The sequence below is a fragment of the Peromyscus leucopus genome, chromosome 15, assembly GCF_004664715.2.
Source record: "Peromyscus leucopus breed LL Stock chromosome 15, UCI_PerLeu_2.1, whole genome shotgun sequence".
Lineage (NCBI taxonomy): Eukaryota > Metazoa > Chordata > Mammalia > Rodentia > Cricetidae > Peromyscus > Peromyscus leucopus.
The window spans coordinates 26,495,341-26,567,429 of NC_051076.1; the positions used below are offsets into that span (position 1 = coordinate 26,495,341).

Below are 72,089 nucleotides of genomic sequence, written 5' to 3' on the forward strand. Positions count from 1 at the left end.
GAGACTTTTAAATAAGAAATAGCAGAACTTTTCAAAGCCTGCCTTGGAAGGTCACGGGACATGGGGGAGGCAGATGGAATCAGCTTGACGTTGTGGAAGTGAGAAGTTGAGTGATGTCACTGATTTCTCTCTTTCAGACACAGGCTGCAAAGTTTGAGGCAATGTAAGGGAAACCATTCCCAATGAACAGGCGTATATGAACAATTAGGGATGCTTGACTACCACAGGCTGCAATCCCCATGAATATCAGGGACTAGAAGACAATGAAGGAATGATAGACATTGTCAAGAGAACTGTGTATGCAAGACAAGGTGTCCGATGGCCAGGTCAGCAAGCCAGATGGGATTTTGTTCACAGGAGAGATAAAAACACGGATTCAGGAGCCACCTTGGGACTGGAATAGGGCAAATGGTTTTGCTGAGTCTGATGTTGTGTTATGATCTTTTTTAAAAGATTTATTTATTTATTATGCATATAGTGCTCTGCCTACAAGCCAGAAGAGGGCACCAAATAGATGGTTGTGAGCCACCATGTAGTTGCTGGGAATTGAACTCAGGTCCTCTGGGAGAGCAGCCAGTGCTCTTAACCTCTGAGCCATCTCTCCAGCCTGTGTTATGATCTTTACAGAACTGGAAAGTCCATATGGATCTGACTACAGATTGTGTCTCTATGGTTGCTGAGGTCTTTAGGAAGGGTTAGAAAAAGGGAAACCTGGACTGGTGAGATGGTCCAGCAGGTAAAGGTGTTTGTTGCCAAGCCTGATGGCCTGAGTCCCATTCTTAGTACTCACGTGGGAGGAGAAGAAGAGAAATGATTCCTGAAAGTTGTCTTTTGACCCCCATCCCCATACAAAATGTCTCAGCACCCACGCCTATAAACAAACAACAAATAAATCAACGTAATTTTTAAAAAGAGAGAGAGAGGAAAGCAGATAATGGAGCCTATTGCCCCGAAGCAAATGCAGACAGATTCTGTGCTTGTGAAGGGCTTTAAAACATGAGTACCAGTTCACAAAAGGGGAGAAAGATCAGTGCAAGTGGAGAAGCTTGTCTTAGGATTGGGCAGTTATCTCCCCGTGTGCAGTGTACATTTTTCTCCTGCAGGAAAGGGCGCTGGGAGTAGAGATTGCTCAGGATGGAGTTCTGTTAGAGGTCAGGGGTGGCTGATGGTGGTGGCAGTTAATAAAGCAGCTTGAAACCTGTTTGATCCAGGGAGGAGGCTCCCCAAGTGGATGAGGTGGATGACAGCATGGATCGGCTTTCCCTTGCCCCTGGGCAGAGCATCACAAACCAGCCCCATGGAGCCTATCAAGATTGGGGAGATGTGTAGTTCCCCAAGATGAGGTACTGGATGACATACGGATTATAACGATCATGGATGATAAAGATCTAAGTAATGTGGTATCCCCATCCTTATATCTAAATTGTATTTTGGAAAAAAAAAAAAACCAACAAAACAGTTGATATGAGGGATGGGATGTTTTTCATGCTATATTGCTAACTTTAAAAATATCCCTTTAGGCTGAATTCCAAGACCAATTAGCATTTGCTTAGAAGAGACAGTAATGGACCTTTAGAGGCCCTGCCCACCCTCTGTAAAAGGATTCATTACATGATGCTAAATTTTGTGTGTATTACAGATTTGGAAAAGCATCTAGAAGAACAGTAAAAATAGTAGTTGAAAAGTTTTAAGGAGTGCACCCTGTGTGGGTGGGGGAAAAGGCACTTCTAGGAACACCAAGTGAGTTAAAGAAATGAGTCCCAGGAGTCGATTACCTCTTGAGCAATTATTGGTCAGGAAAGTCCATGAGGACCCCATAAAATAGAAGATATTGCCACTGCTGTTAGCTACATGTCAGAACTAGACGCTAAGTTTCTACAAATGAAGACACTGTGTACTTTGGTTGCAGGATGTTAGGAAATCAAATTTGGACTAAATTGAAAGCTCACTTCTTGTTTACTAACTTTTGTAGTAACTTGAAGGAACTATAGCAGGATTGTGGAAGAGAATTGTGACCAACGGTGCTGCTTGGCTATGGACCTTGTGTGCTCTACTATTGACACGCCAGTCAGAACATGCCATTGCTACATTAGTGGCACAGCGGATGTAAGCTCAACCAACTGCTTTCTGCTTGGATTTGAGGCCCATCTCACAGGATAGAACTCATATTTGGTACTGTAAACCAGGGTAAAATCTGTCACTGGGGTATTATAAGGTTGAGGGAGGCTACTGTTATTGTTTTGTTAAACAGGTATTTGCATCTCTTAATTTGCCTTCTAAATATTTATGTTTATACCCATACATTACTGCAGCACATGACTGCAGAATGCCCCCCTCCCCCACATAGGTAGTGATTATTGTAGAAGTTGAAAACCAGTCAAAATACTGAGAATAAGTGACTTTTGCTGTGGGATGGTGAGTGCCACAGTACTCAGCCATAAATGGAAGATAATATCCAGACATCATTATAACTCCCTTAAGAAACATTGTAGAAGAGGAAGTAGAAAGAATGTAACACCTGGAGGAAGGGGTGGAGGTGTCGTATAATTGTTTCCTCTGAACTGAAACATTTCTTCCCAGAGGGAGGAGGAGGAAAGTTCACAAGACCCAGGAAACTCATCAAGAGGAAGGCACAACTTACAAGGTTTAGGAAGCTCATTAAGAACTTAGAAGATCCAGGAAACCCGCCACCAAGTTTATACAAGCAGCAAACAACTGTGGTAGGAAAGGGGACTCTTCAGTGGAGCTTCCTGCAAGTTGCTCAGGGGACTTGAGTGATGTGAGTTATCAGCCATGTCTGGGTGGGCTTTTCAGTGACGCAGCCATCTGCCCTTGAGTCACCCACGTGACTCTAAGTAACCTGTCACCTGTGCACCTGAAAGCAATCCCAGTACATTCATGCCTCACCAAGCTAACCTTGGATGAAATTATTTCTTTGGTTTATTATCAGTGCACTATCTGGTAGGAGTGGATGTTTTTGCACATCTCCCCAGGAAAAGTCACACAACCCTTGGATAGTGTATAAGAATACTCACTGATCTGATCCATTTCACTGAATGTATGTAAGGCAAAATCAGCCAAGGGAAATGACTTTACAAGGCATGTGCTGACAAGATGGCTCAGGGGGAAAGGCATTTGATGTCAAGCCTGATGACTTGAGAACTGACTCCCACGAACTGTCTTCTGATTTCTACATGCGTGGTGGCATGTGTGTGCCTCCCCTCATACAATAAATGAAATATAATAATTAAAAAATAAAAGAGAGACAAGGGATAAAGCCATTTCCTGTTAATAGCTTCACAACACACCTTCAGGTCCTGAAGGTTTTGTAGAAATCACAGCCTGGTTGTCTTTGTCTAAACCCCAGTTTCTTAGTCCCTTTCTTCTAAGTGGTATTATGGGTGACAAATCTCTGGCTCCCTAGTCTCAGATCTAAGTACTTTGGGATTTCAGACTGCACAGGGCTTATGCTATGTTGACTGTCTTTTGCTGTTTCAGCTAGTTCATTGCTTCTTTCCTTGGGGAAAAAAAAAGTCAGACAAATTAAAAGAAGCATTATAAAACAATCCTTATCAGATGCAGAGATCTAGGGCCAAGCACCAGGCTGAGCTCCAGGAGTCCAGTTGAAGAGAGGGAAGAGGGATTCTATGAGCAATGGGCATCAAGATCATTGTGGGGAAACCTACAGAGACAACCAAAACCAAACTAGTGGGAACTCATGAACTTGACTAACTGCTGTGGAGCCTCCTTGGGACTGGACTAGGCCCTCTGCATAAGTGAGACAGTTGTGTAGCTTGATCTGCTTAAGGGGCCCTAGCAGTAGAATCAGGATCCATCCCTGGTGCATGAGCTGGCACTTTGAGGCCCACTACCTATGGTGGGACACCTTGCACAGCCTTGATGCAGGGGCAGCAGCTTGGATTTCCCTCAACTAAATGTACTAGGCTCTGCTGACTCCCCATGGGAGGCCTTACCTTGCCAGAGGAGGGAATTGGGTTGGGTTAGGGAGGAAGGCTGGGGGGGGGGGTAGGAGGGAAGAGAGGGGGATTTGTGGTCTGTGGTTGCTGTGTAAAATGAATAAAAAAATTCTTAATAAAAAAACACCCCCAGAGCCAGGTGGATCTCTGTGAGTTCAAGGCCAGCCTGGGCTACCAAGTGAGTTCCAGGAAAGGCGCAAAGCTACACAGGAGAAACCCTGTCTCGAAAAAACCAAAAAAAAAAAAAAAAAAATACCCCAAACCCAAAAAACCAAAACCCTAAAACCAAACCAAACCAAACCAAACCAAACCAAACCAAACCTGAAAACAAAACAACAAAACCCCCAAAACAATGCTTATTGTGTTTACCTGATAAAATGGGGCTTGTAGTCCAATGTCTTAAACACTCACAAAGTAAAAGTCATAGATAAGGAAATTTACAAGTGAGTGATATAAAAGGTGACATGAAGAGAAGACAAGACACTGTGTTGCTAACTTCTGAGACAGGTTTAGTAGCATGTTTATTGTTGTTGAGCATGGTCTTCTTGTTTGCCATGAACTAATCTAACAAAAAAACCATTTTGAGAATTTAATATTCATTAAGCCCAGAGAACTCAATAAATGGTGTAAGATAGGTTCCTGACCAAAAACCAATCACTGACTAGTCAGAGAGACCGTTCGGAAAATATAACAGCTATAGATCCTCACAGGATGTGGTGAGTGCTACCTACCGCTACACACTCAGGTATGAGATACTGTAGGAGTGAAAAATAGAGTGATATATAATTAGCTTTGGCTGGGGAATTTGGGAGGGATAACAGAGAGAAGCTACTCAGATTGACTCTGAAGACAGAGATGATATGAGCAGATGTATGTGTCGGGGGTAATGCTTTGGCAGTGTATGGACCCATGATAATTCTCTGCCATTGGAACCAGGCACCAGCAGGGCTCTCATCTTTTGAGGGGAGTGAATTCCAGGAAGGAAGAGGAAATTAAGTTATTGCTTTTTATGTGCGACAGTTCAGGTGGCACATGGTAAGGCTAGCAGGCATGCAAAGGAGGTCTGCTTGAGAACCAGACAGATGGAGGGCATGGGCTTGAGATGAGCCACATGAAAGAGTTGGGGTCGACAGAATCCAGTAACTGATTAAATACAAAGGGGAACTGTGATGTCAGGAAGAAGGAAGGGGCGAGATTTTGCCTATTCAGTTAAATGAGTGACTTAACCTTTCTGTGACTCTCAGCTTCTTAATCCATGACACAGGATGATGTATCTGCTTAAGAAAGCCGATGGTTTTCCTGTTTCTCCAGAGCTTTAAGTGATTTACATGCCAAAGAGCACAGGGAGGACACGTGAGTGCATGTGAGTCTTTATGCTTACAGTGGACCACTACCTAGCACAGGGGAAACAGGAGCGCAAGGTGGGGAGGTCAGGAAAGACTCAGTTCAATTTGGGGCACATTAAGTTAGGGGTGACTTTTGACATCTATAAGTAGATCAGGGTTGGAAATAAACAAAAGTGAAAGCGTCGAGACTGGTGAATGTTTAAGAAATGACAGATGACTTATAAGAAAAGACATGTTTCAGTTTCTCATTTTCAAAGACAGCCATGTTGAGGTCAGAGGGTGGACCCACCTACACCCAGAGACTTGTATAGGGCTGTTGAGAACAGACTGGACCATCATCCAGCAAAAGTTTACTGCCATCATGCATTTTTTAATGCATTCTTTTTTTTTTTTAAAGATTTATTTATTTATTATGTATACAGTATTCTGCCTGCATGTGTCCCTGCAGGCCAGAAGAGGGCACCAGATCTCATTACAAGTGGTTGTGAGCCACCATGTGGTTGCTGGGAATTGAACTCAGGACCTCTGGAAGAGCAGTCAGTGCTCTTAACCTCTGAGCCATCTCTCCAGCCCCTTAGTGCATTCTTAAAGTAAACCTCTCAAGGTCTGAAAGCCTCAGATAATACTCTGCTCATTATTTTGCTTCCTTGGGTTAGAGGTCAAGACTTCTACTAACTGTTATTTGTCAAAACATCTTAACACTTTAATGTATTTTGAAAAATCTCAAAGTCTTCTCATAGTAGCAAGCATTAAGTAGTGTGGTGCAAATTCTTACCTCTTCTGTCCTGTTATTCTTATGATGTTAATGGTGGAAATACATACACTATTCCCCTCATATTGTAAATACTCACCAGAAACACGCATGACTATGCTCTCTTGTTTCATATGAAAGCATCTCTGCTCAGAGGCAGCCGAGAGCTCTATACAAGCTTCTTCAGTTTGATAGGCATTGCCAAAAGAGAACTTGTGTGGTTGACTACAGTACAATGGAGTTAACGTGCCAGTATATTTGCATTGATATACTTCTAGTAGCTTTACAATAATAGTCTATGCAAATACTCATTCAACAGAGGTTTGATGATCCATCTATTATGCAAAAATGTCAGATGTGTGCTACATCTGAGGCCAAGTGTCAAGCCTTGGGGATCCACAGCAGGTAACTGGAGGCTGTGTGTCAGGATGCAAATGCATAAAATTTCACATCTGACTGTTGTCCTCCCAGCTTTCTGATTTTGCCAACATATTTATCCACTTAGTCTTAATGCAAACTGGAAGAATTAATTTCTACTTTACAGTATATAACAATATACAATGTAGTAACATTTGCCATGCAACATAAGCCCTCAGTGAATTGATATAAACTCTTTGCCCTGCAAGAGCTCCCCATTTCATTTTAATTATTACCTAGATATAGCCCTGTCCTTTCTGTCTCTTTGAGGACAGACTGGCTTGTGTGAATGACAGAAAGAATACATGGGCCTGTAACAAAATAGCCTTAGTTAGTAGGACACAGGACTTTACTGTGTTCTGGCCCATTCTTATAGTAACACCTCACTGAATGTTCACAATCAACCCTGCTAAGGTAGGTACTGTTAGCTACTTCCATTTTACAGATGGGCAACCCAAGGCACAGGAGGTTCAAGTGACCTGCTCCAAGGTCACTAGGAAACTAGGTTTTAGATTTAGGCCCTCCAGTGTCAGAGCCCACATTTCTGATCACTCATGTTTTCTTCTGTTTTTTCAAGCTTCATTTATACCCAGTAGAGACCATGTTCTCTAGAAAACTATACAAATTAAGGAAAATTCAAACAGAAAAATAGGTATAAATTTGGAAGAAACTGGGGCCCAATCATTTCTTCTCACGGGGTTTTAGATAAGACTGGATTCTGTTGACATAGCCCAGACCACACGGGCTTCTTTGTACCTGTAGTCATATTTCCAAGGAGGTCCAGCCAAACTCTTTTTTTGTGGGATGTCTAGTTTATGGATTTTTTTTTAGATTAAAAAATTTTAAATATTAAATTAAATTTTAAATTTTCCCATTCTTTGGGGAGCATGATTTGCAACTTCTCATTTACTTAGTTGAGTCCCTGATGAAGCCTTATATTTGTGAAGAGGGATCATCCTGGCTCACCAGCACTTTCCACTAGAGGGCACTGTGTAGGACCTCTCAATTGTGTGTGTGTGGGCATATTGTAGGCTAGTAAGAGATTCTGCTCTGAGAAAAACAATGATATCATGAAATTTGCAGGCAAATGGATGGAACTAGAAAACATCATTCTGAGTGAGGTAACCCAGACTCAGAAGGACAAACATGGTATGTACTCATAAGTGGATACTAGATGTAAAGCAAAGGATAACCAGATTGCAACTCACAGCTCTAGGGAGGCTAGCTAGCAGGGAGGACCCTGGGAAGGACACATGGATCACCCAGCGAAGGAGAAATAGATGAGATCTACATGAGCAAACTGGGGGTGGGGTGGGGGTAATGGAGGGCAAGGGATGGGGGATGAGAACATAGGGGAATGGGAGGTTCAAGCTGGAACAAGGACAGAACGGGAAAACAAGGAAAAAGATACCATGATAAATGAAGACATTATGGGAATAGTGAGAAACAGAGTGCCAGGGAAGTTCCCAGGAATCCACAAGGATGACTCCACCATAGACTACTGGCAATAGTTGAGAGGGTGCCTGAACTGGCCTACTCTGGTGGTTAGATGGCTGAGTACCCTAACTGTCATCATAGAGGCCTCCTCCAGTGACTGATGGAAGCAGGTGCAGAGATCCATGGCCAGATGCCTGGCCAAACTCCAGGAGTCCAATCGATGAGAGAGAGGAGGGATTCTATGAGCAAGGGACATCGAGATCATAATGGGAAAATGTACAGAGACAACTAGCCAAACTAGTGGAAAAGCATGAACTGTGGACCAATAGCTGAGGAGCCCCCATGGTACTGGACTAGGCCCTCTGGATAGGCAAGACAGTTGTTTAGTTTGAACTGTTTGGGGGCCCCCAGGCAGTGGGATCAGGACACACCCCTGGTGCATGAGCCAGCTTTTTGGAGCTCAGTGCCTATGGTGGGACACTTTGCGCAGCCTTGGTGCAGGGAGGAGGGGCTTGGACCTGCCTCAAATGAATGTACCAGGCTCTGCTGACTCCCCATGGAAGACCTTGCCTTGGAGGAGGTGCAAATCGGGTGGCGGGTTGGGTGGGGAGGGTTGGGGGCCAGGAGGAGGGAGGAGAGGGGAATCTGTGGTTGGTATGTAAAATGAATAGAAAGTCTCTTAATAATAGAAAAAAAGGAAAAAAACAAAAAAAATGACAACAACAACAACAACAAAGAGATTCTGTTCTATTGAAAGTACACTTTTATTTTTATGGGCCTATTGGCCACAACCTAGTTCATTTAGAAAGATTTAAATGGGAAAATATATTATTTTATAACTATTTTAATATAGTTATATATTGTATATTTTTATAACTATAATAATTATTTTTCTAGGCCGGCCTTGAACTGGTTGTGTAGCTCAAGCTGTCTTTGATTCCTCAGTGCTGGGATTATAGGCTTTCATCACTACACTTGGCTTTAGTTGGCCTCTTAGTTGGCCTGTGGTAAGGTCTTTTCCTTCCAGGTGCCCTTACATTAAGATGATAGCTGATGTCTGCATCTTTAAGATTAATGTTTAGTGTAAACTGGTTCCTCTATGTCTATTGGCTTCTATCTATCTCTACTTTCAACGTGTCTTCTGAGCTGACGCCTCACTTGGATTTCTATCCAACAGCATTTATTGCTCTCACACAGGCTACAATGTGTTATGTTGGGTTGTGGCAAATGCAAATGGAAATTAAGTAATAAACAAAAGTAACAGATTTTTTTTTTAATTTTGTCTGACACCCAGAGGAAAACAAATAATTACTTCTTCTCTAAGTCAAAAATGAAATGAGTTAAAGTGAAAGAGGGACCAACAAAGGGAGAAAAAGTGAAACATTTTAATTGTTTATGCCAGGGGAAGCTTCATAGAGGAGGTACCATTTGAGGTGGGAATTGGAGATGTAAGTAGACTAGGGTGGGGGCATAGGTCCTGGCTGAGGCACTGTGTTACAAATGAGCAAGGAGCTTGAGACCATGTGTGTTGTATCTGAGGAGGTTCCCAGAGTGCATCCCACAGGGGCAGACCTCTGGTTAGTTTTCCTGTTTCCCTCATTTGGAGTCCCTCTGTCTCCTGCCTTTTCTATCACATTCCCTTCTATGTGTTGAGGTCTGGCTTTAGGCTTGTACCTCCATTAGGTCTTTCCTGTTTTAGCTCATGTTACAGTTTAGGACTTAGATGGAGTTAGTGTCAGTGCTGGAATTGTCTCTTCAATTCAAGGGCAAGATATAACGGTCATCTTATATTTTGGGTCTTTGCAGCCCTAGAAACAGTAATTGGTGCTAGAATGCTCTATGGATCCTTTCTTCTTCTTCTTTTTCTTCTTCTTCTTCTTCTTCTTCTTCTTCTTCTTCTTCTTCTTCTTCTTCTTCTTCTTCTCCTCCTCCTCCTCCTCCTCCTCCTCCTCCTCCTCCTCCTCCTCCCCTCCCCCCTCCTCTCCCTCCTCCTCCTCCTCCCCTCCCCCCTCCTCTCCCTCCTCCTCCTCCCCTTCCCCCTCCTCCTCCCCCCTCCTCTCCCTCCTCCTCCTCTTCCTTTTTACTTTTTAAAGCTGTTTATTAAATTTGTTCTTGGACAATTTCAAGCATTCTGAATGCTGTCTCCTCCATATTGTGAGAATTCTTACAAGAGAACCCTTTGTTTTTTTTTTTTTTTTTCCGAGACAGGGTTTCTCTGTGTAGCTTTGCGCCTTTCCTGGAACTCGCTTTGGAGACCAGGCTGGCCTCGAACTCATAGAGATCCGCCTGCCTCTGCCTCCCGAGTGCTGGGATTAAAGGTGTGCACCACCACCGCCCGGCTTTTTTTTTTTTTTTTTTTTTTTAAGAGAACCCTTTGTAAACAAACAAATAGGGAAATGAACAGAAGGTATTGAATGAACATGAGGACATGATTGCTCCTGGGTGTAGTTGAGGAGAAGGAGAGAAGGTTTTTATTGTGACATGAGGGAGAGTACATCCAGAGGCATCTGGAAGAGTCCAGAGCAGAGAGAGAAAGTAGGACATTGAACATAACCAGCAGAATGTGCCAGACCACGAAAGGAGACAGAGAAGGGTAGACTGAGAGAGGAAGAAAAGAGAGAAGAGGGAGGGCCAAGAGGACCAAGACAGTAGGAAGAAAAGAGAGAGAAACAGAGAGGGAGAGACAGAGACAGAGACAGACCCACAGAGAGAATAATCAAGAGAGAACAATTGCCAAAATAATGTCTGGGTTATATAGGAATCAGAAGCTGGGGGAAGGGAAGTGGTGCTCCTGGACTGGAGAGAGTTAGGATAGGGGGTGGGGTGAGAAGAGCAGAGAGGAGGAGCCACAGGTACTGAGTGAGTCTGGCCAGTGTGCTCTTTGGTATGCTAACAGGAACCTCAGTTATCTATTTGTCCCAGATGTCTTTGGGACCTGACAGGTACCAACAGCTTTTCAAAACAGAATGAATACAGTCATCAATAAGCATCTGGGCATGAGCTGCATTTCACTTACAAATGGTTAGAATACAGGAGAAAAATTCCCCTGTCAGATAGGCAGAGCAAGGATATATGGACACCAGCACACTTATTGGAAATAAAAGTGAATTTAACCTTTTTGGAGGACAAATTAGCAGTACCTCTTGCATTTTCAAATGCCCGAGACCCTTGTGGTACACACAGTTTAATTATACCTAAATATAGCTCATTCCTGCTGCGCAGTCTGGGATTGTTCATGGGCATTGGAGATTTAGCTGGTAATGATTGACACAAAAGACAACAATGTCCTCAAATGATCACATGCTGTCCTGTCCAGCTAGAGGATTCTTCCTCATGCCTAGTCAGCTGGTTTTGAGTGTGTGGGGGTGCTGGGGTGAAGGAACTCAAGCCTAGCTTGAACCCTGTGCCTCTCTGAGCTGGCTGAAACACAGGATCTGGGAGGAACCTAGTTTCACCAGCTGAATTGTCATCTCTCAGGTTCCCTAATACGTGGATGACTGCGATCTTCAAGATCTCTTGTTTTGATGGCTTGGTTGCACCTACTTCTCCCAGGGCATCAGAAATGTAGTTGGCCAATTCTTTTTGGAGAGAAAGGCTCTTGGGCATGGTGTCTTCTTGCTGAGGCTGACTGAAGTAATATACAGGGAAGGAAAGCCTGGCCAGAAAGGAAATCTTATGAGGCTTCTGAAGATCTCCAGCAGATTCTTACAGAAAGAATATATTATAATGCTACACTTAGAGAATGTATCTGCCTGATTTAGGGCCACAACTCACAGCTTTCCAGGTAGCACGGCCATCTATATTTGGGCTAGTCATGGCAGTTGTATCCGGCATGATGGTTCCTGCGTTGAGGAATGAGTAGGGGTTGCCATGCAGCCTATGCTTGGCTTACCATACCATGCATTCAAGTGAGGGGTTACTTAGCCTCCAAGGATGGCTTTCCTAAGTTGCTTAAGGTACCGTAGCAACTGGTGGAGGCTTTACATCAGGGTTCTTTACACATGTGGAATCTGCACAGAGCATCTAGCTGGTATGCTGTGGTGTGTTCCAGCTGTCCAAAATACTGAGTGGTATCTTCTCACAGCTGCTGGACAGTGATGCTACATCTAGACATGAGAATCCTCCAGGTATCTCCAGTCTTCTTTAAATATGAGTAACCTTGATGATTTCATCCAGTGTGCCATAAACATAACTTTTATATGTTCTGTGATGTTATGAAGCTTGGGAGGTACCGTATTAGGGAACTCTTGCCATTCACATAGAAAGGATTTGAAAAGTAAGACCAAGTGTCTATATGCCCATCTGGGTACCAGCAATGCCCAACAACAGGTTTCCTGCTCTGCTTGTGTGTTTGGATATGGTGATTTGCAATGCCCTGGTAAGGGATAGCCAAAGAGGTTTAGACCAACTGAAGCACCTAGAAAGGACACTCTCCAACCTTTGAGTTTTTACCCACAGGTTGTGCAGTGTGTTCCAGGTTCCCAGCTTTTGTGAGCTGACACTTATGCTGGGGTGGGCTTTGGTGATGCAGCTGTCTTTGAGTCATTTCTGTTCCTGTAATATCAAAGATAATTGATAATAATCTAATAGTCTTTTCCCAGGGTCCCAGAAGAGATGCTACCAATGGCGAGAATTAATCTGAGGGAAATGAATCTAAGTACACCGAACTCTTTAGACCGTTTACTTTATTCTTCTAAGACAAAATTCCTCTATATAGATTCTTTTCTTCTGTCATCCTTAGCTCCCATCTTGCCTGATTCTCTGTGCTTTCTTCTGCTGCCCTCTCTTTGTCCTATCTTAGTTCCTTTCTCTCTCATTGCTCTCTCTAGTTCTTCCCATCTTCATTTGTCTCACTCACTTCATTCTTCTTAGACAAAATTCGCCAGTCTACTCGGGGAACTGGTGTCTAAACACTTACAAGCAGTAATTCTTTGACAATGCAATGCCAGGCCTTCAAGGTCCTTACAAGAGCAGTGATAGTCAGCTTCATTTGCAACTCAAAAGGGGAGTGAATAAAGGAGGTGGGGTCAATTAAGTGTTGGAATCGGTTAATAAATCAGAAAGGGAATATGTGCTCCAACTGTGTTCTTAGAAGTGGTTAGGTAAAATGTTAAGTTTAAAAGTCACTAAGTCATGAATGTGCTCAAACTATAATCTATAAAATTGCCCTTTTTACATTTGTCGCTGTTTTCTGGAAGGATGGGGGAAGAGTTGGTAGCTAACCTGTGTCACAGCTTGATGCACCTGGTATGTAAAAAGCCCTTTTGTTCTGAGTAATTGTTAAAAAGGAAGTGTGGTGTTGTATTGTGTCCCCCAATATACTGTGTCCCTCAATAAAATTTATTTGAGGATCAGAGGAAAAAGCCAGCCACTTAGTAAACATAGAAGTCAGGCAATGGTAGCACACGCCTTTAATTATATCATTCAGGAGGCAGGGATCTGCCTGGATCTCAGTGAGTTCAAAGCCACACTGGGAGCAGAGCCAAATGTGGTAACACACACCTTTAATCCCAGTACTAACTATAGAGGTCTGGATGTTTGTACAGACAGACAGGAAGTGATGGAGCTGGGCAGGAAGAGGAAGTGATGTAGCTGGACAGAGAGAGCAAATGATAAAGTAAAACAGAAAGGCATATAGCTGTGGATATACAGGAAGTAGGTCTCTTTGGAGACTGAGGTGTTGATGAGGTGAAGTGAGCTTGTGGCTTCTCCTATTCCTCTGATCGCTCAGGTTTCAACCCCAGTATCTGGCTCCGGGTTTTTATTTAATAAGACCTTTTAAGATTCATCTACAAGGAAGTCTAGAAATTCCACTTGGGCTATAGGAGAAAGAAAGGTTCAAGCCCAATTTGCACAAGAAACAAGGATTTGTAACTAATATCTGCCTGGTCTTGGTGGTTGTCTCAGAATGGATATTTACCTTATTTCAGGAGACTATCAGGCGGTCTGTAACACTATTTGCATAGGGAAAAACTGTGCCCCATTGCTGTGGGATATTCTGTATGTCCTGTATGTCCTGTGGGAGCCCGTTCTCGGGTTCCTGGTGGCTTTACCCAGCAGGTCCGCATAGAGGATGATTAGGACCATGGGCCTGAGTGCAGGTGTCTGAGATGGTCTGCACTTGGCTGTGCTGTGGGATGGTCTGTATGGCAAATGTGTTGCTCTGATTGGTCAATAACTAAAACCTGATCGGCCGTGGCTAGGTAGGAAGTATAGGCGGGACTAACAGAGAGGAGAAATAAAAGAACAGGAAGGCAGAAGGAGTCACTGCCTGGAGCCGCCGCCAGGACAAGGAAGATGTAAAGTACTGGTAAGCCACGAGCCACATGGCAAGGTATAGATTTATGGAAATGGATTAATTTAAGCTATAAGAACAGTTAGTAAGAAGCCTGCCACGGCCATACAGTTTGTAAGCAATGTAAGTCTCTGTGTTTACTTGGTTGGGTCTGAGCGGCTGTGGGACTGGCTGGTGACAGAGATTTGTCCTGACTGTGGGCAAGGCAGGAAAACTCTAGATACACCCAATTAATGATCAAACATACTGTTAGAAGTTCTTGGAAAAAGAATCATTTGGGGAAGCTATAATAGCACATATGAAATTAATTGTAGGAAACAGCTGATATATTCAAAAGCCAAATAACACCAATGCTTCTTGAGACTTGGCTTTGTCCTCTGGAAGAGTTCTTAACTTTCCCAGGTAAAAGATTTTGCCATAGTCAGCTGAATTCCTACTATGTATTTCTGCAGCCCACAGCACTGTAAGTAACCCCTCGCCCACATTCCTTTAAGTAACTCCTATAAAACTCATTGGCTCACCAAGCTGGACCTTGGTGATATTCATACTTTGGTCTGCTGTGAAATCCCTATCAGGGGTGAGTAAACATGTGTATCTCCTCATGAAGAGTTTTGTCATACAACAAGTTGCAGGCATTTGTTTTAGAACCATTCAGAAATCAATGGAAATTCTGCCCTAGTTCCAAGCCAAAACTCATTGAATTTTTTTTTTTTAGTGAAACTCAAATCAGCAAATCAAACAGCAATTTTTGAAAATGTATTTTTACTGAAGTGTTTATTTATGTGTGGGAGCCAGAGAGGGTAGAAGGGAGGGAGGGAGAGGTAGAAATGTGCGCCATGTTCTGTGTATGGAGGTCAGAGAGCAATCTGGTGGAATCAGTTCTCTCCTTCTACTTTTACATGGGTTCTGGGTATTGAACTCAGGCCATCAGGCTTGAGGCAAGCATCTTTATCCAGTGAGGCATCTTGCTGACCCCTGACCCCAATAACCAGTAATTTTTAAATCAAACATTCTGACACAGCAAACCTAAAATATACTAATTTTATACTTATGTATGCTGAAGAAGGATTGCAGGAAAATGTTAAACTTTTTTGTTTTCTGTAATTAAACTGTTGTTTTTAGGGGAGCAGAAACCTTTTTTGTATGTATGTACAGTAAACACATTTAAGCATCTCAGGTCTGAGCTGAGCTGTTTTGGGTAGTGTCTGCTGCCATTGTGTGATGTGACAGCCTGCCCAGTGCACAGGAACTGTGTGTTCACATCCAAGGCTACAGTTGCAATATGGTTGAACACTGAATTAATTATGTACTTGATTTTGAATTAATTTTGGTTGTCATATGTTCAGAAAACTTTTTTTTTTTTAATGATTCCCACATTCAGCTCCATGTCCTGTGTGGCTTTAAGGGTTTTTACCTTTGATCAAGAGCATTGCTTTCACTGTGTTCTCTGAACGCCAGCAGTCACATAGGGTGTCCCAGGACATGAGTGGAGACAGAGACAAAGCAACTCAAGTCCTTTTCTCAGTACCACTGTGAACCAGCATGTCCCTACCTTGCTTCTATGAACAAGAATGCACAGCCTCAACTGTCAACAAGCATCCCCCTCAAATGAGCAAGTGTGTCAGTAGGGACATCAAAAATCGTGACTTGGTTAAGCATCACTTGCTGTGGGATGTTCTGTATATTAAATGTGTTGCTCTGATTGGTTAATAAATAAAACACTGATTGGCCAGTAGCCAGGCAGGAAGTATAGGTGGGACAAGGAGGGAGGAGAATTCTGGGAAGTGGAAGGCTGAGTCAGAGAGACGCTGCCAGCCACCGCCATGACAAGCAACATGTAAAAGATACCGGTAAGCCACAAGCCAACTTATAGATGAATAAAAGTGGGTTAATTTAAGATATAAGAACTAGATAACAAGAAGCCTGCCATGACCATACAGTTTATAAGCAATATAATTCTTTGTGTGTTTACTTGGTTGGGTCTGAGCAGCTATTGGACTGGCAGGTGAGAGAGATTTGTCTTGACCATGGGCCAGGCAGGACTGGAAAACTCTAGCTACAATCACTGGCTTCAATCATTTTTTTTTAAAGAAATTTTTTATTCATTTTTCATACCAACCACAGATATTCCTCTTCCCTCCTCCTGCCCATCCCCCAGCCTTTTCCCTCAACTCATCCCCCATTTCCTCCTCTGACAAGGTAAGGCCTCCCATGGGGAGTCAGCAGAGCCTAGTATATTCAGTTGAGTCCGGTCAAGCCCCTCTCCCTGCATCAAAGCTGTGCAAGGTGTCCTACCATAGGCAGTGGGCTCCAGAAAGCCAGCTCATGCACCAGGGATGGATCCTGATCCTACTGCCAAGAGGCCCCTTAAGCAGATCAAGGTACACAACTGTCTTGCTTAGGCAGAGGTCCTAGTCCAGTCCCATGCAGTCTCCACAGCTGTTGATCTAAAGTTCATGAGTTCCCATTAGCTTGGTTTGGTTGTCTCTGTAGGTTTCCCGATCATGATCTTGATGCCCCTCTTTCATAGAATCCCTCTTCTCTTTCTTCAACTGGACTCCTAGAGCTTGGCTTGGTGCTTGGCTGTGGTTCTCTGCATCTGTTTCCATCAGTTACTGGATAAAGGCTCTATGATGACAGTTAGGATATTCACCAATCTGATTACTGGGGTAAGCCAGTTCAGGCACCCTCTCCACTATTGCTAGTAGTCTAATCTGGGCTCATTCTTGTGGATTCCTGAGAACTTCCCTAACACCTAGTTTCTCCCTATCCCCATAATAATGTCTCCCTCTATCATGGTATCTCTTTCTTTGCTCTCCCACTCTATTCCTGTTAAATAAATACTTCAAAATAAAAATATAGAGACAAAAGTTCCCTCTCTCAAAAGCATAAACACTCATCCTTTAACAATTAGACTCTTGAGGTCTGATCCCAGTGACTTGTGACATCTTATGATTAGCTCAAATGTCTAGTGTTAAGAAAGACAGCTGATACTATAAAATTTACTACTTAACAAGATAGTGAGATGCCCAGATATGGACCACATGCAAATGTCTTGGAGGATAGGACCAAATACATTCTTCTAACTGTTAGAAAAGAACTCCACTCTCTCTCATGGAATAGTCTCTCTCTGAGATTACCTACTGCATCTCTCTCTTGTAGCATATTTTCTTTGTTAAATCTTTGTGTGTGTGTGTGTGTGTGTGTGTGTGTGTGTGTGTGTGTGTGTGTTCTAGATTGGTAAATAGTTTTACCCCTGATCCTTTGGCTTGCTACTATGGTTCCCAAAATGATACTCTCTAATCCATCCCAGCTAAATTAATGACTTTACTCCTTGGAAGAAAGAAGACACATTCTCACATTTTACCTTCCAAGTCAATCCTGTTTCGTCTTCTCTTGTACAAGTCAAACAGAAGCACTGAAAATGGAATGAGAACAAGCAGAGGAGGACCAACCAGTCTACTTATCAATACAGTACGTCGAAGGTGGGTGCGTGGATTGTCTGTAAATAGAAATTGTTGTGAGTCTTAGCTATCAGAAGACAGGGCCAAGATTTTGTGCAGGGTTGTCCATATTCATGGCCACTGTCAAAATGAGATGCCTTCAGAGAGTGCCAAAGTTTTTCAACTTACAATATGAATCAGAGTCAACCAGGGGCTCTTCAAAATACCTGGGAATGCTTAGTGTTTCATAGAAGGCTTTGGTCTTTTTACCCAGTAGGCTACCTGAGTGAAGATACACCCAGGGCTAGTGTCAGCACAGAGGAGGCACATATGTGTAAAGATTAGTCAAAGGGTAAGCCTTGAAGCTCTTCAGAGTGATCTCTGAGGCTTTCCAGAAGAGATGGAGGGAGCTGGTTACCTGTGCAGAGTTGCTGGGCAGTGACAGAGTTGGAGCTGTTGCTGACAGGGTTCTGGGCTGTACATGTGTAAGTCAAGTTTTGATCCTTGGGGGACTCGAAGATTTGAAGGACATTGCTTTTCTCTCCCGAGGGACTCCAACTGTATGTCACATTCCTCTCTTCTTTCTCCACAGAGCATGTCAGTGTGACATTACAAAAATTGTTTGCAGATGTTTTTAAACTCTGTGTAATGTTTGGTTTTCCAAGCCGAGCTATGAGGAGAAAATATACAAGCCTATAGTGAGCTAAAACCAGTATCTATAATCTTCTGAGAATCAACTGTTAACTTTTCAGGAATTTGTATGATAGATACTAAACACAGTATTAAAAATTAAGTTATGACAACAAATAAATTATACTAAAGTTATTTTAAAATTATTTTTGATATGTGCTGGCAGTGAGTTGTACAAATTGCATCCATGATCTGTAATGACATACGAGTAAGCATATCCTTTCAACCCTGTAGATCTTAAATTCAGCGATAGAAGATAATTTTGTAAATGTTTTTCCTATATTTATTTTTTTGTTATTCCCATTAAGCATTTCACAAGAACTGTTTTCTTTGCTTTTTGATATTATAATATAATTATATCATTTTGCTCTTCCCTTTCTTCCCTCCAAACTTTTCCATATAACCTCTCCTTTTCCAAATTCATGGCCTATTTTTTCATTATTTGTTGTTACATGCATATATGTACACACCCGTATACACATACCTATTTTTTCCCAATTACCCTATTTATTTATTTATTTATTTATTTATGACACAGGGTTTCTCTGTATAGCTTTGGAGCCTTTCCTGGAACTCACTCTGTAGCCCAGGCTGGCCTTGAACTCACAGAGATCCACCTGCCTTTGCCTCCCAAGTGCTGGGATTAAATAGATTCTTTTCTCATATGATATGTCCTGAGACAGAAAGGGAGGGGAGGTGGAGAGGAACTGGTAGGAGTAGAAGGAGGGGAAACTAGTCATGGCAGAAGTTCTTAAACCACAGAAATTTGGAAATGTAACTTTGGGCTTGATTTATCCTTTTCGTCATTGATGCTCTATACTTGAGAAAGCAGTAGAGGAAAGATACTAAAACAGATGAAACTTAAAAGCATATCATGTTTGTAGCCATTACATCATGAATATAAAGCAAAATGCTGTACTGATCCAGTATCTGTAAAACATTTTGTTTTGGCCCCAGCAATGAAGCTGCTTGTATTTAGACATGCAGATGAGTGCCTATAATCTTTGCATTTGGGAGTGTGAAGCAGAAAGATTATGAATTTGAGGTTAGCTTGGGATACCTACTAAACCATTCAAAAACCAAAAAAGTCTGAGTCTGAAAATTATGAGCATTGAAGGTGTGGCGGTTTGGATGAAAATGGCTCATATGTTTGAATGCTTAGTCACCAGGGAATGAAACTATTTGAAACAATTAGAAGGGTTAGGAGATATGCCTTGTTGGAGTAGGTGTGGCCTTGTTGAAATAGATGTGGCCTTGTTGAAGGAATTGTGTCACTGGGGGTGGGCTTTGAGGTTTCAAAAAGCCCACACCAGGCCCAGCCTTTCTCTCTGCCTCTTGGCCTGTGGGTCAGGATGTAGCTCTCAGCACCTGCTCCAGCCCCACACATGCTGCCATGCTCCCTACCATGATGATAATGGACTAGACCTCTGAACTGTAAGCTGTAGCATGAATCTTAAAAGTTCTTATTAATAAAATCAAACCTGAGCCAGGTCTTGGGGTGAACACTGGAAGGTCAGAGAGAGAACAAGCCACAGCTAACTTCACCTGGCCAACTTCTCAGCTGGTCTTGTTTTCTCAGCCTGGAAGCTTCTGTGTCCTCATCCCAATGGATCTCAGCTGAACTGCTGCTCGAAAGCCTGAAAGCTTAACCAGCCAAATGCTTAACCAGCCAAATGCCTCTAGTTTCTGGTCCTCACACCTTATATACCTTCCTGCTTTCTACCATCACTCCCTGGGATTAAAGGCGTGAGTCACCATGCTTGGCTGTATCCTTGAACACATGGATTTGTGCCTCGGGGATGCTAGGATTAAAGGCATGTGCTACCACTGCCTATCCTTTATGTTTAATATTGTGGCTACTCTGTCTCTGACCCCAGATAAGTTTATTATCATGCACAATATTTGGGGGAACACAATACCACAGTAAGCAAAGCCCAAATTTAATGCTGTCTTTTACAGGAGTTGGCTAGGTCATGGTCTCTTCACAGCAATAGAACAGCAGGCTCCGAATATTCAAGCATAGCTGAAGCCCTTCCCCCCAAAAAAGACCATATTTACATATTTTCAGAGAGACCGCACGTGTGTGTGTGTGTGTGTGTGTGTGTGTGTGTGTGTGTGTCTGTGTGTGTGTCTGTGTCTGTGTGTGTATGTGGTGGGTATTGGTGCAGACATACATAATAGTGAAAACTACAATCTCAACAGGAACAGACTTGTTATCTGCATAAAGCCACTGGCCAGAGAAAGCCACAGTCAGGACTGACAGATCTCCTCCCTCCAAGCTGAGACAAGGGAATCTTGGGATGGTGCACTTAACTACCTTGATTGTAGTATCTAGTGCTACATACAGGACTAAGTTCTATAGGACTACAAGGGATTCCATTCATAAATAAGCGCAGATACAGGTGGAACCTTTCCTAAGTAAGCTCTGCAAATTGCACTAACATCAACTTCCTGTTTTTGACCTTGCACACTGAACTGCAGTCCTGTAAGTATTAGCTCTTACAGGAGGAGAGTGTTCAACCAGCACTTGCACATTTCATCTCCTTGGAATCAGGGAGACAGTGGAGAGATGTCACCCCAGAGGGTCTGCTTTAGCACTAGGGATCAGACTGGTGGGTTGTTGGATCTAGAGGAGCAGAAGAGGGGAAATGGAGGGCACACAGCACCTCCTTTTGTGGTTCGTTGAACTTTCCTATGCATTCTGCAATTATTTTGAAACAAGTAGCTTTGTAAAGACCACTTTTCAGATGGTATCTTACTAGATTGTCATAATAACTCTTGCGAATTAATAGTATGATTGTTGGCATTTAATAAGACAGGAAAATGAAGATCCAAAAACAAATTCTGCTAGAAAAATAATAAAGCTAAAGTCTGAGCTGGCCAGCACTAAAGTTAGACCTTTAGAGGTGCTGATACACTTATACAGTTATGAGTATGAAAGAGTTATGAAACCATTCTCAGAAATATGGGTGTGCTTTAGGTCAGAAATCTCCAAAGCAAAAGTAAAGTCTGCCCTCTGTTCTCCCATGACTTACGGTAGATTTGGAGGTGGTAGTACTTCGTGGTGGTGGTAGGGGTGTTCTCTTCATTTATGTCTGCTTTGTAAGTTCCTGCATCATCCATCCTCAGGTCTCTAATGACTAGGTCATAGTTCTGAGCTATGACATCTAGTCGTCCTTTATAAATGACCCGGGTCACAATAACATCAGGTGGTGCTCCTTGGAGTCCAGGTTTTACAAAAGCAACGGATGTTTCAGAAGTCCAGGCAATGTTCCTAACTTTCTGTGGCTCTTGAATGTTTAAGGGAAAAGTAACCGACTCCCCAAGAATCCCATACACCACAGATGAATCTGCTCCTCTTCCTGCTGCTTCAGACCCTGAGGATATAAATAGAAAATCATGGCCATCAGTCTGTTGAAACACTTGTGTTTCTTCTTTCTTGAGTATCACTGAGGAACTTCCTCAGATACTGTTCATCCTGTGTCTTGAGGATTTCTTCTTTCATTCTAGGTTTGTGTGTGTGTGTGTATGTGTGTGTGTGTGTGTGTGTGTGTGTGTGTGTGTGTGTGTGTGTGTGTGTGTAGGCCTGGCTGTCCTGGAACACGATCTGTAGATCGGGCTGGCCTCCAACTCTAAGAGGTCTGCCTGCCTACGCCTCCAGAGTGCTGGGATTAAAGGCATACAACACCACTGCCCAGCTTAATCTAGGTATGTTTAATGTGCTATGACAATCAAAATTTAGCAAATTTGTTGGAAACAAAACTGTCCCTGAATAAATACATGTGTTCCTTCTTGAGTAAATGAATGAAGAAATGAACTTAGCCTACTTTCTAAGTTCCTTCAAGACAGTCTATACAACACAAGAGTGAATTCCAATACTTAACCCATTCAATAAGTAGCTAAACGCCCACTGTGTGTCAAATACTCTATAGGTTGGGAAGATAGAAGTGAACAAAAAAGATACCCCCCAGACCATCAACTTGGGGAATAATGTTGCCAGAACCTGGGAGAACTCTTTGCCTTTACTCTTCCAAGGCTAAAAGGAAAAATGTAATGTGTTTTTTTGAAGACCACAGTAAAAAACAAAAAACAAAAAAGGCAGTGACCTACATATTCTAGGAACTTATCTCCAGCTCTTCCATTACAGTGCAGAAGGATCAGAAAAGGGATGCACTTGATATCTTGGACCTGATGAAGGTTTCTGGTCTTTTTTCCTTGAATGCCTTCTAGCCTTTAGAACTTATGTATCTAGGTAATCATGTTTTAATACAGCAGATCTCTTACTGGTATTTCTTTAACGATCAGTAGTGTTTGAGATTGGCATGGATGATACATGAGGTATGCAACAATGGATATGACATGGGAACTGAGCAGCCAGAAATGGTGTTAATCATGAACAACTAGCTGAGCTGTTTTGATGTGAACTGGTTATATGTAAGCCCCAATGGCCAAACTATGATTTCCACATAAGTGGGTTCTGGTTAACCCTAAAGTTGGCATAGGGTTTGCTATACAAGGGTTTGTTGAGTGTGCAAATCACTAAAATGAAAGGATTTCTTAACCTGGTGGTGCTCTCACTGATGGCCACCTTTGCCTTTCAGCTCAGTAGTTACTGCAGGATCCCAGGACAGCTAACATGAATCTCTTTCTGTTGGGTCAGTGGAAGGTTTTCCATCAGAGGAATATACTGGTGACTCAGTTGAAATGGGCAAGCCAAGTCAATATGTTTTAGGGCACTACAGCAAGGAAGGATGGGACAGGAGGAAAGTAGGGACACTTACCTACCAACATTTATTACATACTACCTACCCATCCATGCTATGTTAGGGCCACAGGGATAATAGGAAACCATTACAGCCCCGAGGAGCCCATGGAATACAAAAGCTAACATGATGATTGCCAAAGGGAAAGGATGATAGGAAGAAAACGTACAGAGGACATAAAGTTAGGCTAATGCTGTCTGTGGCAGCCACATTTTGCAGAAATCCCCAACACCAACTGTCACCAGATCGATTATCTTACTGGGCTGATAGGGTTTACAGAGGGCGCTTGGAATACCTTGGCTTGTGTCTCAGGTATAGATGCCAGAGGCTAAGCTCAAAGGATCCTGAACTTGTTTTCTCCTGCTATGTGACTTCCAAATGCTTAATGCATTTCAAACAGAGGGCCCCAAATTTTCATTTGGCACTGGGTCCTGCAAATGCCATAGCCAAGCCCTGTCTCAGATCTCCTACATGTCTCAAGGCTTTTTTGCATGACGTCCTATGGCTTAACTGTCATTTGACTCTTTGGGTTTAAGTTAGGTATGAGATGAATCAGATACATGATATCTAATTCTGGCTACATTCTGTCACTGCCTTCTGAAACATGGAGGCCATCGGCTAAGGCTGAGAACTTCTTGGTATTGGAGCAGTCATGCAACCACAAGTGGTTGAATGTGGTGTTTGTGTTAAGCTATGCTCCACTCCCCACAGCAAAGTCATTCAGGAAATGATGCCAGGCTCTCAAAGAGCAATGGAGCAGGGAGGGTGATGTGTAGGTGACACTGTAGGGGAAATACTGCAGCTTTTTGCACTGCTGATGTTGTTGCAAGACCTCGAGCTCTCGGAGAAAAAAAAACCCAAAGAGTTTGAATAGGTGTGAGCTGACTTTTCTGCTGCATTTAAAGGCACACAACTGCTCCAAGAGAGGTAGCTGTGAGACCTCAGCACATAGCTGAAAAAACACATGAGACAGGCTCCAGACTCAGCATCTGCTTCTAAATGGGGCAATCTCAATAAAGTTACAAAACCTTTCTCAGTCTATAACAGCTGTAACATTGGCCCCATCTACTCAGTGTTGTAGAATAGTATTTTAGGATGTGTTTCTTTGTTTATGCTGTGGAAAAATTGTTTAATGATGAAAAGATGTGTTGCATTCTTTTATGGTACATTCTTTAACTCTGTGAAGCTGTGTCACTTTGCCTGTCTGAAACACTTGATGGTCTAATAAAGAGCTGAACAACCAACAGTGAGGCAGGAGAAAGGATAGGTGAAGCTGGCAGGCACAGAGAATAAATAAAAGGAGAAATCTGGGAGAAAAAAAAGAAGAAAGATCATGAGAACAAGGGGCCAGTCACCCAGCCACCCAGCCAACCACAGAGTAAAAATGAAAGTAAGATATACAGGAGTAAGAAAAGGAGAAAGCCCAGAGGCAAAAGGTAGATGAGATAATTTAAGTTAAGAAAAGCTGGCTAGAAACAAGTCAAGCTAAGGCCAGGCATTTACCATTAAGAGTAAGCCTCCATGTGTGACTTATTTGGGAGCTCTGTGGCAGGCCACCCAAAAGAGCAAAAACAACCAACAACAACTCAGTGATCAGCAAACAGTGCAATGTGAGCAGAGGTGCTTTGTTAACTGTCCAAGTGAAACTAATGTGGATTATTCCTGGTGTTGATCACGAGCAAGTGGTACGTGCATTTCCAAGATTGCATGGCCCTTCCCTGTGAGGGCTCAGTGATGCTGAGGTGCTGAGGCATATTGGATCTCCCTTAAACATATTTATGGTATAAATCAAGTAAAGCTCAGCTGGATGCTTTTAAGTGCCCTACTGGTGGATTCCAATCTGTTCTTAAAACACTTCAGTTTTGAAAGAAAAACTTTTTGCCAATCAACTCCAATATTTATTTTTCTACGTGCTACAGAAACTTGAATATTATAATATCACCAGAGCAATCTCAGCAAAATCCAATTTTGGAGAGAACTTGTGGCACAAAAATGTCTTGAAAGGGGGCTGAGATTTGCATGTCCTGTGTGAGGACCTATGTTTGAGCCTCAGGGGAATTAATATCAAGTTGGGGTAATAAGACACACATATATAACTTTCCCTTGCAATATGAAGTGGGAAACGTTAGGCAAATGAATGATATTCATCAATGGTAATTTTAGTCAAAACCCAAAATGAAAAAGAGTACTTTGAACTGTGACTGTTAAAACAAAACAAAACAAAACAAAAACCTTATTGAAAAGAGCAGAATTGTCTGGATGTAGGGAAGAAAAAGTTTCTCAGGTCTTTGGGTTCTGAATTCATGTTCACAAGTTTTGATGTTAATTGAGGCCAGATTTTCATGATGGGGGAGGTGGAGAGAGGGAGAGATACAGAGGAGAGAAGGAGAGAGAGAGAGACAGACCGACAGACAGACTAGGAACATAAATTATGTTGGGATTTGGGGCAGTCTTAAATTTGAGTTTATCCAGTAGGTAGAGGGATCTATTAAAGTTTTTAAGGATTAAGATTAAAATAATGTGTTGGGGGTAATTTAAAATACTAATGATGTGTAGAAAGAATAAGAAGCTTTGGTAATAGAGAAAACAGATATGCTATAAAGACAGTAGGGAGTACTTCAAGAGGCTAATGTAGCCATCAGGGCATGAACCAAGGGAGTTATAACAGGAAAGGAAAGGAAGGGCTAAGTTTGAGAGATAGTGCAAGGAAGGGAAATGAAGAAATAGGCATCTAATAAAATTCACTTGTTCCACTATTTGTTTTTAGTCTCTGCTTTTTGTCAGTGAAAAGCTAATAGTAGAAAACAGAGGTGCAGGAAAGATGTCAAAAGAAAAAGACAAGGCTATTGTTAGAAGTGTTGAATTTGATCAGATTGGACCACCTAAGTAAGCAGTTGGAAGGAAGGGTGATAGGAGAAAGTATGGTCTAGAGCTTTTGTCAGATGGAAGACAATGGCAACAGAACCTGTTTTTTTTTTTTTTTTTTTTTTTTTTTTTTTTTTTTTTTTGGTGTGTGTGTGAAGATATATTGCTGTGATTGGTGTAATAAAAAGCTGAATGGGCAGTAGCTAGGCAGGAGGTATAGGTGAGATTTCCATGGAGAAAGAGGAAGAGGAAATGGAATCTAGGCACACAGGAGATGCCAGGAGACACAGAGAGGTAATAGAAGGTACAAGATAGAAAACAGGTAATGCCACATGACAGAATATAGATTAATATAAATGGATTAATTTAAGTTATAAGATCTAATTAAGAACAAGCCTAAGCTATAGGCAGAGCTTTCATAATTAATAAGAAGTCTCCGTGTCATTATTTGAGAGCTGGCTGGTGGGACAGAAAACCCCTTGTTACACCTGCAAGCTATAGTGTCCATAGTTATAGAAGAATTATCAGAACAACAACAAAGCAAACAAGCAGACCAAATGGCAAGAGTGTCATCAGCAGGAGCCTACTATAGTCTCAAGAGGGGATTGTCTGGGATATAATGATTCAGAGTTTTCAAATGGGATGAAGGCTGAAAACAGCTTTTAAAGTTATGTGTTGGAAGGTGTGGTGGTTTGAAAGAAAATGGCCCCCAAAGAAAGTGGCACTATTAGGAGGTGTGGCCTTGTTGGAGGGAGTGTGTCACTGTGGTAGTGGGCTTTGAGGTTTCCTATGTTTGAAATACCAACCAGTAAGTCAGTCAACTTTCTATTGCCTGCAAGATATAGCACTCTCAGCTCTAGCACCACATCTGCCTGCATGCTGGTATGTTCCATGTCATGATGATAATAGATGAACGTCTGTAACTGTAAATGGGCCACTCCAATTAATCATTTTCTTTATATGAGTTGGCATGGTCATAGTGTCTTTCATAGCAATAAAAACCCTAACTAAGACAGAAGTGTATTGATGATCTTTGAGATTGGAAAGCATGTGAGACAATCCAATGGGAAGCCATATTTTCCTTCTTGGGGAGGTGGAAGGCACAGCGGTTTGAGTCAGCTGGGTCTGTGTTCATTTGATGAGCTCTTTATTTAAGTTGACTACAATATGGACTGTAATAAAGTCAGTTTCATAGAACTGTTATCATAGCACACAGAAGGTGCTTGAAACAGTAAACATTTAGTGTAGAAAAACATAAAGTGAAAGATAATCATTCTTGATGGCTTTACCTCCTCAGTCATGTAGAAGGTGAGACCAGCTGCTAAGAATAAGGAGACCAGGGTCAAACTTGCTAGGATGTCTGATGGTAGGTACATGTTTTGAGTTCAGATATTTTTGAACCTATCAGTATAATTTAAAAATTTTTGAAGTTTTGAAATCTAACAACCCGCTACTCCTCATTCTAGATGTTATTTAATAAATTATGATGAAATAACACTTTGCACAATGTGTGGGTGGTACATATAAATGGTAGTTTCAACTATTCTGATGGGAAAACTTTGAGACACGGTCTTATAAGCCAACAAGAGATTGATGAAACAGGCCAAATGGTTTCAGAAACCCTGGGATCCAAGTGAAGAAGTGTAAAGACTACAGCTGCAACATCAGTTGACCAGATTCATCTTCAAACTCCCATATAGTAGACCACAAAGGGAAGAGGGAGAGGCAGACCACAGAGAAGAAACAAGGACTAGAAACGGCTACCACTGAGGCAGGTTTGAATGATGTCTGTTTAGATTCCATTGTGAGAGAACCTATACCATACATCAGAGGAGGACAGATTTATTTTGGCTCCAAGGTCATAGTTTTCAGTTCACAGTTACTTGCCTCCACTGTTATAAATGGAGGCAAAGTGGAATATCACAGCAAGGAGCATGCGGCAGAGACTAGATTTTCTTCTCATGGTACCCAGTAACCAGAGAAAGAACAGAGGAGTCTGGAAACAAGGTCTCCCTTTCTAGGGCATAACTTCCAGTAATCAACGTTCCCTAATTAGACTCCATCTCCTACTTTCTATCACTGTGTAACACTGTCATCAGATTTTGAATATAGCAAAGGATTAACCCATGGGTGAAGTTTGAACCCTTGTAATATGATCACTCCCCAAAGCCCAGCAGATTAAAACTAAGGCTTTAACATATGAGATTTGGGAGCTGGGGGGCAGATATTGCATATTCAAACTACAACACATGGTAAAAGTCTGTTTGCAGTGATCCTTTAGGTAGCTCTGAGGAAGAGGGGGTCTGGAGCAGAGATCATGGGATGACGCCAGCATGGTCAGAGCACCGTGGACAGACCCTCTGTAAAAGGCAGCCTTCCTCTCCTCCTTTAGGCTGGAGTACTTCTCCTGTCGTGACAGATCATTTTGTGGATTAGACAGTGACCTGTGTTCCATTGGATGATATATTCCGTGTCTGTGGGTGGACTTTACAAATGCACATTTCATGAATAAGTAGCTGTCAAAAGCTGCTACTGGAAGTAGATGACAGAGATGGTGAGAAAAGACATTTGAAAAAGAATAAACAAACTTCTTTTATGAGGCTACAGTTACAGTGATACTCAAACCACACAAAGATGCAAGAAAGAAAGAGAATTACAGACCAATCTCCCTCATGAACATTGATGCAAATATACTCAATTAAATATTGTCTAACTGAATCCAAGAACACAACAAAAAGATCATCCACCATGATTAAGTGATGCAGAGATGATTTAATGTATGAAAATCTGTCAATGTAACCCACCATATAAACTAACTGAAAGAAAAAAAAAATCACATAATCCTCTCATTAGATGCTGAAATAATCTTTGACATTATCCAACACCCCTTCATGATAAAGGTCTTGGAGAGATCAGGAATATAAGGAACATACCTAAACATAATAAAAGCAACTTAGAGCAAGCCAACAGCCAACGTTAAATTAAATAGAGAGAAACTCAAAGTGATTCCACTAAAACCAGGCTGTCAACTCTCTCCATAGCTATTCAATATAGTACTCAAAGTTCTAGCTAGAGCAATAAGACAACAAAAGGAGATCAAGGGGAAGCAAATTAGAAAGGAAGAAGTCAAATTTTTGCTATTTTCAGGTGATATGAGAGTATACATAAGTGACCCCAAAATTTATACCAGGAACTCCTACAGCTGATAAATATCTTAAGCTATGTGGTAGGATGCAAGATTTAAAAAAAAATCTGTAGCCCTCCTATATATGAACAATAAATGGGCTGAGAAAGAAATCAAAGAAACATCACCCTTTACAATATCCACAAATAACATAAAATATCTTGGGGTAGCTCTAACCAAACAAATGAAAGATCTATATGATAAGAACTTTAAGTCTTTGAAGAAAGAAATTGAATAAGATATCGGAAAATGGAAGGATCTCCCATGCTCATGGATAGGTAGGAGCAACGTAATAAAAATGACAATCTTACCAAAAGCAATCTACAGATTCAATGCAATGCCCATCAAAAATCCCAACACAATTCTTCACAGACTTCAAAAGAAGAGTGCTCAATTTCATATAAAAAAACAAAAAACCCTGAATAGCTAAAACAATCCTGTACAATAAACAAACTTCTGGAGGCATCACCATCTCTGACTTCAAGCTCTACTATAGAGCTATAGTAATAAAAATGGCTTGGTATTGGCATAAAAACAAGTATGTGGACCAAAAGAATAAAACTGAAGACCCTAACATTAACCCACACACCTATGAACACCTGATCTTTGACAAGGAAGCCAAATGTACAATGGAAAAAAAGAAAGCATCTTCAACAAATGGTGCTGGCATAACTGGATGTCAACATGTAGAAGACTGTAAATAGATCCATATCTATCACCATGCACAAAACTCAAGTCCAAGTGGATCAAAGACCTCAACATAAATCCAGTTATACTGAACCTGATAGATGAGAATATGGGAAGTAGCCTTGACTGCATTGGCACAGGGGACCACTTCCTAAATATAACACCAGTAGCACAGACACTGAGAGCAACAATTAATAAATGGGACCTCCTGAAACTGGGAAATTTCTGTAAGGCAAAGGACATGGTAAATAAGACAAAATGGCAGCCTACAGAATGGGAAAAGATCTTCAGAAACCCCACATCTGACAGAGGATTGATATCCAAAATACGTAAAGAACTCAAGAAATGAGATACCAAAGTACCAAATAATCCTATTAAAAATGAGATACAGATTTAAATAGAGAATTCTCAACAGAAGAATCTCAAATGGCCGAAAGTCATTTAAGGAATTGATCAACATCCTTAGTCATCAAGGACATGCAAATCAAAAAGACTCTGAGATACCATCTTACATCTGTCAGAATGGCTAAGATTAAAAACACTGATGACAACTTACATTGAAGAGGATATGAAGTAAGGGTAACACTCCTCCACTGTTGGTGGGAGTGCAAACTTGTTCAATCACTCTGAAAATCAATATGGTGCTTTCTCAGAAAATTGAGAATCAATCTACCTCGAGATCCAATACCACTCTTGCGCATATACCCAAGGGATGCTCAATTATACCACAATGACACTTGCTCAACTATGTTCACAGTAGCTCTATTTGTAATAGCCAGAACCCAAAAACAACTTAGATGCCCCACAGCTAAAGAATGAATAAAGAAAATGTGGTACATTTACACAATGGAGTATTGCTCAGTTATAAAAACCAATGACATTATGAAATTTATAGGCAAATGGATGGAACTAGAAAAAAAAACCATCCTGATTGAGGTAACCCAAATTCAAAAGGACAAACATGGTATGTACTCACTCATAAGTGGATACTAGCTGTAAAGTGAAGGATAACCAGACTACAATGCACAGCTCCAGAGAAGGTAGGTAACAAGGAGGAAAGGGGAAATAGATGAGATCTCCTGGGTAAACTGGGGGTAGGAGGAGAGTAGAGGGGAGGAGATGAGGTATAAGAACATGAGGGAATGGAATGGTTGAGCTAGGGGATGGACAGAGTGGGAGAGCAATGAAAGAGGTATCTTGATAGAGGGAGCCATTATGGGATTAGGGAGAAACCTGATGCTAGGGAAATTACCAGTAATCCACAGGGATGACCCCAGCTAAGACTACTAGCAGTAGTGGAGAGGGCACCTGAACTGGCCTTCCCCTGTAATCAGATTGGTAAATACCCTAACTGTCATCATAGAGCCCTTATCTAGTTACTGATTGAAGCAGATGCAGAGATCTACAGCCAAACACCAAGTCGAGCTCCTGGAGTGCAGTTGAAGAGAGGGAAGAGGGATTATATGAGCAAGGGGTGTGTGTGTCCAGATCATGATGGGGAAATCTATAGAGACAACTGAACAAAGCTCATGGGAACTCACACACTATAGACCTACAGCTGTAGAGCCTGCATGGGACTGAACTAGGCACGCTGAATGTGGGAGACAGTTGTGTAGCTTGGTCTGTTTGAAGGACCCCTGGCAGTGGGATCATGATCTATCCTTGGTTCATGAGCTGGCTATTTTGATCTCCTTCCCTACGCTGGAATGCCTTGCTCAGTCTTGATATAAGGGGAGGGCCTTGGTCCTTCCTCAACTGAATGTACCAGGCTTTGTTGATTCCCCATGGGAGGCCTAATTCTTTAGGAGGAGGTGATGGAAGGTAGGTTTGGGGAATACATGGGGGGAGTACAACATAGCAAGAGTGCCCCAAACTGCAGATTAAGAAACATATTCCATGCCAGGCTCTATTGCTGGTTACACCCAGTCCCTCATGATCCATGAGGAAGGAGAGAGACAACACTGATGGGTTCCAAAGACTTCAATAAATCACTACATAAGCAGAGTTAATGATTGATCAGGGATTCAGGACAGGGACTCAGGAGCCTTGTTTCTCTCAGCAACCCCAAACAGGGGCAGAAGCAAGATTTATAAGGACAAAAGTCACAAACATTTGTTGCCAAATTACAGATATAATTTTCACAATCAGAAGTCAAAGATTAGAGACTTTCCTTGTGTGTTCCATCACTGTCAATTGACACAAAATGGGGGCTTTTCATTCCAACCAATCAGATTCATGTGTTCTTTCTGTTGTTAGGAATAGCCATAATGTTTTTAGAGAACTAAGGGACATAGCAGAGCATTTCTGTTGTCTAAAGAGGAAGTTGGCTAGCCAATGGGAAATTCTCAGCTCCCTTAGGGCTTGGGAACCTGAACTTTATTTCACCCTGAAGGTAAAATGGAGTCTGAAAATGGTAGTTCTTAGGCCAAGGTGCCTTTGCTCCCTTTATTGCTAACTAGCTAGACACCCAAGAATGTGCTGAACAGCTGAGCTGGTAAATGAAACTAAGCAGAGCTGTCATTTTGAGGTACTTTGAGGACTAGATAATGTGACAGGTGTCTCCAGTTTGTGTACTAATGGGGAGGAATTCAGAGACCCTCAGAAGGTCTTGCCTTGAGGACCTTCCTTGGCCTGCCCCTTTGTAAGTCACTGTTGACCTACTGTTTAAGAACATGACTTCCTGGATGTGACTACCGGTGTTATGGGATATTAGCCATCAGTCCTAGGAAGACTTAGCAACCCCTTCATGCCTCAGTTTCCTCAGTTTTACAATGGCACTACAGATAACACTGACCTCATAAAAGTGTCAGGAGATGCTTTGCTGATGCCCATGGGAGGCCTACCTCTTTCTGAGTGAATACAGAGGAGGGGTGGGTTGAAGGGGTGGTGGTGAAGGGGAGGTAGGGGGAAGGAGTGGGAGGAGAAGAGAGGGGAAACTGCGGTTGGGATGTAAAATAAATAAATTAATTAATAAAGAAGGGTCATGAGAGCTAAACAAGCTGGTATCTGTGGGCTGGCATATCCTGACCACTGTATTGCTTATTAAATGTGAAACAAATGAGAGGCTGGAGGGATGACTCAGTCTGTCAAGCAACTGCTTAGTAAGCATGAGGCCCTGAGTTCAGATCTCCAGCACCATGGGGGAGTGGAGCGGGGAAGAAAAGGGCAGATCCCTGGAAGCTCATTGGCCAGCCAACCTAGCTGAATCAGTGAACTCCAGGTTCAACTAGAGAACCTGTCTTAAAAAGTAAGGTGGAAAGGAATCAAGAGAGACATTGTGTGTTGACCTCTGATCTCCTTATGCAGGTACATATATATGTACCTGTATGTACATGGACATAGATCACACACACACACACACACACACACACACACACACACACACACACACTCATAAATATTTCCAAAACAAATAATAATGGTTGAAGGGACTAGAATAATACTTTAGACTACTCTGAAGAAAATAAAGGATAGGACATTGGGGTGAGGTGGGAGGTTATGTTAGAGGAAGTAGAGACAGTTGAATTATTGCTTAATATTCATTGCTACCCGTTGTTTCTTCATGGCTCTTTAAGTAAGCATTTCCTGTTCTTGTTCTTGTTTGAGGCATGGGGCAGTAGCTAAACTATCTTTTTTGTTGTTGCTATTCTCTATTACAGTATAACTAGCTCCCTTCATATTTGAGAGCTGGGAGGATGAACAGGCACAGCATGAATACACAACACACATAAGAGTCAGTTATAATTAGTCAAAATAAGTCAAGAGATGTTGAGAGAGGCAGGAAAGGGCTGGGCAGCAGAAATCCTATGTTACTCTACATAACTATAGAAATTCTTGTGTCACAGGTATTTTTTTTTTTATAAGAAACCTACAATCCTCTACAGCAGTATATAATTTTCCCAGATATTTTTACTTTATGTCATCTTTATTAGGATTTAGGTTACTCTGAATCAATACTTTAAAAATCTAAATCAAACACAAAATCCCAAACAGAGGTGGGGACATGGCCACCCATTGCTTTACTAGTATTTTTCCTATTAGCACATACTTAAACTTTGAATAAAACAAAATTCCTCACTTTTTGACTAAAGTACCTCTGAGTGTCTGTGTATAAATGTTGTCATCTGAAAATGGGCTTATTAGTACTATCCATCTTATAGGGTATCATGGGAATGAACAAAGTAGTAATTGTAGAGGACTTAGAATTATGTCAGACATATAGTGATTGCCTCATACATGGTTAATGTTTGCTCTTATTGATGGGAGATAGGAGAAAAATCAAAGGGGAAGGGTTGAACAAATAGATACAAAATAAGAGGAGAAAGGAAAATAATCAAATCAATACAGAAAAGACTTGTAGAGAGAATGAGCAAGAAGCAAGGTGGTGGACTCTTCTGTAAAATGGTCTGTCCCTGGAGGCTGACTATGTGGCTCTAGGACACATGGAGGACAATCAGTCACAGAGTTCACTAAGCAATGAGAACATTGAATCAGAGCATAAGACTGGAAGTCTTGGTTTTAAAAAAGCTTCTCCAGCACAAAGAAGTCATGATTCACTGTCTCCAACTTCCTTGAACCAGTGATTCCAGGGAAAATGGAGATGTCTACATGTATTTCTCCTTCATCCTTGGCCATCTCATTGCTCTGATTGCTGGGAAGGGGCAGGAAAGCAGGACCATGCCCAACACTGAACCACTCTACCAGGGAGAGCAGCAGGAGGAATCTAGAGCATATTGTGCCCTTAGGAAGTATCTGTGAAATAACCCTAAGAGGGGAAACATAGGTACACTTAGGGTAATCCATACTTCTGATTCTTTGAAAACAAGGCTCACTCCCTGTTTTGAGGATCCCTGACAAAATGAATATCTCATCCCTGGTTTCCTTTTTAGAACCCCAATAGCCTGTACTGAAGCTCTAACTGCTACCATTTTTCTGCCTGTTTAGCTTCCTTGGACCATCCCACATACAACCAAGTCCTGCCCAGCATCTCTGTACAACAAAACGTGGACCCTTCTTATAAATAAAGCATGAAACACAAGTGTGAAACACAGCAACAGAATTAGCTAACATATACATGATTTTGAGACAGGATCTCACTATGTCTAGAGGACTGGCCTGGAACTCAATATGTAGAGCAGAATGGTCTGGAATACCCCTGCCTCTGTCTCCCAAATGCTGGAATTAAAGATGTATACCATCACACTTGGCTAATATTTTCCAAACACTTACTTCATTCAGACACACACACACACACACACACACACACACACACACACACACACACACACACACCATCACCACCACCATCACTGTCACCACCATTACCATCACCACCACCACCAAAATAACAGGAATCAACAATCATTTGTTATTGACATCTCTCAATATCAGTGATCTCAATTCCCCAATAGAAAGACATAGACTAACAGAATGGATATGAAAACAGGATCCATCCTTCTGCTGCATCCAAGAAACACACCTCAATATCAAAGATATATATTATTTCAGGGTAAAGAGATGTGAAAAGCTATTCCAAGGAAAAGGACCTAAGAAACAAGCTGGTGCATCCATTTTAATATCTGAAAAAAATATACTTCAAACTAAAATTAATCAAAAGAGATAGGGAAGCACACTATATACTCATTGAAGGAAAAATTCACCAAGAGGGCATTGCAATTGTTAGCACGTATGCCCAAATACAAGGGTACTCAAGTTTGTAAAAGAAATAGCATTATAGCTTAAATCACATATTGAGCCTTACACACTGATAGTGGGAGACCTCATTACCCAATGTGGAGGGACCCCAATACAGCTTGACCACACAGATGCCATGACAGGCTTAGAGGCCTAGACACAGCTTCTGTGCCAGACTTACTGGCAGGCAATACCCAGATCCAAGAAAAGCCATAAGCTAACACCACCCAGTGATCCACCCAGGGATGAGGAAGTACCTAAAATCCCTAACAGTCCAACTATTAGATAAGGTGGCCAGATGTCCCTGAGTCTAACATACACCTATTTTTGTTTTATAGATACCCCTAGACAATAGTCAGCCAATCAGGGTCCTGGACCCTGGAAATCTCCTCACCCCAACCTCTGCTATGATAAAAATCCCACCCTGCCTTCGCTCAGGGATCTCTGCTCTCACCACTGCGTGGGACAGACAGACCAAGCTCCAAAGCTTGAAATAAAGGCTTTTTGCTTTTACATACGAGATTCAGTCTCTGTGGTGGTCTTTTGGGGGTCCCCTCCATCTGAGAATAACACCAACTCTCACCAATAGAGAGGTCATCTAGACAAAAACTAATCAGAGAAATACTAACACTAGCAGACGTTATAAATCAACTGGACCTCACAGATGTTTACAGAACATTTTACCCAAACACAAAAGAATATACCTTCTTTTCTATACCTCATGGAGCTTTCTTCAAAATTCACCACAAACTTGGATACAAGGCAAGTCCCAATAGATACAAGAAAATTGAAATAACTCCTTGCATCCTATCAGATCAACATAGATTAAAGCTATACCTTGATCAGCCAAGGGTCTGTCAAGAGACAAGCCATTTATTATGAATATTTGGTACTATCCAGCCTTTAATATTCCAGCTGTCTTCTACTATAAAATTCTTGTGTGGCCAAATATTTTCAGACCTGCTGAACTTCTAGGTAACTTCCCTGCTGGAGCCAGTACCTGGATAAGGTTACATAAGCAAAGACAAGCTGGTGGGAGATGCATAGCTTTGTTTCTTGTGCAAATGAAGCTCAGACCATCTCCCTGAATGGAGGCCTACTGGCTCTCCAGAGCAACTGACTGAGAACAAAAGAGGTTTTCACATATCAAGGTGAGAGGTAGAATAACATTCCTGAGGAGGCAGAGAACCAGGTGCCCAGGGAAAGAAGGGGTAGGCATTTTCTGTAGAAACTGACTGGACAGAACCGCATAGTGCAAGAGAAGAGAGGATGATAGAGTTTCCATAAAGGGTAAGCAGATCTCGTGTAGAGTTTTCTGAGTAGAGAGTAGTGGAAATGGAGAATGAGGAAATAGAGGATGAAGATGAGGTTGATAGCATAGGAATTTAGCCATTAGCAGGACTATGACCTAGGGAACTGGATGGAACTGAAGCTATAGAAACAGGATTTTTATCCCAGAGAAATAAAGTAGATGAATATAGAGCTTGCTGTATCTAGTATTATTCCTACCCTCAATGCCCGATGGAGCTATAGCTGTATTGATAGAATTTTGTCTTAGAGGAATAAAGTGAACAGACATAAGAACATAGTGTACATAGATTTTTTTTCCTCTCAGATATTCCACGCCAGATGTAGCTAAACCCAGGCACCCTGGGTACTCCATAGATTTCAATGAAAAGGAATATACAACATACCTAAACTTAAGGGACACAATTAAAGTGGTTCTAAAAGGCCTAAAAAACAAACAACAAACAAACAAACACCTGAAAGTGCTAGAACAAAAAGAAGTAATACACACAAGAGGAATAGATGGCAAGAAATAAAATCAGGGTTGAAATCAATAAAACAGAAACAAAGACAACAATACAGAAAAAATCAATAAATATTCTTTGAGAAAATCAATAACATAGACAAGCACTTATTCAAACTAAAAGGCAGAGCTAAACTCTCCAAATTAACAAAATCAGAAATGAAAAGGGGAAGTATAACAACAGACACCTCAGGAAATCCAGAGAATCAAAAGTATATTCTAAAGAAACTTGTAGATATGAAAATACTCAATAAAATACTTGCAACTCAACCTAAGAACATATAAAAAAGATCATCCACCATAACCAAGCAGGCTTCATCCCAGAAATGCAGGGGTGGTCCAATATACAAAAACCAATAAATGTAATCCACCATATAAACAAACTGAAAGAAAAAAAACCACATAATTATCTCATTAGATGCAGAATAGGCCTTTGGTAAAATCCAACACCCTTTCATAATAAGAGTCCTGGAGAGAGTAGAGATACAAGGGATATATCTAAACATAATAAAAGCAGTTTACAGCAAGCCCACAGGCAACATCAAATTAAATGGAGAGAATCTCCGCTTTTCGAGACAGGGCTTCTCTGTGAGCTTTGTGCCTTTCCTGGAACTTACTCTGCAGCCCAGGCTGGCCTCAAACTCATAGAGATCTGCCTGCCTCTGCCTCTCCAGTGCTGGGATTAAAGGCGTGTGCCACCACGGCCCAGCAAATGGAGAGAATCTCAAAGGATTTCAACTAAAATCAGGAACAAGACAAGCTTGTCCACTTTCTCCATACCTGAGCAGTAAGATTCCTGAAGGAGATCAAGGGTATACAAATTGGAAAGGAAGAAGTCACAGTATCTTTATTTGCAGATGATATGGTAGTATACATAAGTGACACTACAAATTCCTCCAGAGAACTCCTACAGGTAATAAACACTTTCAGCAAAGTAGCTGGATACAGAATTAACTCACAAAAATCAGTAGCCCTCATATAGAAAGCAGGGAAAAACACCTTTCACTATAGCCTCAAATAATAGAAAATATCTTCTTGGGTTAACTCTAACCAAGCAAGTAGAAGACTTTAAGACAAAAATGTAAGATATTGAAGAAAGAAATAGATAAAGATATCAGAAGATGGAAAAATCTCCCATGCTCATGGACCAGTGGGATTAACAGAGTAAAATGGTCATCGAATAAAAAGCAATCTATAGCTTCAATGCAATCCCCATCAAAATACAAAACAATTCTTCACAGACCTTGAAAGGACAATTCTCAACTTCATATGAAAAAACAAAAAGCCCAGGATACCTAAAACAATCCTGAAAAATAAAAGAAATTTGGGAATTCTCACCATTCTTGATCTCAAGTAATACTACAAGCTACAATAATAAAAATAGCATGGTCTCTCTCTCTCTCTCTCTCTCTCTCTCTCTCTCTCTCTCTCTCTCTCTCTCTCTCCTGTTCTCTGTTTCCCCCACCATCTTTCTTTCTCTTTCTGTTCACTGCCCATGCATCTCCCCCTGGCCTGGTTTTCTGCCCTCTCCTCCTAATAAAGCTCTGATACTGGGGGAAAAATAGCATGGTATTGGTACAAAAAAGGCACATTGATCAATGGAATTGAATTGAAGACCCAGACATAAATCCACAGACCCATGGACACGTGATTTTTGATAAAGAAATCAAAATTAAACAAAGGAAAAAAGAAAGCATCTTCAACAAATAATGCTGGTCTAACTGGATGTCTGCATGTAGAAGAATGTAAATAATTTCATATTTATCACCTTGCACAAAACTCAAGTCCAAGTGGATCAAAACCTCAACATAAAAATCAGATATACTGAACTGATAGAAGAGAAAGTTTTGGATAGCCTTGCATTCATTGGCACAGGAGAAGACTTCTTTAGTGGCACACGGATAACATGGGCACTAAGATCAACAATTAATAAATGGGACTTCATGAAACTGAAAAGTTTCTGTAAGGCAAAAGACACTCTCATTTTAGATAAAGCAGCAGCCAAAGGAGTGGGAAAAGATTTCTTAGCAACTCACCATTTAATAGAGAACTAATATCTAAAATATATAAAGAACTCAAGAAACTAGATATCAAAAAAAAAAAAAAAAAAAACCCAGAAAATCCAGTTTAAAAAATGAGGTACAGACCTAAACAGGGAATTCTCCAAAGAGGAAACTCAAATGACTGAGAAACAATTAAAGAATTATTCAATATCCTTAGCCATAAGAAAAATGCAAAACAAAGAAAATAAAAAAAAGAAAAATGCAAAACAAAACTACTTGAGATTCTATCTTACACCTGTCAGAATGGCTAAGATCAATAACACAAGTGACAGCTCTTGTTAGAGAAGATATGGAATAAGTGGAACACTCCTCCATTGCTGGTGGTAGTGCCAACTTACACAGCCATTATGGAAATCAACATGGCAGCTCTTCAGAAAGTTGGGAATCTATCTACCTCAAGATCCATTTGTACAGCTCCTGGTCATATACCCAAAAGATGCTTCATGTTACTACAGGGACACTTGCTCAACCATGTTCATTGTTGTTCTCTTCATAATAGCCCCAAACCAGAAACCACCTAGGTGCCCCTTAACAGAAGAATGAATAAAGAAATATTAGTACATTTTCACAATGCAGTGTTTCTCAGCTTTAAAAAAATTGACATGAAATTTGCAGGTAAATGGATGGAACTAGAAAAAAAAAATCATTCTGAGTGAGGTAACCCAGAAAGATAGAAGGTATGCATTCACTTATATGCGGATATTAGTCATTAAATAAATGATTACCAACCTACAATCTACAGACCCAGAGAGTTTAGGTACAGAGGAAGGTAAAAGAGCAGGACACATGAATCTCTCTGGGAGGAGGAAAATAAAATGGATTTTATGGGCGGAGTTGGGACAGAAACAGGAGAGGAGGATCCGTTGGGAAGAGGGAAGGGAGAAAGGGTTGAGGAAGGGAATACAGGGAGAGACAGCTAGAATTGAGGGGCATTTGAAGGAATAACATGAAAATCTAGTGTAGTGGAAACTTTCTAAAATATATGAAGGCAATCCTAATGAGGCCTCCTGATAATTGGGAAGATAGGGTTCGGACTGGCCATCTCTTGTCACCAAATGAGGCTTCCAGTACCAGGACTGGGTTTCACTTAGTTAAGTTGTTGGACTAGAGAGTCCCATGGAAATCCCCAAATGACCCAGGCTGTTGCTAAGACAAGGGTTTGCTCTCCACAAACTGATAGTGGGGCCCCATTTTGGAGGCTAACACCAACACAAGTTGTGGAGAAACCTAGCTGGTGCCTATGTGGAGCCTTTACCCCCATGTTCTACTGTCTCTGGTACAGGAAGGGACTCTGCAGGCTACCAAAGGAGAAAGTAAGAACTGACAAAGCCTCAAAACCTTTGGCCTCCGATCTGTCCCGCATGAAAGATACGCCAGGGCAATGGGGGCAGAGAACTTGTGGGAGTGGCCAACCGATGTCTGATTTGACTTAAAGCACACTCATGAGATGGAACCCATACTGGACACTGCTTGTGTGACCCAGAGACTAGAGAGCCCGGAGACCTAGGGTAAAATCAAACACTACTTGTCTTAAAAAAAAAATGACTCTTAAGGATATTCTGCTCTACTCATAGATAAGTGCCTTTCTTAACCTTCATCAGATAAGCTTCCTCCTGTGGCAGACAGGAACAGATGCAGAGACCCACAGGCAGACATTATGAGGAGAGAGTCTCCTTGGAACACACACACAGTTCTAAATGGGAAGTCTCCATCAAATCCCTCCCCTTAGAGCTCAGGGAATAGGAGGCAAAAAGAGTATGAGACAGAGGTGATAGAGGACACCAGGAGAACAAGGCTCTCTGAGTCAACTCAGCAAGGCTCATATGAGCTCACAGAGACTGACGCAGCAAGCACAGAGTCCTCTGAAAATATGTTATAGCTTTCAGCTTAGTCTTTTACAGGAGTCCTGTGTGTTGAACTAATGGGTCTTGGATTGCATAGTCAGGCCTCAGTGTGATGGCTTTTGTTTCCTCCTATTATATTTTATTTTGTAATGTTTGTTTGTTATCTTTAGAAGCCTGGTCTTTTCTCACGAGAGACAGAAAAGGAGTGGATCTGGACGGGAGGGAAGTCAGGGAGGAACTGGGAGGAGTTTAGAGAGGGGAAACTGTAATCAGGACATATTGTATGAGCAAAGAATCTGTTTTCAATAAATGGGAAAAAAAAGAAAATGAAAAGAAGCATTGATTCTTATCTTACTAGCTAGTGTTTTCCATTATATGACTCCAGTGCCTAGCATTAATTAATTAACTATATAAGAAAAGATTTATTGAGTGCCTACTATATCCCAGACATATTATGGAGACAAGACCAGCTAAGGTGACAGGGATTAAATAAAGAGATGTAAATGCAAAAGCAAAATTAATCTGAAATGATGGTGGAAATGAAAAACTTACATCAAATAAATAGTTCAGTGGAATGCATCACCAACAAAATGGACATGGGTAGGAGGAGAGAGTATCAGGAATTGAAGGCATAGTTAGGAACTGAACTATCAAGTGGAAGATGATTGGTTTATTGGTTTAATAAAATAAAGTACATCGTTTGGATCTTAAGTTCTTCCTGTAGTTAAATGTTGTGAGTATAATATAAACAGCAACCCAGGATGTGCTGCTGAAAATAGATCAAAGGCACGTGTCAATGCCTTCCCAAGCATAATTTTTAAGTTTTATGGGGAAAGGAGGAGTTAATTCTCAGAACTTACAGGTTTGTAGGTAAAGGAACCAGATCCACAGGTGGTGCTGAGCCATCTCTGGCAGGCTGGAGTCTTCTGAGGTAGAAGTCTAGGAGACTGTTTTACTTCACTTTTGGTGTTTCCGGAAGCTTGAGAGAGAGGAAGTGTGAGCTGTTTGAGGAGTGTTTGTTCTTACCCTACTTACTAGTGTTTTCCACTCTATGACTACAGTGCCTATTAGCCTATTAATTGTTAATCCATTATTAAACAAGCATTTATTAAGTGCCTACTATGAACCAGACACATTATGGACGCTGATAATATCAACAGTAATAAAGTAATTGACTGCTTTCCTTTTGTGGGGTTTATTTATATCCTTTTTGGAGGGATTGATAATTACACAGGAAATTTCAACAAATGGTGATATGTGTTGCAGCAGCAAGAAATACAAGGACCGTGAGAGGGGAGGTATCTACTCCAGGGTAGGGTAAGTTGGAGATTTCTGAAAGGAGTTGACAATTTAGCTGAGACAAATATGCAGAATATATTAGGATTATTAGCCAAAGGGTTAACTATATTTTGAATCACAAGAATAAATTGTCCATAAGCACTGTATCCCTCCTCCTGACCCACCATCCCCTAGGTAAGTTAACTCCCCAACTCATGAAGGGACATCAGTTGTCTCTAAGACTGGATTACATGTAGCCCTTAGTGAGACAAGACCAGCTGAGCGGAGAGAACACCAAGGCCCAGTCTGAACGTTCAGTGTAGGTGTGCCAAACTCATTCCAAAAGGCAGACACACATTTCCAGATGGCAAGCCAGAGTTAGAGCCAAAGCTAGATCTAAAGTCAGCCAGAGTCAAACAAGATCCAGAGTAGAAGCCAGAGCCAGAGTGTAAACAGATTCAAGCCCAGAGCTGGTCCAGACAGGTGCTCACCATTCGAGAGCACAGGAAGAAATGCTCAGTGCCCGAGGAACTCCAAGCTGCAAGGCAGGTTTCTAGGAACCAGGAAAGGAACACGAGAGATGACCGATAATCTCCAGCAATAAATGGACCTATTCCTGGTAGTGACTATTATTGAAGATGGTATCCCACTTTCAGAGTAGGATCAGAGAGACAGAACTTAGTACCCTAAACATAGAGGGAAATGATAACCCAACTTTACTATAACCTAATCCCTCTGGAACACTGCAAACACTCATTGAAACAAGAAAAGTGACCTAAGAGAAATTAAGCCTGACACTGGAGCTGCAAACTCCAGCATAAAAATCACAAATTACATGAAAAATCAAGATAAGTTATCTTGTGCTGGAGAGACGCCTCAGTGGTTAGGGCTGTCTGCTCTTTCAGAGGACCTATGTTTGATTCCCAGTACCTACAACTGTCTGTAACTCCTATTTCAGGGGATCAAACACTGTCCTTTGGCCTCTGAAGGCAGTGCACACATGTGATGCACACACACACACACACACACACACACACACACACACACACACACGCCAAACAATCATACCTAGAAAATAAGGGGGGGGGCGGAAATCCTGTTTCTTCTTTAAACTACACACCCCAGAGTAGTGACTTCTTAATAAAATGACTTAGAAATAATTTTTAATAGAATGATTATGAATATGTTCTCATTTCCTTGACATATTCAAAGAAGTGAAAACCTATTTAAAAAGTGAAAGTGGACATAAATAAATAGCTTAATGAAATAAGGAAACTAATGTCAGATATGAAAGTGGAATTTAAGAAAGAGATAGAAAAACCAAACTGAAATGATGCTGGGAATGAAAAACTTAAGTGAAATAAATAATGCAGTGGAAAGCCTCACCAACTACGAATCATGAGGGAAGAGAGAGTAGCAGGGATTGGAGGCTGTTAGTGGACTGGACATTGTTAATATATATAATGGAGTTTTTTGTCTGAATCTGTCAAATGTTATTGGACTAGACATTGTTAATGTAATCTTTGACTGTATATATTGCATATACTTATTCAATCTATTCTAAACAAAGATACAGATATGATAAGATAAAAAGGTAGATTATTGAATCTATGCTAAAAAGAAAAAAAAGAGAAGATATAGAAATGATAAGACAAAAGGTAGATTTTTGAATCTACTCAAAAAAAGAAAAAAGAGATAATATGGATATGATAAAAAGGTAGATTATTGAATCTACTTTTAAAAGACAACTAGTTTTAAATATTTTACATTGGATTGGATTTTTGTATATTATATACACATTTTGTATTGGACTCACCAAAATAGGATAAATAATGAATTTTTTGTTTAACTTTGTCAAATGTTAATGGATTAGACATTGTTAATGTAATTCTTGGCTGTATATATTATTATTATTTTTTTTTTTTGGTTTTTCGAGACAGGGTTTCTCTGTGTAGCTTTGCGCCTTTCCTGGAACTCACTTGGTAGCCCAGGCTGGCCTCGAACTCACAGAGATCCACCTGCCTCTGCCTCCCGAGTGCTGGGATTAAAGGCGTGCGCCACCACCGCCCGGTGGCTGTATATATTATATATACTTATTATATATAGTTTTTCTCATACTAGTTATAACTTCTTTTAAATTTTTAAATGTTTATTAGACAAAAACAGGGGAAATGTGGTGATATTTTATTTGTGCTGAAATGTGGTGATATTTAAGTGTGCTTTGATAAATAAAGCTTGCCTGGAGATCAGGGTGAAAAGGCCAGCCATTTTAAGTATACAAAGTCAGGTAGCACACCCTCTTAATATGATCACTTAGCAGGCAGGGTCTCTGTGTGTTCAAGGCCATACTAGGGAACAGAGCCAAGTGTGGTGACACATGCCTTTAATCCCAGTACTAACTATAGAGACCTGGAGGTCCGTACAGACAGGCAGTGACAAGGAACTAAGGTAGCTGGGCTAAGAGCCAATGAGAGGGCAGAAAAGCAAGGCATAGAAAGGGGTGGGTAGAAAGGAAGTAACTCGCATTTGGAAGCTGCAGAGTTGGTGAGATAAGGTTGGCTGGTGGCTTTTCCTATTTCCCTGATCTCTAAGGCTTTCATCCTTATATCTGGCTCCAGGGTTTTATTAATAAGACCATTTAACAATTTGTGTTACTGGTGGCACAGTAAGGAATTGAGATAATTAAGTCAAAGTTAATTATTGGTTTTTAATAAAATAAGTGTGAAGAATATATAATATCCTTAGGGCAACATGGAAAGACCAAATTTATGAATTATGGCTTAGAAGAAGTTGAATTCCATGCCAAGGGTGTAGAAAATGTTTTCTACATAGTTATAGTAAAAATATTTCCACCTTAAGGTGGAAACAGAGGTCCATCTATGTACAAAAGGTACATAGAACACCAAATAGGTGTGACTAGAAGAAAGACCTCCACCATGTTATATCATAGTTCAAACACTCAAATACACAACAGAGGAAGTGTATTGAAAGCTGCAATACACTAAAGAAATTGAGGAAGACACTAGGAGGTGGTAAAATCTCTTACGTTCATAAATTGGAAGAGTTAAAACTTATATTGTGAAAACGGCTATTTCCCTCAAGCCAATCTACAGATTTTTAATGCAATCCCCATCAAAAATCCAACATTATTTGTAGCTGGAGGGCTTTTCTCCAGGTTTCCCAAGCCCCGCAGTCCCACAATCCACTTATAAAATAATCACTCAGACGCTTATATCACTTATAAACTGTATGGCCGTGGCAGGCTTCTTGTTAACTGCTCTTTTATCTTAAATTAACCCATTTCTATAAATCTATACCTTGCCACGTGGCTGGTGGCTTACCAGAGTCTCTACATGCTGCTTCTCCTGGCGGTGGCTGCAGTCTCTCTCCTTGTCCCACCTACCTCCTGCCTGGTCATTGGCCATCAGTGTTTTATTTACATAGAGTGATATCCACAGCAATTATTTACTACAGTGATGGAAAAGCAATCTTAAAATTTATGTGGAAGCACAAGACTCTGAATAGGCAAAGCAATTCTGGATGAGAAGAACAATGTTGGGGAGGGTGGATGGGGGAGGGGCTTGTGAGCCCTCCTTCCTAGCTGAGGAGCCAGTGACAACTGAGACTATTGCAGGAGGGACAGCTATTTTTCTTTGGGGGTGTGGCCACTGGTAGTTTGTCCATGCTCCAGTGTATAGCCCCACATTCATACATATCTGTCCCCCATTCGTGCTTACCTGAGCAGCACTGATTGGATTTAGTGGATATCTATGTCTTTGTCTATATCTGTCTGTCTATCTATGTATATATACATACACATACATATACATACACACAGACACACATGAAGTAGGGCATATATAGGGCAATGTGTTGGGTTTTTTGGGGCAGTGGGTTCAGGGAGTGTTGGAAGAGGGAAATGGGGTGGATAGATATGATCATACTATATTATGTACATGCATGACATTCTTAAAGAATAAATTTAAAAAAATATTTTTAAAAGAAAAATACCTGATTTCAAGTTATACTATAGAGCCATAGTAGTAAAAACTGCAGAATGGTACTGGTACAAAAATAGACACATAATTCTATGGGATTAAACTGAGAACCTGTCTTAGTTAGGGTTTCTATTGCTATGAAGAGACACCATGGCTGTGGTAACTCTAATAAAGGAAAACATTAAATGGGGTTGCTTAGAGCTTCAGAAGTTTAATTCATTATCATCATGGTGGGACATGGTAGTATGCATGGTGTTGGAGGAGCTGTGAGTTTTACTCCTTGACATTGCAGGCAACAGGAAGTGCCCTGAGGGACTGGGCATGGCTTGAGCATATATGAGACCTCAAAGCCCGCCTCCACAGTGACACACTTCCTCTAACAATACCACACCTCCTAATAGTGCCTCTCCCTTTGGGGACCATTTTATTTCAAATCACCACAGAACCGAAATACAATTATACTCTCACAATCATACTCACCTGAGTTTTGATAAAGATGCCAAAAATCATTGGAGAGAAGCTGCCTTTAATAAGTAGAGCTGGGAAAATCATTTATCTACAAAGAGAAGAATGAAACTAGATCCACAGCTCTCACCCTGTACAGAAATCAACTCCAAATGTATCAAAGTTCATATGTGACACTTTAAACTCTGGAACTGCCAGAAGAGAATGTAGGGAAAATACTACAAGATACAGGCATAGGCAAAAGCTTTCTGGATAGGACAGTAGTCGCTCAGGAAACACGACCAACCACTGACAAATGGGACTTCATGAAATTAAAAATCTTCTGTATAGCAAAGACAACAGTTTATTGAGTGAAGAGATAGTTTAAAGAATGGAAGGAAGTCTTTGCAGCCTGTATATCTGACAGGAGATTGATATTTATAACATATAAATAGTTTTAAAAGCAAAATAATAAGGAAACAATTCAATCCAAAAAACTGGCTTAGTTCCTAAACTTGAAAAAAAGCAATACAAATAGCCAATATATGCTTTAAAAATGTGATCAGCATCCTTATCCACGAGGGAAATGCAGACTAGAATGACTGGCATTACATAGGAATGGCTTTGTTAAGAACACAAATGATAGCAAATGCTGGCTAGGATGTGGAAAAATGAATCCTTCTTCATGGTTAGTAGGAGTGTAAACTGGTGCAGCCATTATGAAAATCAGTAGAGACCGGGAAATGTCTCAGAAAGCTAGAGATAGGATCTACCACATGATCTACTGTTACATGCCCTCCCCCAAAGGACTCTATATCTCACCACAGAGATATTTGTTCATCCATGTTTATTGCTGCTAGATTCACAACTACAAGGAAGTGGAATTCGCCTTGATGCCTGTGGACTTATGAACGGATAAAGAAAATATGATGTATGTACACAAAGAAAACTGAAGTGATGCAAATTTCCAGGAAATGCATAGAATTGGAAAAAAACTATAGTAAGACAAGTATCCTATGCTCAGGACTACTACTTAATGTTCTCTCGCACACACAGTTTCTAGATTCCATTTGTACAAATTGCATTTTTGTGGGAGTGAGTGTATGTAGAGACCGGGAAACTAGACAGGGGCCCAGGAGACTGGGAAAGAGAGGTTTTAAAGGACATGGGGCAGTAGGACACAGATACAGAAATGGAAGGGAAATGTGGGGGTGGAAAGTTTAAAGTGGGGAGGTGGGGACGGGGAGATGAAGAGACAAGAGTCAACTAAAATCAACAATGTGTGAAAAATTCACTAAGAAAATCTGGCTGGGCGGTGGTGGCTCACGCCTTTAATCCCAGTACTTGGGAGAAGGAGGCAGGTGGATCTCTGTGAGTTCAAGGCCAATGTGGTCTACAGAGCAAGTTCCAGGATAGGCTCCAAAGCTACACAGAGAAACCTTGTCTCGAAAAAAAAAAATCTGATACTTGGAAAGCTAAATTTAAGAAATTAAAATTAATAAAAAAGAGGTTGAGGCCGGTTGCCGGAGGCGCTATTGGAGCCGGTTTGGCTTGGGAGCCAGGTCCTTCCAACCCGCATTGAGACTCTGGCAACTGTCACACCTATGAGGCAGGGCCAAGGGAGGTGTCTGGAGACCCAAGACCTGGATGGGCGAGCGCTCTCTCGGTTCCTGGACCCTAGACGGTGGAGGTTGACTGAGCAGAGCTCCAGAGAACACCGCTGGATTGCGATACATCTTCCCCAGACCCCCGCGAACTACCTATCCCTTCATTTGTAAGTCACCCACTAAATGAATCTTCCTTTTAACTACATGGAGTGGCCTTAATAATCACACCAATATCTGGCGCCCAACGTGTGGCTCGAACCCACAACCCTGAGATTAAGAGTCTCATGCTCTACCGACTGAGCTAGCTGGGCTGGTTCGCCTTTGTTGCTGAGTCTGCATCTGGTCCCTGGCCCCTCCGTGGGATGGCATGCAGGGCAACATTGAAGCAGCCCATAGAGTTTCAGGAATTGCTGCTGAGCCCCGGTTCCCCCAAGCAGCAACTCTGTGCCCCTCTACCCGGCCCCACTCCGGGCCTCAGGCCCAGGATGCTTCAGATGCAGATGCCACCGGCAAGTCTCCAGCAGCCTGCCCTGGAGCAAAGTCGCCTTCCAACTCCGGAGCAAATTTTTCAGAACATAAAGCAAGAATGTAGCCGTTATCAGAGATGGAGACATTTAGAGGTTGTCCTCAGTCAGAGTGAAGCCTGTACTTCAGAAAGCCAGCCTCCCTCCTCGGCACTCACCGCACCAATTTCACCAGGTTCTTCCTGGATGAAGAAGGACCAGCCCACCTTTACCCTTCGACAAGTGGGGATAATATGTGAGCAGCTCCTAAAAGACGATGAAGATAAAGTCCGAGAGGAGTATGAGCAGAATCTCGGTACCAACCTCGCAGAACAGTATGAATCTTTTGTGAAATTCACACATGATCAGATTATGCGGCGATATGGGACAAGGCCAACAAGCTATGTATCCTGAAGCCTTCTTGCCTATCTTGGTACCTGGTGTGACCTCAAGAGATGGCTGCTGTACACTTTTTGCAACTGGTTTGATATCACATTTCAGCTCCAACTGAGAACACTTAAATGTTTCTGCAGGTCCATTTTATACAACTTGAAGACCTTAAAACTTTCTGGTTGCCACAGCATATCTTTCTTTTCTGCTCATCCACTAAACAGCTGAACCCTACTGTGATAGGTTTTCCAAACAAAAGTACCTGGAACAGCAGTTTAGCAAAGAATGCCTTCGGTGGCACTCAACACGTGGTTTCCCCAAGCACAGTTCTGTGAGAAGTGTGTGAGTGTGTGTGTGTGCGTGTGTCTGTGTGTTTTAAGTTATTATTTGTGTTGTGCAAAACTTGTTTTGACCTGGGGGATTCTGGCTGTGAATTTGATGCATGACAATTATGGTTAGAAGCACTTTTTTGGTCTACAAAAGATCGTTAGTGTTTGGTGACCATATAAGTTGTAGCAGTGGATTGTTGTATGTGTAGGTATTATCATTAAATACAGGGACTGTTTCCAGGCACAGAAATTGAATCATAAGTTAGGATGGACATTAGACATGATTACGATGATGTAGGGAAGGTCTGTAGTCCTGAATCTGCAAATACATGGTGAGAGATTAGAACAAACTGGAGACGGGCCATCAACACACAGACTCTGCCTAGCTGTGCTGGAAAACACTTTGACTCCAAGCCTTAACATACCCTGTGGAGTCTGCGCTCACCTCATTCATACAGTCAAGGAGCTCCCTGGACACTGAACTTCTACAGGGAACAGTTCTCCCCTGGAGCGGAACATCAGGATGTGCTCAGAGAGTAGCACAGGGGAGTTCAGGGCGGGCCGGGCCCTGCAGCGCTGCTCCTTGGGAGGACCTGCTTCACCTTCTCATCAGTTTCAGCAAGGATCTGGATCTTTTGTCCAGGTTCCCCCAAACTCCCCTAAGGTCTCCGTGTTCAACTGTTAGAGCTTGGTTTTGGCAGCTCCCTGCCTGAAGTTGCTTATTGGCTGTTGTTTGCCTTGGTCCCGAGGCTGTGACCAGAGAGCAGCCACTGTTGAGGTGGAAGTTAAGTACACATTTATTTTTGCTGTGACTTGTTCAGGGCCACGTTTTACAAAATGCCTTGTTTCCTTTACTATTGTTTTGGAAAGGAAAGTTTATTAAAATTGTTTTAGTTTGAGAATATAGTTTTATTAATTATGGCTTTATTTTGGAAAACTCTTGAGTTTTAATTCAAATGTTTGCCAATACCTTCCAAAGTAAGGTGATATTCAGAGACAGTTGTCGAGATCGATGGCTTATGGACATTTCTGGGGTATTCACATTTGAAGATTCCTTATTAATGAATGTCTTTGACTTAAATCTAACCAAAAACTGCAACATTATATTTTTGTACATTTTCATTATACAGTGTTAACAAGCTTAGTTGCAAACAAATAAAATACTTAAGCTATTTGTTTAAAAAATAAGAGATTGATGAAACTGGAGAGATAACTTAGCAATCATGCACACTTGTTACTTTTGCAGAGGATCCTAGACAGATTCTGAGCACCCACGTGGCCTCACAACCATCTGTAACTCTAGTTCCAGGGGATCAGACACTCTCTGACTTCCATGGTATCTGAATGAAAATCCCAGTGCCAGGGGTGGGCTGATTCCTGACAGGATGGTCTGGAGGCTCCTGAGGACCTCCAAACAACACAGACAATTTCTCCCACTGTTGGTTGCACACTAGCGCGACGTGGTAAGATGTTATTGCTGAAGAGTCCACGTGCTCTAGTCACAGAACAAAGGAAAATAAAACCAGAATTAGGGTGGAAACCTCCTCTCTTTTGGCTAGCCCTCATAATGCTGGAAGGTGCTGATGGGTACAAATTGTTATCAAATTCTTACTCAGCTGGGGACCTTGAAGGCACACTAGTGACCAGCCAGGAAAAATGTGCCCACTGGTGCCATGGTGGCAAGTCTGTCATGCATGTAACACCCACTTTAAGATTGGATTTGAGGGGCTGGAGAGATGGCTCAGAGGTTAAGAGCACTGACTGCTCTTCCAGAGGTCCTGAGTTCAATTCCCAGCAACCACATGGTGGCTCACAACCATCTGTAATGAGATCTGGCGCCCTCTTCTGCCCTGCAGTCATACATGCTGTATACATAATAAATAAATCTTTAAAAAAAAAAAGTGGTACATGATTAAAAAAAAAAAAAGATTGGATTTGAGGTTCACTTCCAAGGAGAAAACCTGCATTTAATACTATAAACATGGCTGAAAGCCTTTGGCTGGGGGGGGGGTCATAGGCCTTAGGAGAGAAGCTACTGCTATTGTTTAGCAAATGGACATCATGTGTCCCTTGAATTACCTCCTAAATGACTATGTTTCTGCCCATAGGATTGTGATACTCTCTGCTTTAGTTTGAAGAGTTTCTTTTTTCAGTGGGCTGTGGCAACTTCAGATATTGATCAAACTTCTAAGAAGTGACTCAGCCATAATCGAGGCATCTACATCATTTCCTCTAAGGCCCAGGGAACATTCCTGAAGGAAGGGATAGAAAGGCTGTGTGAGCCAGAGGAAGAGCAGATGTTTTATGGAATGCTGACTTCCAGGCATGATGTGGACTCTACACTTTTGAACTCCAAGCAGCTGTGATTTTCTGCACAAGATGTACATCAGATTGGGCCCATCAATATCATGTCATAGAGTATGGATGGGATCAGAAGGCTCACCCTTCTCAGGAAATTATACACAGTGAATAGTTTATAGGGAAGGAAGAGACTTTTTTTTTCAGTGTATAGCCACTTATTGTGATTTCTTTTATTGTTTTATTAAAAATAAAACTTGGAATTAAATATTAGGGAATAAACTTGAGAGATCCATTGAGTGATGGAGACACAGTCACCTGCCCTCTACTCTATTTCCCTGCTGTGGGATGTCTTTTCATTTGCTGTGAATATGTGTTGCTCTTATTGGTTATTAAATAAAGCTGTTTGGCCAATGGCAAGGCAGAATAGGTTAGGTGGTACATTCCAACTGAAGATGGAGACAACGAAGGGTGGATGCGGGACTGGGCAGGACAGAGGAATACTTCTGTCTACGCTTCCTGGATCAAAAAAGCTGTACAACCCCTCAGCTCCTCCTCTTCCTCCTATCACCATATGAGTCAGCCAGGAAACTCTATGGTCCAGTCTGGCCAGCTGATAGGGACTCCACACTCTGAACCGAGGTCGGACTCTATTGGAGGTCTTGGAGCAATCAACACAAACAAATCTCCCCCAACAGCCCGTAGTAAGGCACACTCTCACCCATATTCTTAAAAACAACCTTAATGAAACTCACTGAGAGAGAAAAAAGGCATCAGAGACTAAGGAGAACTTACTAAGAGGAGGAAGGGAATCAGTTGGGGGTGGGGGTGGGGTGAGATGGTAATAGGGGAGTGACTGTGATCAAAATTTATCAAGTAAATACAATAAAATGTCATAATGAAAAAAAAATATACACACATTGTATACCAATAAAATATTTAAAAACAGACCATTTCCTCAAAATTCTGGAACAAGACAAGGTGTCCATTTTATCCATTCCTATTTTACATAGTGCTTGAAACATTAACTAGAGCAATAAGACAAAAGAAAGATATAGTGGGCAGGGTAGCACACACCTTTAATCTTATCCCTGGAGAGAGGAAGATGGAGAGGAATCTCTCTGTTCTAGGCTAGCCTGGTGTACATAGTGATTTCCAGGACAGCCAGGGATACATAGTGATACCTTGGAGAGATAAAGACATACACATAAAGACAAAAAACTACCCCCCCCCCAAAAAAAAAACAAAAACAAAAAAACACCACACATGGAATAAAAATCAGAAGAGATTAAACTATTTTTATTTGCAAATAACATGATTCTGTACTTAAAAGATACCACAGACAAACCACCAGAAATCATTTAGATCTTAAACACTTTTAGTAAAGTAGTAGTATACAAAATCAGTGTACAAAAAAAATCATTGTCTTTTATATATGCTAATAACAAACTTACTGAGAAAGACATTAGGAAAAGTATCCCACTAACAATAGCTTATAAAATACACCTAGGAATAAATTTAACCACTGAAGTAAAAGACCTTTACAACAAAAATTCAAAGACACTGGGAAAAGAAATTGAAGAAGACATTGGATTATAGAAAGACCTGTCATGCTTGTGGGTTAGCAGAATTAATAATTGTGCTTATAGTTATACTGCCAAGAACAAATTCACACAATTTCCATAGAGATCTCAACAACATTTTTTTTCCACATAACTTGATTAAACAGTGGGATAAAACTTGGAAATGTAAAAGATCAGTCAGCGTAATTCTAAACAGAAAGAGTACAGCCTGAATTCTCACATTACCTGACTTCCAACTATTACAGTGTTATAGTGATTAAGGCAGCAGTATTGAGACAAAAACAGAGGGGAAGACCGGTGGAGCGTGATAAAAGACACAGAGATAAACCCACCCATCTATGGTCACTTAATCTTTGTTGAAGGTGTCAAAAGCATCCAGGTTTTGTTTTCAAAAATTTTCATTCACACAACCAATGGCAGTGTGCACTGGCTAGTTTTTATGTCAACTTGACACAAGCTAGAGTTATCTGGAAGGAGGGAACCTCAATTGATGAAATTCCTCCTTAAGACACAGTTCTAATTCATTTTCTTATTTAGTGATTAGTGGGGGAGGGCCTAGCCTTTTGAGGGTGGGGCCATTCCTGGGCTGGTGTTCCCAGGTTCTGTAAGAATACAGGCTGAGCAAGCCTCTATGAACAAAGTAGTGCATCCTTCCATGGCCTCTGCATCAGCTCCTGCCTCCAGGTTCCTGCCCAGTTTGAGTTATTGTCTTGATTTCCTCCAATGGACTGCAATGTGGAAGTGTAAGCCAAATAAACCCTTTTCTCCCCAATTTACTTTTGGTCATGGTGTTCCATCACAGCAATAAAAACACTAATTAGGACACAGTGACAAAAGTATATATCATTTTAAAGGTCTCTAGGATCTCCCTGGCCTATAACTCCTAGAGGTAACCCACCACTGGTTCTGGGGTTTTCATTTAACAACCTTATAGCTTTTGGGAGCCCCTTTCCCAACCCATGTAGGATACCTTTAAAATAATCTATACAAAACAGCAGTTGTTTTTACTTTTTTTGGGGGGGGGGCTTTCTCTAATTTTGCCAGGCACTCAGAAGTTAGTATTAAAAACAAAACAAAGAAAAAACAACCACTACAACAAAAAATGTAGGTGGAAGTTCCTCTCTAGCCTGCCTGTTCCCAAAAACCCAGCAGCCACTTCCCAAATAATTGACTTGGAGGCTTAATATTACATATAAATGCTCAGCAAGTAGGTAGCTCAGGGTTGTTATTAACTGCTCTTACAATTTAAGTTAATGTACTAAATAAAGTTTATTTATGCTCAGCCACATGGTTTAGTACCTTTCCTCAGTGAGGCATTCTCATCTCTGCATCTGGCTGGTGACTCCTGACTCCACCCCTTCTCTGCCGGGATTTCTCCTAGTCTTGTAGTTACACCTATACTTCCTGCTTGTCTGCTCGCCAATCTGCATTTTATTAAACCAATTCCAGTAACAAATCTTTACAGTGTACAAGAGCATTATCCCACAAGAAAAAAAACAAAAAAACAAAACCCAGGCTCATGTAATAATACCTCTTAACAGACGGTGAATGGGTTCTCCAGAACTCCACACTGGTTCATCTGAATCATCTGTTGATAGGAGTTAGAGGCTAAGGTAAACTGTTAGCAAGCTCCGATACAGAAGGAAGATTTGTCCCTTCCACAGCGGTCTGGTTTCCTCATCCCGGCGCACCTCTGTGGTGCATTTCCTCACCTCCTTGGGCTTAGCGGGAACAGCTGGGGCAGTTTGGGTCAGGCCCAAGGAGGAACAGTGGGGTTTCCTGCCACAGTTGTGCGTGCCTGGGTCTGATAGGCTCTTGGTCAGAACTGTCGCTGAAGCCACTCCAGTTATCTTTCCGTCAGCCACATCTGACTCTGGGAAAGCTCTAGGCCAGGCAAACAATTTCTACCCCCAGCCTATTTTTTTTTTTTCTGGCAGGAGAGAGGTGCACACAATTTAATTTACTTAGGGGAATTATTATCCTCCCTCAGTACAAGCTTAGCCCTTTTCTTTTGTATTGTTTTAATACTTAGGTCTATTAGTACAACTTTTTTCCCCATCCTTTTCCTCTGATTCAACACAAATCTTGCACATTTGTCTTCAGGTGACACTGAAAGACAACCCCCCCATCTGTCTCCTTATTTGTTCTGGATTAGCACTTTATAAACGTGATTTACATGCCAGTCTAAGTCATTTAGATCCACCAATCCTCTCCTAACTCATAAAATCCATGTTCCATATGGGGCTCATCAGGCTACTGAAGCGCCACTCTAGTCCAGAGGGCTCTGGTAACCCCCCTTTCTCAATTCTCTGGTAAACAATGTCCTATACTGGGCATCATGCACCACCTCTAGCATGGTTCGTTTCTTTCTTATCACTTACCTCAGTTTACCCTCTCCACTGTGTAGCTAGAGTTTTCCTGCCTTGCCCACAGTCAGGACAAATCTTTGAGCAACTTGACATACAGACCATCCCCCAGCACAGCCAAGTGCAGACCATCTCAGACACCTGCACTCAGGACCGTGGTCCTAATCATCCTCTATGCGGACCTGCTGGGTAAAGCCATGGGGAACCCAAGAACGGCTCCCACGGGACATACAGAACATCCCACAGCACCACTGTCTGACTCTTCCCATCGGTTCCCAGGATCCCAGAATGGGCTCTTACAGATGTGGTAAGTGTTCTCTTTCCTTTTAGTTGGTGTTGAGTTACTTACAGATGCATGGATGACTGACTCCAGGGCAGTTCAGTCAGAGAGCACCCACCCAGCCCAAGCGGTGACGTCAAAGCTGCATCCCTGGAGCTCCGTACATGACTTGCATCTGGCGTCACAGGCGAGAGTCTGCCCCTCAGCAGTTGTGTGTTGTTTCTACAAGCCAGGGGAAAGGTCTTGGGGATCTCGACGAAAGGTTAGAACCCTCTGAGACTTGTGAATTGTCTACTCTGGGAGCCCAATGAGCTTCACTTACCCTCTCGAGGGAATGTTTTGACTCAGAGGAAATTATTGCACAACATGCATCCTGTACACAAATCAATTTCTAATGGATTGAAGACCCTAAATTAAATACAGAAATATTGAAATTGCTGAGAGAAAATGCTCCTGGATATAGGTATTAAATCTAGCCATACCAGAACTGCTGAGGGAAAATGCTCTGGGATACAGGTACAGGAACAAAACTTGAATAGAACCTCAGAAGTACAGAAATTAACACCCAAAATTAAATGAGATTGCACCAAATCAAAGAGCTTTTGCACACTAGCAGAAATGTTACCAGTGTGAATACCCTACAGATCAGGAGAAAATCTGCCATCTACACTCCAGGTGAAGGGTGGATATCTAGAATATATGTATAAGATTGAGAGACATAAAAAGGTAGTTTTGTGTTGGTAATGCAAGTTAGGATAGAAAGTGAATTAGAAACAAGGACTTGGTTGTCAGGCCTATATTAGGCCTAAACCTTGGTGCCATGTAGTTGTACTTAAATCATGTCAATGGAAAGTGTCTTAGTGATTGGAACTTCTAGTGCAGTTTGGAGTTCTTCCATTTGAAAAATGTGATATTTGCATGGGATTGTTTGAATCTTGTTTTCTAGTCCCTCCCCATCACCACCCTCATAGTCTGAAGGTAGATTTTTCTCTTGATAAAGGAACAAAAAAAGTGAACATCTTGTTTGTAAATAGGTATCTAGTAACTAGTGGTAAACTTGAAATGGTAGAATTCTTTAAAGCCTAATTCTAGGTAGCCTTAAGAAAATGTATCTTAATTATTTTTGAACCTGTATTCACCTTGTTTTTTTTCAAATATCTTAAGTTATATTTTCTTTTTCAGAGCTGCTTCTTATTTGGGGCTACTTTTTTTTTTTTAATTGAGGCGTAATTCATAAAAGGGTATATTGTTTTGATGAGACTTTTTACAACTGTGGCTGGATGTCTTTCTTTAGTCTTCCAAGAAGGGCCATTTTACTTTTTTAGAGTTACTTTTTAAAGTCATGAGGTCAACAACTTGGACTACTATGCATGTAAGTGCTAATGCAAATTAAAACCCAAGTTGACCTCCAGCAGCAGTTCATTCTATGTTGACAGTGAGAGAACACTTTGCCTGTTAGGATACTGTTACTCTGGACTGAAATGCTGAAGAAACCCCTCCCCCTATTTTGTTTTTTTGCAAAAATCAAGGTATATTCTAGGGTTTCCTGGTTGACCTCAACAGATAAACTGAGATGATAGTCTTAGTTCAGAAATGATCTGAATGTAGATTTACAGTCTACGTGTATAGCTGGCTAAGTGAGATCGCTTTCACAGTTCTGCATGTATCCTATCGGCTCCCCATTAGTCACTGAACTCTTAAAACTGGTATTGTAACATTATCACAATGTTTTGCGCCAATTTTATAAACTTTACAGTGCAATATGTGTTCCTTTTCTGAGGCAAACCAAAGATATATTTCTCAAGGTTCTGCTGCTATCAGCAGTGTTGATGGAGGATTTTTAATACATTTGTAATAGATAGAAATAAACCAGAAAAAAAGAAGAAAAAAAAAGTGGTGGAGGAAAAGGTGAACACTGCAAGAATACTCAAAAGGGCTGAGAGTTGCAAATGCCAAGAATGGCTTTGCATAGTAAATGGAATAGAACAGCTCTGAACTATAGCTTACTTTTCCTGGTTTGGTCTGACAGAATGATTGAATGCTTTTGTACAAAAATCAGAGCCTTAAAAACAAGGATTTGGTGAGATTGTAAAATGGTGTGCCACTTTGGCAAAACAGTTTGGTGGTTGGTCAAAATGCAAAACATTGTTACTCTGTTACTCAACAATTCTACCCTTAGGAATAAATCCTCAAACTACTGAAAATGTGCACCTATGAAACATGTACATGAAAGTTTACAGCAGTGTGTTGCTAATAGTAAAAAAGTTAAAACAACTCAAATAGCTATCAAATACTGGAGAGAAATAAAATGTGGCTTATTCATACAATAGAATATTATTAAGACATAAAAATGAATGAGAAACTGACAGATTAAATGACTTTGGTGAACCTTCATAATTTCATTTGTAGATCTTTCCATTTCTAATTTATAAATACATTTGGGGTTATAAATTATAAATGTACTGCCTCCTGTCAACATTGTATACTTCTATTTGATGATTTCTGTGTCAAACATTATATGGAAATGTTTCCAAGTATTTTCTGTATTAACTGTGAATGAATAGAACAAAATAAATTGCCTGTGATGGAAAAAAAAAAGAAAGTGAATTAGTTACAACATTTGGACTCACCAAGATAGGGTATGTAATGGAGTATTTTCTCTGATTTTGTCAAATGCTAATGGACTAGACATTGTTAATGTAACTATTGCCTGTATATATTTGTATATAGTTACTGTATATAGTTTTATTATGTTAGTTAAAACCTTTGCTTTTTATTTAGATAAGAAGGGGAAATGCTGTGATATATTATTTATGTTCTGTAGATGTAACTGACCGTCTTATTAAATAAGAAACAAAGAACCAATGTAAAAGAGAAAGCCAAGAGGTCAGAGCTAAAATCTTACTCTTCCTCCTGCGGTGCTCCTACCTCTCCGAAAGAGAGCTACTTCCTGTGTGTTTGTTTTTAATATAGTCTTTCTGTTCTGCCTTCTCATTGGTTGTAAACCCAAACACATGACTGCCTCGTCACTGCCTGTAAGCACAGCCCTCCAGGTCTTAAAGGAGTATGTCTCCAATGCTGGCTGTATCCCTGAACACACAGAGATCTATCTAGCTCTGTCTACCAAGTGCTGGGATTAAAGGTGTGTGCCACCACCGCCACACTCTTGCTATGGCTCTAATAGCTCTGACCCCCGGGCAACTTTATTTATTAACATACAATTAAAATCACATTTCAGTACAAATAAAATACCACCATATTGTTCTGATAAATAAAGCTTGTTTGGAGTCAGAGGGTGGAGTTAGGCACTAGTTAACCATAGAGGTCTGGAGGACTGTAGAGAGAAGTGGTAAGGCAGGGCTGAGACAGATCTCAGCCTTATTGGTCAGAGGAAACATTGGCTTGCTGTGTAGCTGGACCCTGATCTTCTCTCCTTGTCTCTTGCTCTTTCTTCCTTTCACTCCTTCTATTTATCCTCTCTCTGCCTGCCAGACCTGACTCTCCATTCTCCTACCTAGCTATTGGCTGTTCAGTTCTTTATTAAACCATCAGGTATTTAAGGCAGAGAAGGAGTCACAGCTTTACAGAGTTAAACAAATGCAACATAAGCATAATTAACACACATTAAAATAACGTTCTACAACAAAAGGTAAAGGAAAAAATGTGAGGAAATGGATGGAACTGGAGAATGGTATCACATGAGGTAACAGGCTCAGAAACAAACATAACATTCTCTTTTTTAATCCAATTTCTGACGTTCAAATCTATGCAGTTAAGTGGGAGAGTCAAGAGAAGTCAGGAGGCCAGTGCCTGTGAGATGAGAAAGAAAACTTCAAGGGTTGGGCTGTGGAGGACAGCAGAACACATGAGATAGGAAAGGAGAACACTGAAGGAGGAAGGATGCAGCAGAGAAAGGGGGCAACCAAGGGTCATGGGGAGAGGAGGAGATAACTGCATCTCATTGATGTGCACATTTTTCTTGACATTATTTCCTCAATGCTGTATTCACAGCATTTCCATTGTATTAGCTATTATAAACAAAATGTAAAAACTTCAATACAATGTTTTGGTAGATTCCTGCTGGAAATTCCTTTACTCATAAAAAAGCAGGCAATGAACAGTCCAAAAGAGACAATTGTTCCTTATTGCATGCACAGGTTCATTTCCAGAACTACAGGGAATAATTTCACATGAGAAACAGCTGAAGGCATTGGGGCTGACTTCAGTTCTATCTGAAGATCCCTGACTCACAACTATAGTCATCTCACAGCAGACAGTAGAGTTCAAACCATAAGGGATGGGCCTCTGACATGAACGCTATTATGGGAATTTCTCATTGTGGGGTTGAATCGTGGATATTTCAAAATAGAAATTAAAAAAAAAAATCTACTACTTTCTTTGTGAAATTCTCCCAAGCATCCAATGACTTTTGGGACTATTTATCTAAGAGATGCTTTTTTTTTTTCTAGTGTAAAAGCAGTTGCAGCATGTGATAACATGATAAATATAAGTGTGTGTGTGTGTGTGTGTGTGTGTGTGTGTGTGTGTGTGTGTGTAACAGTTTTGATGTTAGCTTTCAAGCTGAACTGAAGGAACTACTCACTGGCCTATAGAGTGAGAACCTCTCTTAAAGAAATACAATAAAAGCATTGAAAAAATTAGTATATTGTCCCCTATCTCTACATCTCCTCCCTCCTTATGACCTTGTTATACAGCCAGGTGGTCCAGAACTTGCAATCTTTCTGCCTCTGCCTCCCCAGTGCTGGGTTCACAGGTGTATGTATCATCATACCTGGCTCCCTTACTTTACTTTCTGATTTCATTCTTCTCCAATGGGGATCTCGAGTCTTCATCTCCATGTTGTGAACTCTGTTGGTCAGTTCTCCATTGTGATCATTTGAATAAGAATGGCCCCCATAGGCTCTATATTTGAATGCTTAGACACCTGGGAGTGGAACTCTTTAATAGGATTAGAAGGACAGGGAGGTGTGACCCTGTTGGAGGAAGTGTGTCACTAGGGGTGGGTATTGAGGTTGAACAAACCCATTCCAGTCTCCCGTGTCTCCACTCCCACCTCCCCTCCACCTGTGGTTCAGGATGTAGCTCTCAAATACTTCTCTAACACAGTGCCAGCTGTCTAAGCATTTCTGTTTCTGTGAAGAGACACTATGACCACAGCAATTCTTATAAAGGAAAACGTTTAATAGGGGGTGACTTACAGCTTCAGAGGGTTAGTCCATTATTGTCATGGCAAGAAGCACATCAGCATGCAGGCAGACATGGTGCTGGAGAAGGAGTTGAGAGGTCTACATCTTGATCCATAGGCAGCAGAGGGAGACTGTGTGTCATGCTGGGTGTAGCTTGAGCATAGGAGACCTCAAAGCCTGTCTCTAGAGTGACATATTTCCTCCAAGGCCACACCTACTTCAACAAGGTCACACCTCCTAATAGTACCATTCCCTGTGGGCCAAGCATTCAAACACATGAATCTATGGGGGTCATTTCTATTTAAATAACTACACCTGCCATGCCTGCCACCATGTTCTCTGCCATGGTGATAATGGATTAAATCTCTGAAACTATAAGCAAGAAGACACCAATTAAATGCTTTCTTTTATAAGAGTTGGCCATGGTGTCTATCCACAGCTACAGGACAGTGACTAACACATCCGTTTAGAGAAATAAAACACCAATATATGCTTGTGATTAAAGGGGACACCAAAGTCATGGATATTATTTGATGTTTTGAAGTGATGGTATATTGAGGGGAAAACCAGGTTTTGTTATAATGGCAAACTGATAAAATAGTTTAATTAAAATATTTAAAAAATGATTTCTAGGAGCTAGAGAAATGGTTCAGCAGTTAGGAATATGTATTGCTCTTTTAGAGGACCCAATTTTAGTCCAACAGCCAAATCCAACAGCTCACAACCACCTGTAACTCCAGATATTGGGCATCTGATGCCTACTTTACGCCTCAGTAGACAATATCTTTATGTGCACAAACTCACACATAGAACTGTACATATACACATAATTATAAATAAAATAAATCTTTAAATTTTTTTTCTAAAAACAAACTTAAGACCCCCCCCTGTGTGTGTGCAAGTTTGTGTGTATGCAGTGTAGGTGTGGTTCTATACATGTATGTTACAACATGCATGGAAGTCAGAGGATGACTTTGAGTGTTGGTCTTCAGGAGCGTTCACTTTTGACCTCAAACTTTACTGTGTCACCCGGACTCACCGGCCCATGAACTTGCAGTGAGCATCTGTCTCTGCCTCCTCTCTCCCCATTGCTGAGGTTAAAGGTGGGTGCCTCCTCTCCCAGCTTTCCATGTGGTTTCTGGGGATCCAAACTCAGGTCTTCATGTCTTTTCCTGAGCTCTCTGCCAAGCTCAACATCTGCTTTTACTGAGGTAAAATAAGATAAACATTTCATTTATTACTGTTCATATATTAAGCTGTATTTAGACAATTGGCTATCTGGACACAAAAGTAATAATTCCTTGTGCATGGTCACAGAGTTTCACTAGTGTTCTCTTTTTATCATCTCTAGTACCTTGTCATTACAATTTATTCTAAATAATATATAATTTTATCTTATTTTAATTAATTCTCTTGAAAACTAATTGCCTATATTTTTTTTAAGTTCACATTTTATGGTATTTAAGATCATTGGAATAATTAAATGACTCTTTTTGATATTTTTCTCTGAGACAGTAATTGCTCTGTAAGTGTTGAGGGACCATGAAGCTCTGAAAACAAAACTAAATCAAACCAAACCAAACCAAAACAACAACAAAAAGTCTTCTGAGTGGAAGATGCTTTCTGCCTATTCTGGTTTCTCCTAAAGTGTTGTTGTTATAATGAGCTATCATAAACTGAGTGACTTCTATTTGTCACAGTTTTCAAGGCCAGAAAATTGAAGAAGAAGGTTCTGGCTGATTCAGGGTCTGGTGAGAGCCTCCTTCATTATAATATGTTTCTGTCATTGTGGAAAAATCATGGCAAAAGAGAAGAGGCAGTGGCCCTGCACGCACACACCTATTTTATTTTGTGTATAGGTGTTTTGTCTGAATGTATGTCTATGCACCACATTTCTGTATGGTGTCAATGGAGGTCAAAAAATAGTGTCAGATCCAATAAAAATAGTTACAGATGGCTGTTTGCTGGGAATAGAACCTGGTGTTCTGGAAGAGCACCAGCCAGTTAACCACTTAACCATCTCTCCACCCCCTCCAGGCTATCTATTAAAAGGGCATAAATCTCAACCCACCTTGCTGCCAGGCCCCTTCCCACAACTCTGGCAGACTCCTGCTGCTCAGGTGGAGGCTGCAGATGTCAGAAGAACAGGGGAGTGACTGGCCTGCCAGCTGAACTGGCACACTCCCTAGATTCAGTTCCCAAAGACCCATCTTACTCCCCTCCCATTCTGCTCCACTGCTGCACTGCTGTCCCCTCCTTTTGTTGTACCCCCAACCCCATCCCAACCTGGGCAGACTTACACTGCCCAGGAGCAGGCCACACCAATCAGAACTGTTGCAAGCCATGGCAGTTTGAAACAGGTGCAGGCCAAGCAAGCCAGAAAACAGGTGAACTCAGGTGAAGACTCCTTGCTGGACCAGAGACCATACCTGCCACCAGAATCACAGATAGGCAGCCCACCAACAGATCTCCTCCACTCACTCAGTGCCCGTAATCCTTGCTCTCTTCCTCATCACTGTATTCCACCCTGAAACCCAGCCAGAGACTCCTTGCTGCAACAAAGGCCAAGCTAGCTCCCAGAAGTCCAACCCCAAACTTGGATAGAGACTCTCTACTAGATCAGAGGTCATGCCAGCCTCCAGAAATTCAGGCCACAAAAAACCAGAAGACCAAAGAGGAAACAGAAATCAAGAAACAAAACACCCATCCAACAAAGACAAATCCAGAAATCAGCACCTAGACTTATAATCATCCCAAACCCAGATGTCTAAATTCCAGTGTAAGAACACAATTGACAATTAGCCAGGGCAATATATATATATATATATATATATATATATATATATATATATATATATATATATATATATATATATCACTAGAGTCCAGAAATCCTATAACAGCAAGACCTGCATATTCCAATGCAGCTGAAGCACAAGAAAATGACCATAAAAACAATTATATGAAAATGATAGAGGTCCTTAAAGAGAAAATGAAAAAAAAAATCTCTTAAAGAAATTGAGAAAAGAAAAAAAATGGAGGAATTCAATAAATCCCTTAAAGAATGCCAAGAAAAATCAGGCAATCAGGTGAAGGAAACTGTTCAAGACCTGAAAATGGAAATAGAAGCAATAAAGAAAATATAAACTGAAGGAATTCTTGAGATAGAAAAGCTATGTAAGTGAACAGGAACTACAGATACAAGCATCACTAACAGAATATAAGAGATAGAAAAAAGAATCTCAGATGTTGAAGATATGATAGAAGAACTAGATTCATTGGTCAAAGAAAATGTTAAATCTAAAATGTCCCTAAAACAAAACATCCAGGAAATCTTGGACACTATAAGAAGACCAAACATAAGAATAATAGGGATAGAAAACAGAGAAGAATCCCAGCTCAAAAACACAGAAATATATTTAATAAAATCATAGAAGAAAATTTTCCTAACCTAAAGAAGGACATGCCTATAAAGGTGTAAGAAGCTTACAGAGCACCCAAAAAGATTGGAACAGACAAGAAAGTATCCTTGCCAAATAATGTTCAAAACACTAAACATACAGATCAAATCAAGAATATTAATAACTGCAAGGAGAAAAGGCCAAGTACCATATAAAGGCAGACCTATTAGAATTACAGTTGACTTCTCAATAGAGACTCTAAAATCCAGAAGGGCCTGGACAGATCTTTTGCAGACTAAGAGACCATGGATGCCAGCTCAGGCTACTATACTCAGCAAAACTTTCAATCACTATAGATGGAGGAAACAAGGCATTTAATCACAAAATCAAATTTAAACAATATCTATCCACAGATCCAGCCATAAGCAGGGTACTAGGAGGAAAATACCAACCCAAGAAGGTTAACTACAGCCGGGCGGTGGTGGCGCACGCCTTTAATCCCAGCACTCGGGAAGCAGAGCCAGGTGGATCTCTGTGAGTTCGAGGCCAGCCTGGGCTACCAAGTGAGCTCCAGGAAAGGCGCAAAGCTACGCAGAGAAATCTTGTCTCAAAAAACGAAAAAAAAAAAAAAAAAAAAAAAAAAAGGTTAACTACATCAATAAAAACTAAGGCAATAAATAATCTCAAGCCATCAAAACCCAAACGAGAGAAACACACACACACATATACACCACTACCACCACCACCACCACCACCACCACCACCACCACCAAAAGAACAGGAATTAACACTCATTGTTCATTACTATCTCTCAATATCATGGACTCAATTCCCATTAAAAAGGTTAACACAGTTATGATAGAACTCTTGTTTAGTGACTGATGGAAGCAGATGCAGAGATCCATAACCAAGCCCCAGGTGGAGCTCCAGGAGTCCAATCGGTGAGAGAGGAGGGATTATATGAGCAAGAGATATGGAGACCATGATTGGAAAAAGCACAGGGACAAATAGCCAAACTAGTGGAAACACAGGAACTGTGAACCAATAGTTGAGGAGCTCCAATGGAACTGGACTAGGCCCACTGGATAAGTGAGACAGTTGATTAGCTTGAACTGCTTAGGAGGCCCCCAGGCAGTGGGACTGGGACCTGTCCTTGGTGCATGAGCTGGCTTTCTGGAACCTAGGGCCTACGCTGAGACACTTTGCTCAGCCTTGGTGCAGGGAGAAGGGGACTGGACCTGCCTCAACTAAATCTACCAGGCTGGGCTGACTCCCCAGGGGAGATCTTGCCCTGGAGGAGGTGGGAATGGGGGGTGGGTTGGAGGGGAAGGCTGGGGAGTGGAAGGAGGGAGGACAGGGGGATCCGTGGCTGATACGTAAATTAAATTAATTATAAAATAAAAATATATATTAAAAAAAAGGCTAACATGGGCTAACTAGCAGAATGCATCCAAAAACAAAATCCATCCTTCTGGGGCATACAAGAAACACACCTCAATAGCAAAGATAGACATTATGAAGACAGAGTAAAGGGTTGGAAAAAGATTTTCCAAGCAAATGGATCCAAGAAGAAAGCTGGTGTAGTGATTTTAATATCTAACAAAATAGACTTAACCAAAATTAATCAAAAGAGAAGGACATTTCACATTCATCAAAGGAAAAATCCACCAAGATGCTGTTTCAAATATTTTCAATTCAACAACTATGTCCCAAATACCAGGGTACCCACATTTGTAAAAAAAAATTATTAAAGCTTAAATCACACACTGAACATCACACATTAGTAGTGGGAGCCTTCAGTTGTGAGACTCTGCTCTCACCAATGGTCAGGACATCCAGACAAAGACTGAACAGAGAAATAATGGGAGCTAACAGACGTTATGAATCAAAAGTTAGAGCTGCAGTAAATATCTAAGTTGGGAAGGTTTGAGTTTGTGATTTTTTTTAGGACTAAGAAAGTAGTTTGAAAGTGTGAAATACAGGCTTTAGATATAGGAATATTGTAAAGGCTTAGAGGAAAGTCACTTAGGGTAGAGCAGGTATGCCCTTGATTTCCTGAGCACACCTTGGACACAGACACAGGGAAGAAGTCTACCAATAGCCCTTTCGAAAACTATGGAGACTAAGAATGGCAAGTGGGTGGGCATTCCCTTTAGAATTCAGAAAGAAACAAAGGGGACAGAGCCCCGGGAGGTCGGACTGGGCTCAGGGGCAGTTGCTTCAGCAAGCAGTGGGACAGGAGCTCCTGGAAGTTGTAGCACCTATAGAAGTGATGGCAGAATATAAGCTTGTGGTGGTGGGTGCTGGAGGCGCGGGAAAGAGTGCCTTCATCATGTGTTATAAATTATTGTGCGGGGGACCCCCAGGAGTACCCCGTGTATGCAGGGAAACATGCTGGGCAGATGCAGTGGCAGGCTGGGCAGATATACCCCATGTGGGCATGGCGCGTTGGTGGCAGCAGCCAGCAATACACATCCCAGATGCTGCATCCACGTGGAGAGTTTATTACAGAGATGAAGAGGCAGAGAGATAGAAAGAGGGAAAGAGAGAGAGACAGAGAGACAGAGATACAGAGAAAGGAAGAGATAGAGAAGTGCACACCTTGTGGGAGGAAAAGCAGGAGAGAGAGAGAGGAAGGGGCAGAGTTTAAGAGTAGACTTCTATGTCAGGACACAGGGCAGCCCCAAGGGGCGGGTCAGAATATTAACTTTCCTCTGTTTTGATTATTAAAAAAGAGGTGAGTTATGGGAGCAAGTCGGGGAACAAGGGTGCTAAATTCTCGAGGCTACTTCAAGCTGGCAAGGGGCAAAGTAGGGAGGGGGAAGCCAGGAGTCATGCATGGTGGGAGAAACATTGTTAGCTGTCTATCCTATACCATGAAATTTGTGAATGAGGCATAGCTGTCTCTAATTTTAATAGGAAACTTATTAATGAACTGTCAGTAATCTTGGGATTGGGGCTGTCAAAGTGATACCCTAGTCATCAAACATCATCAGATCTGAGAAGGATAAATTTAAGAAGTGAGACCACTTTTCAGCTACCTAGGCAGCAACCCCAACTCTCTCCATGGTTGTTGAGGTTGGGGCAGAATCCCCAAAGGAAGCACTTGTTCAGCTGATAGGCCCAGAAGATATGACAGATTTTTTTCTATGGAGTACAAATTTGGGGAGATTGACCTATCTGTCTTGGCAAGGGGGAACAATTGATCCCCATTGCTCCAATAATTCATTGTCTGATATCTATCAACAAAGATTATAGCTGCTCTTCCCGGCATATGACCATTAGCTCAAATTTTTTCTGGGACCCTAAGGATGCTTCATCCACAGACAGCAGGAAGCAGTTTGGAGAACACAATGTCCACATTACCAAGAGTTGGGGGATGTGGATGGTCTTTGGTTATTTGGTGGGTCATGAATTTATTTTTATCATTTAAGAGAATATAGTATATTGATAAAAATTTAAAGTTAATTTTGTTACACTGGATATATGTTTCTATTCTTTTTTAAGACATTGTGTTTATACAGCTCAATTAAAAATGTAATGTATAATTAAGAAATACAGATTAGTAGTCATCTATAATAGTCAAACTTATAGCCATATTAGTTAGGTTTTCTAGGTATACAAAGGTATATTTCAATTAACTAGGTAATCTTCAAACACTTCAAAGACCTACAGAAAATGACATTTAAAATGTTTTAAAGACAGACTTTCTCAACAGTGAGACATGTCTGCTTCTGGCAGCACCAATTACTTCAAAGAAGATGATGGGCATCGACGACACTCATTATGGAATTTGCTTTCAATATGGCAAGGCTAGCTATTTGGTCAAGAAACTGCTCTTGCCTGAACTGCTTGAGAGTATAGTGTATAAGCTGTACACACAGGACCCACAGGAAAGTGACTACTAAACTTTGCCAAAACAAGGTAGGATGGTCCTTCAGATTCCTGCTTCACAGAAGAAACTTCCAGACATTCTGTAGGACACAGAGGAAAGCAACTGATGAACTTTGCTAATAGGTAGGACAGGCCTTCAAATTTCCTGCTTCACTAAAATGTCTGCCTATAGGCTGAAGATGGATGCTCCAATGTTGCAGAGGAATTTTGGGTGACTGTCCAGGCAGCCAGATATCTCTGTCATTTCTAGAGTTTTAGAAGTTGCTTGCAATGCACTTCCTGTTTACTCAGGTAATATTATATCCTTTTGGGGTCTTTGATAGGGTTGAGGACTAGATGGTTATAATTACAGTTTTCCTTAGTTATAATAGAAAGTAAATTAGATACTAAACTTTAGACTCACCAAGATAAAATAGATAATCATTTTCTCTAATTTTGTCAACTGCAAATGGATTGTTACTGCAATTCTTACTTAGTAACTCTTTTTTGTTGTGTATACTATACACTTACTATATTAAGGTTAAAACCTTCCTTTCTAATTAGCCAAAAAGGGGGAAATGCTGTGTGATAACACTCTTGTACACTGTAAAGATTTGTCATTCGAATTGGTTTAATAAAATGCTGCTTGGCCAGTAACCAGGCAGGAAGTATAGGCAGGGCAACAAGACTAGGAGAATTCTGGGAAGAGGAAGGGTAGGGTTGGAGAGATGCCAGCCAGCTGCTGAGTAAGCAGGATGTGTAAAAATGAGGTACCAAGCCATGAGCCACATTGCAAAGCATAAATAGAAATATGGCTTAATTTAAAGTGTAAGAGTTAGCTAGTAATAAGCCTGAACTAATGGTTGAGCATTTATAAGTAATATTAAGCCTCTGAGTGGCTATTCAGGAACTGATGGGCAGGAGAGAAATGTCCTACTATTCTTCTCCACTGCTGGTGGGAGTATAAACTTGTATAGCCATCTTGAAAATCAAAATGATGGTTTCTCAGAAAATTGGTAATTGATCTACCTCAAGACCCAGGTATACCACTCTTGAGCATATACCTAAAGGATGATTATGGTGATATTTTATTTGTACTGAAATGTGATTTTATTTGTATGTTAATAAATAAAGTTGCCTGGGGGTCAGAGCTAATAGCAAGCCATTGCAGAGCTGGGTGTTGGTGGCACATGCCTTTAATCCCAGAACTTGGTAGGCAGAGCTAGGTAGATCTCTGTGTGTTCAAGGATACAGCCAACATTGGAGACACACACCTTTAATCTCAATACCAACCATAGAAGACCTGGAAGTCTCTACAGACAGGCAGTGACGAGGCAATCATGTGTTTGGGTTTACAACCAATGAGAATGCAGAACAGAAAGACTATATAAAGACAAACACACAGGAAGTAGGTCTCTTTTGGAGAGGTCTCTTGGCTGAAGAGGCTAGCTGTAGCAGGTGGTAAGGCTCTTAGCTCTGATCTCTGGCTTTCTTCTTTGCATTGGTTCTGTGTTTCTTATTTAATAAGACAGTTGGTTACATCTACAGATGGTCCATTTTATCACAAAGATGATTGTTCAATTAAGTTTATAGCAGCTGTATTCATAATACATAAACTGAAAACAACCTAGATGTCCCTCAACAAAAGAATGGATAAGGAAAATACACTACATTTACACAATGGAGTATTACTCCTCTGCTAAAAATGATATTTGCAAGCAAATAGGTAGAATTATAAAAAAAAATCCAGAGTGAGATAACCCAGACTCAGAAAGACAAACATAGTATAAACTCACTTATGAGTGGATATTAGCTGTACAGTAAAGGATCACCATGTTAAGGTCCACAGACCCAGAGAGGCTAAGTAACAAGGCTTCATGGGGGGGGGGGACACACAAGGATCTCCCTGGGAAGCGGAAATAGAATAGATTTTAAGGGTGGACTGGGGGCAGGTGGGATTGGGATTAGAAGAGATCAGGTGGTAGGGAGGGAGAAAATACTGGGAGAAACAACAGGAATTGGGGGACGAGGTGGAATCTTAGTATAGTGGAGAAACTCCATGGAATCTATGAGAGTAATCATAGCAAAGACTCTGAGTAATGGGGGACATAGAACCTGAACCAGCTATCTTTTTTTTTTTTTGTTTTGTTTTTGTTTTTTGTTGTTTTTTTTTTTGTTTTTTTGAGACAGAGTTTCTCTGTGTAGCTTTGCGCCTTTCCTGGAACTCGCTTTGGAGACCAGGCTGGCCTCAAACTCACAGAGATCCACCTGCCTCTACCTCCCGAGTGTTGGGATTAAAGGCGTGTGCCACCACCACCCGGCACCAGCTATCTTTTGTAACTAGGCAAGACTTTAAGTGGAAGAATTGGGACACCAACCCAGCTACAAAACCTTTGACCCACAGTTTGTCCTGCCTGCAGAGTGTTGTACAACTGGAGCCTAGCAGAATCATCATCAAAGAGACCAGAGAGACTTCATCTAGCTGCTGATGGGAGAAGATGCAGAGTCCCACAGCCAAACATTGGGTGGAGCTTGGGGAATCCTATGGAGAAGGGGGAGGAAGGGTCAGAGGATTTAGAGGTGTCAAGGACACCACAAGAACATGGCCCACAGAATCTATAGACAGAGACTCATGGGGCCTCTCAGAGGACAGAGAGCCTGTAGGGATCTGATCTAGGTTCTTTGCAGATATATTATGGCTGAGTAGCTTGATGTTCTTGTGAGATTCTTAACAGCGGGAGTTGCTGTGGATATCACTCTGTATAAATAAAATGCTGATTGGTCAGTTGCTAGGCAGGAAGTATAGGCAAGACAAGCAGAGAAGAGAATTCTGGAAAGTGGAAGGCGGAAGAGGGAGACATTGCCAGCCACCGCCATGACAAGCAGCATGTGAAGATGCTGGTAAGCCACAAGCCATGTGGCAAGGTATAGATTCATAGAAATGGGTTAATTTAAGATGTAAAAACAGTTAGCAAGAAGCCTGCCATGGCCATACAGTTTGTAAATAATGTAAGCGTCTGTGTGTTTATTTTATAAGTGGGCTGCTGGACTGCCGAGGCTTGGCAGGACCCAGAGAGAAAACTCCAGCTACAGGGAGTGGGGGCTGTCTCTGATTCTTTTGCCTGCTTATGGGACCATTTTCCTCTTACCGTGTTATCTTCTTGTCCAGTCTTGATGTGATGGTAGGTCCCTGATCTTATTGTAGCTTATTATGCCATTAGGTTGGTGTCCCTGGGAGACCTGTTCTTTTCTGAAGGGAGGCAAAG

General features: G+C 41.2%; 2 protein-coding genes and 1 non-coding gene across 4 annotated transcripts; 1 reads left to right on the forward strand and 2 right to left on the reverse strand.

Moving 5' to 3' along the window:
- Positions 1 to 16,812: 16,812 nt before the first annotated feature.
- Positions 16,813 to 55,497, reverse strand: Cd84 (CD84 molecule). The gene is made up of 6 exons (XM_028865585.2): positions 55,228 to 55,497; positions 42,127 to 42,245; positions 21,392 to 21,733; positions 18,085 to 18,336; positions 17,591 to 17,725; positions 16,813 to 16,851 (listed from the first exon to the last, which is right to left on the reverse strand). Exons 2-6 carry the CDS (start codon positions 42,170 to 42,172, stop codon positions 16,832 to 16,834), a joined length of 795 nt encoding a protein of 264 aa, XP_028721418.1. The 5' UTR covers positions 42,173 to 42,245; positions 55,228 to 55,497; the 3' UTR covers positions 16,813 to 16,831.
- On the reverse strand, positions 48,832 to 48,904 carry Trnak-cuu. Its single transcript has one exon. It is a non-coding gene; the product is annotated as a tRNA-Lys (tRNA).
- Positions 48,956 to 49,598, forward strand: LOC114690752 (akirin-1-like). Of its 2 annotated transcripts, XM_028865639.2 has the most exons (2): positions 48,956 to 49,292; positions 49,428 to 49,598. In XM_028865639.2, the coding sequence occupies exons 1-2, from the start codon at positions 48,956 to 48,958 to the stop codon at positions 49,508 to 49,510; spliced, it is 420 nt and encodes a 139-aa protein (XP_028721472.1). In that variant the 3' UTR covers positions 49,511 to 49,598. The 2 variants fall into 2 exon arrangements, with proteins under 2 accessions (XP_028721472.1, XP_028721471.1); XM_028865638.2 differs by having other exon boundaries at positions 48,956 to 49,598.
- Positions 55,498 to 72,089: the final 16,592 nt, after the last annotated feature.

Coding starts and splice junctions, on each gene's coding strand:
- Cd84 (XM_028865585.2), bottom strand. CDS start 42,172: ATGGCTCAGCACCACCTGTGGATCTGGTTCCTTTACCTACAAACCT. Junction 18,337..21,391: donor CTACCACCTCCAAATCTACC/GTAAGTCATGGG, acceptor TTCTCCTCATAG/CTCGGCTTGGAAAACCAAAC. Junction 16,852..17,590: donor AAACAGGATTGACTTGGAAG/GTAAAATGTGAG, acceptor CTGTCATCATAG/AGCCTTTATCCAGTAACTGA.
- LOC114690752 (XM_028865638.2), top strand. CDS start 48,956: ATGGCATGCAGGGCAACATTGAAGCAGCCCATAGAGTTTCAGGAATTG.